General features: G+C 38.2%; 2 protein-coding genes across 2 annotated transcripts; one reads left to right on the top strand and one right to left on the bottom strand.

The window, feature by feature from the left end:
* The first annotated feature begins 44,942 nt into the window (after positions 1 to 44,942).
* On the top strand, positions 44,943 to 45,748 carry LOC125777167 (uncharacterized). The gene is made up of 2 exons (XM_049451434.1): positions 44,943 to 45,103; positions 45,170 to 45,748. The coding sequence occupies exons 1-2, from the start codon at positions 44,960 to 44,962 to the stop codon at positions 45,701 to 45,703; spliced, it is 678 nt and encodes a 225-aa protein (XP_049307391.1). The 5' UTR covers positions 44,943 to 44,959; the 3' UTR covers positions 45,704 to 45,748.
* Positions 45,749 to 45,851: 103 nt separating this feature from the next.
* LOC125777175 (uncharacterized) lies at positions 45,852 to 46,759 on the bottom strand. Its single transcript, XM_049451445.1, has 2 exons — positions 46,550 to 46,759; positions 45,852 to 46,443 (listed from the first exon to the last, which is right to left on the bottom strand). The coding sequence occupies exons 1-2, from the start codon at positions 46,561 to 46,563 to the stop codon at positions 45,852 to 45,854; spliced, it is 606 nt and encodes a 201-aa protein (XP_049307402.1). The 5' UTR covers positions 46,564 to 46,759.
* Between the last annotated feature and the right edge of the window lie 25,330 nt (positions 46,760 to 72,089).

Here is a 72,089-nt window from a genome sequence, read left to right as displayed (position 1 = left end):
GTCGAATTACATGGCTTTTGTGACGCCTCCGAAAAGGCATATTGCGCTACTATCTATGTGCGCACGCAAAGTGATACCACGACCACAAGCCACTTATTAGTAGCAAAAGCAAAGGTGGCACCTTTAAAAACTATAAGTCTCCCACGACTTGAGTTATGTGGCGCACTACTACTTTCAAAATTAGTAGCCATGGTGCAAATGCATTTAAATATGACAAAATGCAAACTATATATGTGGTCCGATTCAGAAATTGTACTAGCCTGGTTGGAAAAACCACCACATGCATGGAAGACGTATATTTCTAACCGAACGTCTCAAATTCTTGACCTAGTGGGATCAGCCACGTGGCGTCACGTAGCCAGTGCTGACAATCCTGCCGATCTAGGTACAAGAGGGTGCAAGCCACTGCACCTTGCCACTACTACCCTCTGGTGGAATGGCCCCCGATGGTTGATAGAATCTCCTGATTCTTGGCCACAATCCCCCATGCGCAACATTATCGCCCCAGAAGGTCGAAAAATCGCCTCCTTTCACACATTATTGGATGATGCCGACATCCTTGAACGATTTTCCTCGTTTCCAAAAGCGCTCAGAGTAGTCGCTTATATGTTCAAATTCATAGAACAACTCAAAAGCAAAGTTAAGGGATCACATAATATCCCATGCAACACAGTGACGCACCTAGAGTTACAAAAGGCAAAGGTCGCACTAATAACATATACACAAACGCGCTATTTCAGCCGCGATATATCACTACTAAGAGAATCGAAGCCGATTGATAAAAAGAGCTCACTCTTAGTCCTCAACCCATTTCTGGACACGAAAGGTCTGCTTCGTGCCAATGGTCGGCTTGCTAATTCGAGCCTAACATATAACGAACGCCATCCCATAATAATCCCAGAGAGGTCACCATTTGCCACACTGTTCCTCCACTACATCCACATCTTAATGCTACACGCCGAACATCGTCTCATGCAACAGATGGTACGCCAGGAGTATTATATCCCCCGTCTTAAGCCGCAAATTAAGAAGTGCATTTTCACATGCAAGATTTGCACTATGCACAAACAGAAGATGCGAACGCAGATTATGGCAGCACTTCCACCGGAACGCTGCAATTTCGCTCTGCCTTTCACCACAACAGGTGTTGATTTTGCTGGGCCTTTCCAAGTAAAGGCGTCCATGTTAAGGTCTCCCACTCTCATGAAAGGCTATGTGGCTGTCTTTGTATGTTTCACGACAAAAGCAGTACATCTTGAGCTATGTAGTAATCTGACGACGGATGCTTTTCTCGCGGCATTTGCTCGCTTCGTCGCTCGACGTGGCTACCCATCAAAGATCATGAGCGACAATGGCAAAACGTTCATTGGAGCTCAACGAGCCACCGAAAAGCAATTTGTGGATTTCCTAAAACAAGTGTCACCCGACATCGTACAAAAGTACGCCCCTCAAGGTATCAACTGGCAATTTATACCCCCAAGCGCTCCTCATATGGGCGGTTTATGGGAATCAGCTGTAAAAAGCTTCAAAACCCATTTCAAACGGGTAGCTGGAAATTATAAATTCAATTACGAAGAGTTCACGTCGCTATTAAATCGAATTGAAGCCGTTCTCAATTCACGGCCACTTACAGCATTATCGCAAGACCCCTCAGATTTCACCGCCTTAACTGCAGGGCATTTTCTAAAAGGAGCACCCATCCTGGCCATTCCTGAGCCAGGCGTGGAGTCGCTATCCCTATTAAATCGATGGGAACGAATTAAAGCTCTCCATCATGATTTCAGCCGACGCTGGAAGGACGAGTACATAAAGGATCTCCACAAAAGATACCGTTGGAAGACTCCTGCACAAGCGCCCAAACTTGGAGACTGTGTCCTCATCCACGATGATTGTCTACCCCCAACCGAGTGGCGGCTTGGCCGCGTTGAAAAGCTACATTATGGCTCCGACGGTCACATACGAGTCGTGGATCTCCGTACGCAAAACGGAACACTAACCAGACCGCTCGTGAAGCTGTGCTTTTTACCAACCACCGACGACCGCGAATCCGAAAACCGAAAAAACCAAACCGATACTGTCGCGATATAATACAGTCACACAATTTATCACGAAAACGAGAAGTACGCCAATAACAAACCGCTAAAAAATAATAACCGTAAATAAAGATAACACACCGTACATAAAGATAACAAATCATAAAGAAAACTAAATAAAAAAAAAAACCCAAAAAAATGGTCGATCCATACGACGGCCCATTTATGCCACATATCGTGGCACGATTGCCAATATCTAATTGTATGACAGATTCCTAATTAATAATCTCCTTTATACATAGTTTACCATGGACGTAGATACCCAAGTATTGGCCACGCCAACCGTACGGTCCGCTACCAACGTGCAACGCACCGGGCCTACCCCAGCGCCCCGAGCTGCCGATGCAACAGCGCCGGCAACAGCACCGGCAACAACATCCGTAACAGGACCGGCAACAACACCGACTACAGCACCGGCAACAGCATCGGCAACCGCACCTGCAACAGGCAACCGCTCATCACAGGTCCTGGACGGGCATCGCATAAGTTGCCCCCTATGTCGACGATCACATCGCCTGCACCATTGTGGGATATTCAGAGGGATGCGACCGTTACAACGGCAGCGAGTTGCCCAGGCACATGGGCACTGTGTGAACTGCCTATCGCAGACGCATAGGTTGCACGAGTGTGAGTCGAGGGGTTTGTGCCAAATCTGCAACCGGCCGCATCACACGCTGCTACATCGCACCGCGATGCTCGACGATCATAGGCCAACTATACCTCGCAGCCACGCAACAAGGCATCAGCCCGTAACGCGAGTGCATCAGCGGGGCGGAATGCCTATCCGGCGTCGTCAGCCTAGACCCCCACCACGGCGATCCACGGGTCTTAGCAGCGTCGTGGCAACGCTGCAACAGCTGCAGCGACTCCTAGGCTAATCAGTTGCCTAGGGGGGCCGGGATGGCTAAATGAGTCTCAGACCCCCTCACAATATTACACTTCCACACCACACACATTACATTCACCACATCATTATTCCACACCACATCTTCATTTCACACATCATCATCACATTCCACATCACACGCACACAATACCAACATCACGAATTTAACACACATGAGGACACCACACAAAAAAGAACAAAAGGGACCGACGGACACGGCACTAGTCTCTTTTTGGTTTTCGATTCGACACACCGCAGACGTGCTCCGTGCTCCAGCTTTTAATTTCGATTTGCGTTCCGAAGTTCCCTTTTGTTTCTTTAATACACGGTGAGTGCCGGGAAAATTAATAAAGAAAACAGACATATTAGAAACCAAAGAAAAGAGAAACAAAAGAAAGTGCAGTGAAGTGCAGTACACTAACAATATTACAAACATTCGGACATACACACAGTAAAACAGTTCCAGCAAACAACCAAAAAAAAAACAAAAAAACAACACAAACGTGCGAATTCTAAAATTAAAGTTCCTAAATAATAGACCACAAGTAAACTATACAAAAACAAAACATGAAACGGGCGCGAACAATTAAAACAAACATACAAACAAACAACAGCATAAGGAGGTAGCAGCTGGAAAACAGAACGGGGAACAAAACGCAAAAGGCAGAAGGCAGGCAACATATGGTTATACATACACCCTACAAAATATTCCACACAAAGTACCAAGTGAGCGTATTATGTTCATCTTAATTTAATATATGCAAATATGTATGACCAATATTACAGTTTTATCCGATATAAAACTTGTAATAAAAAATACGCTTTGTAAATTTCACTAACTCACCGCTTTTGATGTGCCCTTATGATAGGTGATGAGCAAGAACAAGTGTCTCGAACTCCGACACTATCAACTGCCGATTGAAAACCGAAAACTGTTGGTTGTAGAAAAAGAACTGGATTCTTAAAACGCCGAAAACTGTTGATTGTAGAAAAAACTGGATATTTAAACCGCCGAAAACTGTTGATTGTAGAGAAAACTGGATATTTAAAACGCCGAAGCACTGTTGGTTTTAGAGATAACTGGATATTTAAACCGCCGAAAAACTGTTGATTGTAGAGAAAACTGGATATTTAAAACGCCGAAGCACTGTTGGTTTTATAGAAAACTGGATATTTAAACCGACGAAAAACTGTTGGTTTTATAGAAAACTGGATATTTAAACCACCGAAAAACTGTTGGTTTTATAGAAAACTGGATATTTAAACCGCCGAAGCACTGTTGGTTTTATAGAAAACTGGATATTTAAACCGCCGAAAAACTGTTGATTGTAGAGAAAACTGGATATTTAAAACGCCGACACACTGTTTAGAGAAAACGCTCGTTCTAGAAGGTTCGCCCACGCGTGGTAGTCGCGGTTAAAATTGCAAAAACGAAGTAAGATGCGGTTGAAGTTGCAAACGAAGTAAGATGCTGTTGAAGTTGCAAACGAAGTGAGATGCGGTTGTCCTTTTGGTCCCCTTTTTTGTGTGTGGAATCAGCTGGTGTGTAGTGTGGAAAGTAAGCTTTGTTGGTTTGTGACGTGGATATGATGAAGGTGCGTGTCAATGTTGTGAAGTTGAGTTGAACTGTGTGATCGTGTGGTGGGTGTGTAAATACCCGGGGGAGATGCTCATTTGTACATCCTGGCCCCCCTAGGCGAGTATTCAGCCTAGTAGCCTCTGAAGTTGTTGCAGTGTTGCAACAACGTTGCTGAGGCCTGTCCTCCGACGCGCTTGCGGCCTAGGATGGCGCCTCCGATGCTGGGTGGCCTGGTGATGCTGGCGCCTGGCGCGGTACTCCTCCGCAGGGAAGGCGTGCCTTCGCGGTTGCGGTCGCGGGAGTCGGCGGCTGGCAGTACGGCCGCGAAGGGGATGACGACGCTCAACGTCGGGTCCGGCATTGCGGTGGAACATTGTGTGATGGTGACCTATACACACCTGGCACTGATACCCTGTGGTACATTCGCGAGTTCGGTGGGTAGGCGCCAGACAATTTAAGCAATGCCCGTGGGCCTGGGCGACCTGCTGGCGTTGCTGAGGCGTCATCCCCTTGAATATGCCACAATGTGGCAATCGGTGTCGGCGGCGGCATAGCGCGCATTGAAGTGGTGCTGGTTCCGGAGCCCGTGCTTGCGGGTCACTACGCGGAGCTGTCGGAACTTCTCGGTGGGCTGCGGTATTGATGGTTGTTCGCGGCGCTGCTACAGGGGTAGCTTTAGGGCGCGGAACATTCACGGCCGAACGTACGGAGGGCGTTGGAGTAGTGGGCATCTCGTCTTCCATATTAACCTGTTAAGAAATAGGTTTTTTTTTTTTAATTATCATATATATATGTGTATATAATCATATGGCCGGTGGTGGCACGTAATGTGGCAGGAGTGAGTCGTCGTGTGGATCGACTTTCCCTTTGGTTTGGGTTTTTGGTGGCTATTTATTTATAATGGGTGCGTTTACTATTATACATACATATACATAAATTTTTCTTTTATTTATCTCTTTGTTTATTGATTGCGGTTACGTTTCGATTTTATCTGCGGTTGGCAAAAAGCATAATTTAACGAGCGGTCTAGTTAGCGTTCCCGATTGTGTACGGAGATCGACTACGCGAATATGACCGTCGGAGCCGTAGTAGAGCTTCTCTATGCGGCCAAGCCGCCATTCGGTAGGGGGGAGACAATCGTCATTGATTAAGACACAATCTCCAAGCTTAGGCGCATGTTCTGTGATTTTCCATCGGTACCTTCTGTGGAGGTCCTTTAAATAATCATCTTTCCATCGGCGACTGAAGTCGTGATGGAGAATCTTAATTCTTTCCCAACGGTTTAATAAGGAAAGCGACTCCACGCCTGGCTCAGGTGTGGCCAGAATGGGCGCTCCTTTAAGAAAATGCCCTGGCGTGAGGGCAGTAAAATCTGAGGGATCTTGCGAGAGTGCAGCGAGAGGCCGTGAGTTAAGAACGGCTTCAATTCTAGTTAAGAGTGTCGTGAACTCTTCATAATTGAATTTATAGTTGCCAGCTAGCTTCTTGAAATGAGATTTGAAACTTTTTACGGCTGACTCCCATAAGCCACCCATGTGAGGGGCGCTTGGGGGGATAAACTGCCAATTGATACCTTGAGGAGCGTATTTTTGGACAATTTCCGGTGAGACTTGTTTTGTGAAGTCCACAAACTGTTTTTCGGTAGCTCTTTGAGCTCCGATAAATGTTTTACCATTGTCGCTCATGATTTTTGATGGAAAGCCTCGTCGTCCGACGAAACGAGCAAAAGCCGCAAGAAAAGCCTCCGTCGTCAGATTCGTACATAGCTCAAGGTGTACTGCTTTTGTCGTGAAACAGACAAAAACAGCCACATAGCCTTTCATGAGGGTAGGAGACCTTAGCATGGATGTCTTTAACATAAAAGGCCCAGCAAAATCTACACCTGTAGTGGTGAAAGGCAGAGCGAAATTGCAGCGTTCAGGTGGAAGTGCTGCCATAATCTGCGATCGCATTTTCTGCTTATGCATAGTGCAGATTTTGCACATGAAAATGCATTTCTTTATTTGGGGCTTCAGTCGGGGTATGTACAGCTCTTGGCGGACCATATGTTGCATGAGGCGATGTTCGGCGTGGAGCATTAGTATGTGGATATATCTAATAAATAAAGTGGCAAACGGACACCTCTCTGGTATGATTATAGGGTGGCGTTCATTGTACGTTAGGCTTGAATTAGCAAGCCGACCATTCGCACGAAGTAAACCCTTCGTATCTAGAAATGGGTTTAGGACTAAGAGTGAGCTCTTTTTATCGATAGGCTTCGACTCTCTTAGTAATTCTATATCGCGGCTGAAGTAGCGCGTTTGGGTTGATGCGATAAGAGCGACCTTTGCTTTTTGTAAGTCTTGGTGCGTCAATTTATCGCAATGGAGATCAGTTGCTCCTTTAACTTTAAGTTTAAGCCGCTCTAAAAACTTGAGCATATAGGCAACTACCCGGAGGGCTCAGGGGAACGATGAAAATCGTTCAAGGATGTCAGTGTCATCCAGTGTTGCATGATAAGTGTCGATTTTACGACTTTCTGGGGCAAGTATGTTGCGCATGGGCGATTGTGTCCAAGAATCGGGAGATTCTGTTAACCATCGGGGGCCATTCCACCAGAGGGTGGAGGTGGCAAGATGCAGAGGCTTGCATCCTCTTGTACCTAGATCAGCAGGATTGTCAGCACTTGCTACGTGACGCCAAGTGGCTGATCCTACTAGGTCAAGTATTTCAGATGTTCGGTTAGAAATATAAGTTTTCCACGCATGTGGTGGTTTTTCTAACCAGGCTAGAACTATCTCGGAATCGGACCATAAATATAATCTGTATTTCGCCATTTTTAAGTGGGTCTGCACCATTGAAGCTAGCTTTGCTAGTAGCAGAGCGCCACAGAGTTCAAGTCGTGGGAGACTTAGGGTTTTTAGAGGCGCAACTTTTGCCTTTGCCGCTAATAAGTGGCTTGTAGTTGCGACATCGGTTTGTGTACGCACATATATAGTGGCACAATATGCCTTTTCAGAGGCGTCGCAAAAGCCGTGTAGTTCCACTTTGTATTCGGGGGAATAGTTTACCCACCGTGGAATTTGTATCTTCGAGATGTCGTTCAAGTTATTAGCGAACTGGGACCATTTTTCTAACCGAATAGGTTTCACTTGTTCGTCCCAGTCGGTTCCGTCTAGCCATAATTCTTGGATCAAGATTTTCGCTTGTATCATAATTGGCGAAAGCCATCCTGCGGGGTCAAAAAGTTTTGCCACCGAGGAGAGAATTTGGCGTTTGGTACTGGCGGATAATGCGGATATGGACTCAGTCGTGTATGAAAACTGGTCCGATATCGCATTCCATTGGATGCCTAGTGTTTTTGTTGTACTATCCTTTTCAAATATAAGGAAATTAGTATCCAACAAATGGTCTTTAGGAATATTTTTTAAAATATTTGGGTGATTGGCAGTAATTTTTTTTAAAGGAAACCCTGCGGTATTGAGGGCATTTATTACCTGTGATAAGGTCTCGTATGCTTGTGGAAGACTGTGGCTTCCAGACAGGATATCGTCTACATACGTTTGCGTTTTTAAGACTTGTGTTGCCAGTGGAAATTCTGGCTTTGTGTCTTCTGCCAGTTCGTGTAGTGTACGAATGGCTAGATAAGGGGCACAGTTTACGCCAAAGGTAACGGTTTTCAATTTAAAGTCGCGTAGCGGACTATTGGTAGATTTTCGGAAAATAATCCGCTGAAAATCTTGATCATCTTTATGAACCAGTATTTGTCGATACATCTTTTCGACATCCCCATTGAACACGTATTTGTATATACGCCAGTTCAATATGAGGAGCATTAAATCTGGTTGGAGTGTGGGTCCCGTAAATAGAATATCATTTAGGGAATTACCTGAGCTCGTGGATCGTGATGCATTGAAGACCACTCGAACTTTTGTTGTTTTCTTCTCAGGCTTTACTACTGCATGATGTGGCAAGTAGAAAGAGTAATATTTGCCTTTTATGATTTTTTCACATGGGCTTATTTCCTCCATGTGATCTAAATGAAGGTATTCTTCCACGACATCATCATAAACTTGTTTAAGCTCACCTTTTTTAAGTAGGTTTTTCTCCATACTTAGAAACTGCTGTATTGCAGAGGTGCGAGAGTGACCCAAGGCGAGTGTGTCTGGAAATTGTTGTTTTATTGGTAGTCGTACGACATACCGACCATTAGCTGATCGAGTAGTTGTGGCTTTGTAAAAGTCTTCACAATACTGATCTTCTGGTGTTGAAATTGGAACGGGGGGGAGTTCTTCTACCTCCCAAAACTTTCTCAATTGTGTATTGAGGTACTCGTTGGAGATTTCCTCAACTTGAGTTGTCATGGCTGTGACTGGTTCCGCAACTAGTCCACTTAGGACCCATCCGAAAATGGTATTTTGCGCCAGTAGTGTTTTCGAAATTTTTTCAACACCTTCTAGTATAATTTGCGATATGAGATCGCTGCCTAATAGAAGGTCTATTTGAGCGGGGGTGTTGCAGTTGGGATCTGCTAGAGTGAGATGTGAAATCTTATCCCACTGCTTGCTATTTATTTGATAACTTGGAAGCATGTTTGTCAGTTGCGGTAAGACGATAGCATTTGCTTGAATGCGCTTATCCGCTTGGGGGGAAATTAGGATAATGGGGCAGATTTTATGTGAGTTTTGTACTACTCGTCCGCCCATTCCCGTAATTTCATAGTTGGCATGTTTTGTTGGCAGTTTTAGCCTATTTTGTGCCCTAGACGCTATGAATGATCGTTGCGATCCTTGGTCTATTAGGGCTCTTAGTTTGAACAGTTCTCCTCGATGTTCGATGGAGACAACTGCTGTAGGTAGTAGTACTCTACTATGATTTTCGCTGTGTAGCGTTTGAGTTTTTATTGCCTTTGAACAACATGGTGTCTCTTGGCAATTTTCTTGAGGTTTTGTTTCGGGAGTTGCTGTGGCAACTAAACCCGTGGCTTTTTTTGAAAAAGCGCTGCTATGAGATGTGTTGGGAAAGTTATTGAGATGTAACATAGAATGATGCCTTTTGTGGCAGTATACGCAATTAAATTTGCTTTCGCAAGTATTAAGATTGTGTGAGTGGGACAAGCAGTTTGTACAGAGTCTTTTTGACCTGACAAAGTTGTTCCTTTCAGTGACATTGATTTTTTTAAATTTCTCGCAAGCTTTTAACTTATGCCCTCCAGAACATAGTTCGCATAACGTGAATTTATTTTGTTCAGATGTGAACGACTGTGTTTTGAAGAAGCTTCTGTTTAAATTATTGTTGCTTCCGGCTTGGGGTCTATTGAAGCTTCGATTTAAGTCTTGTTGAACGTTTTTAGTTCTGACTACTTTTTTGTCTACCCTTTCCGCAATTTCGTATTGGGTAGTTAAGAAATCTTTCATTTGCTGCCACGTTGGGCATTTTCTTCTTGATGAGAGCGATTGCTCCCACAAAAGTAATGATTTTTCTGGTAATGCGGCGGTACATATGTTTACCAGAATAGGATCCCAATTGTGAGTGGGAATATTTTGTGTCGATAGAACCGACAAACAATTTGAAACAGTGGATTCTAGTTTCATGAATTCTTCACTGGTTTCTCTTTGAATTTTTGGCAAGTTCATAAGTATCGTTATTTGCTTGTCAACTAATATTCTCTCATTTTCGTATCTTTGTCTTAAAGCTTCCCAAGCTAAATTAAAATTATCGTCATTCAATGCGAACTGCTTGACTATTACGCCTGCTTGACCTTTAGTTTTGTATCGGAGGTGATACAATTTTTGCGCTTGTGATAATTTTGGATGGTTTATGTACACGGCTGTAAACATGTCCCGGAAGGACGGCCATTGTTCATAACCTCCATGAAATATTTCCGTATCACACGCTGGCACTTTGAGATGTATGCCTGAACTTGCCTCTTGGGCTTGTAATTGTGGTAACTCTACTCTACTGTGGGGAGTAGGTGCAATTGCCTTCATAAGCTTTAATTGATCTGATATCATTGCTTTTGTGTCTTCATAGCGGTCTAAGCAATTTTCGTATTTGGCGTAAGCCGAAGTTTTGAAATTTTCAGGTAGATCTGAATCATCAGTTTCTACTACTGCGTCGTATGCCGCTTGGAGGCGTGTCCAAAAATTGTCAATAGATTTATTTTTAATTTCTAGCACCGATTCAGAGTTGTCCTGAATCGGAGAAGATGCAAATCGAGTGCAGTATTTAATTAAGCTGTCACTCTCGGAAATGAATTTAATATACGAAATGTCTTTCCCCCTTTTTTGCTTTGTAGCACCTTGCTTTGAGCGTGTAGCTTCAGCAGGCGTACATGGGCTTTTATCGTCATTAGTCATTGTCGGAATTCTTAAGAATTCTGCCTTAGATTCTTTTGAGTCAGTGCTCATTCAGAAAATTTTAATTAATAAAATATATATGTATATATATTTTATTATAATAGAGATATATGGTACCGAAACTCTTTTCAATAAATAAGAGTTAATATTGCCGAACAAATTTGTAAGTAAAATATACGTGACCGAAAGCTCTTTTTTTTTTTTTTTAAAAAAATATTAAATAAGAACTGTTAGTTTAGTAAAAGATTTAAAAAAAAAAAATGCGTTTATCGCTTTTTTTTTTTTTCGTTCGCATTCACTTCTTTTTCTTTTTCGGAAAAATTTTTATTACGGATTTATTTGTATACCCTTGTTGCAGCGCGCACTAAAACAAGGTCAATATCCTTTGTACATACTTGTGGATTTTATGTGCATATAGTATGCGTTAAATAAAATATGTGCAATTATGCTTGTTCTTGTGTGACAAGGAACAAAATAAATGCTAGAAATCGCCAAAATTGGACTTTCAATGTATGTGTGTATGTATGTACAAAGGTAAGTAATTAGTTTGCAATATTTAATTTCTGACCCAATATTCTTTAATTTTCCGCACCCAAATATATTTTCCGAATATCTCTTGATTAATTGTATCCTATTTTTATAGGTATACGCATGTGAGAATATAAGGCAATATCGAAATATTTCGCGATTGTGTACTCGCGTTCAGAGATATGCGCAAAAGCGCTAATGTAGAATATATATGTATGTATATGTATATATGGTACATATGTATATGTACCAATTTTAGTTATATAATGTATATAATCCGCTTGAGGATATGTATATATGTATGTTTGCACTTATTCCCTTTATGCTGTATTACTCTTGCGATTTTTGCTTACTTTTTGGAAGCAATTCCTCTCACAGCTTAATAAGCTGAAGAGGTATTGTTCGTATAATTGGCAAGTGTCCCTCTCACAGTTAATGAGCTGGAGCGGTATTGCCAGAATAATTTGAAAATATTGAATTTTTTCTCTGTGGGAATTGTGTGTATTGTATACACGAAGGTAAGTCTAAAAAGCAAGGAATAACTATTGTTTAGTTAAATATATTTAAATATATATATATATATATATACTGTGGATACATATATACATATATATTATGTACCGTATTGGATTCTACCGGTACTTAAATTTGCCGCTGATTTAGAATTTTTACAACCCGTTCTTATAAAACGGGTTTAATTTCTTTCGGTTCTTTTATATTGACCGTTTGTGCCCCTCTACATACATATATACATATTATAAATGAAATCAAAAAGGAATTGATGCACTCACTCTGCTTTTCCTCAAGGACTTTGGGTTTAGTAATCTGGTGAAAGGTGGTGTGTATCCTTTCTTGCTTATCTGGTGGGATTTCCTTCCTACGCCGGCGTTCCGCTTTCTTGTGTATGTTTTCTACCAAGCAGCTTGTGACATCTAGAAGGAAGCGTCGGAGACCCTGTGACGATTAGCTTCGGTGCAGCCGGCGTTAACGTTTTCTGTTCTTTTATTTGTTTTTAGTATGTTTTATTTATTTATTAGCTTTGCACTATTCTCCTGTGGCGTTTTTTTTTTTTTTTTTTCTTCACTTTTGTTTTATTTGTATTTTGGATTTGTATTTTATTTGTTAAAAGTTCGCGCCCGTATTTTATTAATTTATTTTATTAGTTTGCACCCACTTTTGATTAATGCGTTATTTGTTAATTTAGAGTAATCACAATTTTGCACATTATGATATTATTCCAATGCACTGCTTTCCGGTTTTAGGTTTAAATAATTTTTTTTTTTTTTTTTTTTTTTCACCACACTTTTTTGTATGTTATATATAAGAATGTATGCATGTATATATGTAGATTTCGTGCCACTTCGTTCTTATATATTTTTCTCGGTGTCACTGCACTGTTTTCATATGGAAACCGTTTTTTTTTTTGTTTTTTTTTTTGTTTTTTAACGTTTCACCAATGTGCCGTTCCTTTTGCCTCGAAGGACCATGTAAATTTCACTAACTCACCGCTTTTGATGTGCCCTTATGATAGGTGATGAGCAAGAACAAGTGTCTCGAACTCCGACACTATCAACTGCCGATTGAAAACCGAAAACTGTTGGTTGTAGAAAAAGAACTGGATACTTAAAACGCCGAAAACTGTTGATTGTAGAAAAAACTGGATATTTAAACCGCCGAAAACTGTTGATTGTAGAGAAAACTGGATATTTAAAACGCCGAAGCACTGTTGGTTTTAGAGATAACTGGATATTTAAACCGCCGAAAAACTGTTGATTGTAGAGAAAACTGGATATTTAAAACGCCGAAGCACTGTTGGTTTTATAGAAAACTGGATATTTAAACCGCCGAAAAACTGTTGGTTTTATAGAAAACTGGATATTTAAACCGCCGAAAAACTGTTGGTTTTATAGAAAACTGGATATTTAAACCGCCGAAGCACTGTTGGTTTTATAGAAAACTGGATATTTAAACCGCCGAAAAACTGTTGGTTTTATAGAAAACTGGATATTTAAAACGCCGACACACTGTTTAGAGAAAACGCTCGTTCTAGAAGGTTCGCCCACGCGTGGTAGTCGCGGTTAAAATTGCAAAAACGAAGTAAGATGCGGTTGAAGTTGCAAACGAAGTAAGATGCTGTTGAAGTTGCAAACGAAGTGAGATGCGGTTGTCCTTTTGGTCCCCTTTTTTGTGTGTGGAATCAGCTGGTGTGTAGTGTGGAAAGTAAGCTTTGTTGGTTTGTGACGTGGATATGATGAAGGTGCGTGTCAATGTTGTGAAGTTGAGTTGAACTGTGTGATCGTGTGGTGGGTGTGTAAATGCCCGGGGGAGATGCTCATTTGTACACGCTTGATAAAATAAATACTCAAGAATTCACTTGCATTTGTATCCGGCAATACCTCTTATACTTGATCAAGTAATAAGCAGGATTGCTTAAAATTTGTAAGCGGAGACAAACAATAATATTACATCATTACACAAAAAGTAACACCTAAAATAAATTTAAGACATACATATATATTCGCATATTTACCTAATGGGAAAATATTTCTCCGCTATACATATGTACATACTATATACAAATTAACATTAACAAACAATATATACAAAGTGCATGCGGGAGAATACCTGCACATTCTTTATTTCGCCTTCGCACTCTCTTCGCAGTGCGGCCATACATACATACATATAGACGGCGAACAATCACCCGGTGCCGCCAATACACCCTACACGGGGTATTAGTGCAAAAAAATTACGTAGTCTTAAAGTTAAAACAAAAAAAAAAGGGGGGCGTTTAAAATTCACTTACAACAAAGCGGTAAAGTGAAACAAAATTTCCCTGATTTCATCTTTTTTCTTAAAAACAGAATCTAATAGCAGTTAAACAAAATCTACACAATTTGTGAATACTGTATATACAAACATATATTAAAACATATAAATCTTCAAAGTCCACATTGGCATCTATCCGGCAATACCTCTTGTTCTTCGGCAAACAAAAACAAGCAGGATTGCATACAAATCATCTCTCTAACGAGCTCTCAATTGCTTAAGAACAAAAAAATAAATTTGTATAAACACATACAAACAAATACTAATGTAAAAAGCGCATTGATCTCTTCAACGAGCTCTCAATCGCACAAAACATAAGTCCGAGTATTAGGGTGTACCTAAATACAAAATATTCGGACATCAAATATTTTAATATATAAAAAACGCGGTTGAATAGTAATTAACAATTCAAATAAAACATAAATAAAAATAATACCACCGCAAATAAATACAAAGCGATATTAATAAAATATACGTTTGTACCGATATAATCTGAAAAAAAACTCTTATTTATTAAAAAAACAAAACAGTATACAATTTATTACACTTTTCGCTTCTATTAGAAATCATAAATCAGTTTACCCTGAGAAAAACTTTAACAATATTTTAATACAAAAATATACAATATATCAAAAATGGTTAATAACCAAAATCAAAGTACACTTGGAGCTACACGCTCAAAACAGGTTGCTAGATTTATATCAGAAAGTGACAGTTTAACAAGATACTGCACTCGATTTGCCTCTTCACCGATTCACGAAAACTCGGAATCGTTATTAGAAATAAAAAGCCAAAATCTCAAAAATTTTTGGACTCGTCTCCAAGCGGCTCATGACGCCATAGTAGATTCTGACAATTCAGATCTACCACAAAATTTTAAATCATCTGCTTACGATATAAACAACACACAGCCTCGGATGAGAGACCCCCCTTTTGATGACGACCATGGCAAACGAAATAAGGACTATGATTTGAGGGCATGCACCTGGAATGTCCGGTCCCTTAATTGGGAAGGTGCCGCTGCCCAGCTGGTAGATGTCCTCGGAAAGATAAAGGCTGACATCACCGCCGTCCAAGAAATGCGATGGACGGGACAAGGACAGAAACGAGTAGGTCCTTGTGACATTTACTACAGTGGCCATATAAAGGAGCGCAAGTTTGGTGTTGGATTCGTGGTGGGAGAGAGACTCCGTCGCCGAGTACTATCATTCACTCCGGAGAATGAACGTCTAGCCACAATCCGCATCAAAGCGAGGTTCTTCAACATATCGCTGATTTGCGCCCACGCCCCGACGGAAGAGAAGGACGATGTGACCAAAGATGCTTTTTATGAGTGCTTGGAGCGCACTTATGAGAGATGCCCCCGCCACGATGTCAAAATCGTGCTTGGCGACTTCAACGCCAGGGTGGGCAAAGAAGGTATCTTTGGCACTACGGTCGGTAGATTCAGCCTCCACGAGGAAACATCCCCAAATGGGTTGAGGCTGATCGACTTCGCCGGGGCCCGAAATATGGTTATCTGTAGTACTAGATTCCAGCATAAGAAGATACATCAAGCTACCTGGCTGTCTCCGGATCGAAAAACCACCAACCAGATCGATCATGTTGTGATAGACGGAAGACACGTCTCCAGTGTTTTAGATGTGCGTGCGCTCCGAGGTCCTAACATTGACTCGGACCACTATATTGTTGCAGCCAAAATTCGCACCCGCCTCTGTGCAGCAAAAAACGCACGCCAACAAACACAAGGAAGGTTCGACGTCGAGAAGCTGCAATCACAACAGACAGCCGAACGATTTTCTACTCGGCTTGCACTCCTGCTCTCTGAGAGCACTCGTCAACAACTTGGTATAAGGGAACTGTGGGATGGCATTTCAAACTCCTTACGTACAGCTGCAACCGAAACCATTGGTTTTCGGAAAGTGCAAAAGAACAGCTGGTACGACGAGGAGTGTCGTGTCGCAGCGGAGAGAAAACAGGCTGCCTACCTCGCAACGTTACGATCGACCACAACACGTGCGGGATGGGACAGATACCGAGAGTTGAAGAGGGAAGCGAGACGCATTTGCAGACAGAAGAAAAAAGAGGCCGAAATGCGTGAGTACGAACAGCTTGATAAGCTGGCCGACAGGGGTAATGCTCGAAAATTCTACGAGAAAATGCGGCGGCTTACAGAAGGTTTCAAGACCGGAGCATACTCCTGTAGAAGCCCCAAAGGTGATCTAGCCACCGATGCCCAGAGCATACTTAGATTATGGAGGGAACACTTCTCCAGCCTGCTGAATGGCAGTGAAAGCACAACACCAGGAGAAGACGAACCCGATTCCCCAATCGATGACGATGGAGCAGACGTTCCATTGCCCGACCAGGAAGAAGTTCGAATAGCAATTGCCCGCCTGAAAAACAACAAAGCGGCAGGGGCCGACGGATTGCCGGCCGAGCTATTCAAACACGGCGGCGAAGAACTGATAAGGAGCATGCATCAGCTTCTTTGCAAAATATGGTCGGATGAAAGCATGCCCAACGATTGGAATTTAAGTGTGCTATGCCCAATCCATAAAAAAGGAGACCCCACAATCTGCGCCAACTACCGTGGGATAAGCCTCCTCAACATCGCATACAAGGTTCTATCGAGCGTATTGTGTGAAAGATTAAAGCCCACCGTCAACAAACTGATTGGACCTTATCAGTGTGGCTTCAGACCTGGTAAATCAACAACCGACCAGATATTCACCATGCGCCAAATCTTGGAAAAGACCCGTGAAAGGAGAATCGACACTCACCACCTATTCGTCGATTTCAAAGCTGCTTTCGACAGCACGAAAAGGAGCTGCCTTTATGCCGCGATGTCTGAATTTGGTATCCCCGCAAAACTAATACGGCTGTGTAAACTGACGTTGAGCAACACGAAAAGCTCCGTCAGGATCGGGAAGGACCTCTCCGAGCCGTTCGATACCAAACGAGGTTTCAGACAAGGCGACTCCCTATCGTGCGACTTTTTCAATCTGCTGCTGGAGAAAATTATTAGAGCTGCAGAACTGAACCGAGCAGGTACAATCTTTTATAAGAGTGTACAGCTGCTGGCGTATGCCGATGATATTGATATCATCGGTCTCAACACCCGCGCCGTTAGTTCTGCTTTCTCCAGACTGAACAAGGAAGCAACGCAAATGGGTCTGGCAGTGAACGAGGGCAAGACGAAATATCTCCTGTCATCAAACAAACAGTCGTCGCACTCGCGACTTGGCCCCCACGTCACTGTTGACAGTCATAACTTTGAAGTTGTAGATAATTTCGTCTATTTAGGAACCAGCGTTAACACCACCAACAATGTCAGCCTTGAAATCCAACGCAGGATTACTCTTGCCAACAGGTGCTACTTCGGACTGAGTAGGCAATTGAAAAGTAAAGTCCTCTCTCGACGAACAAAAACCAAACTCTATAAGACGCTCATAATTCCCGTCCTGCTATATGGTGCAGAGGCTTGGACGATGACAACAACCGATGAGTCGACGTTGCGAGTTTTCGAGAGAAAAGTTCTGCGAAAGATTTATGGTCCTTTGCGCGTTGGCCACGGCGAATATCGCATTCGATGGAACGATGAGCTGTACGAGATATACGACGACATTGACATAGTTCAGCGAATTAAAAGACAGCGGCTACGCTGGCTAGGTCATGTTGTCCGGATGGATGAAAACACTCCAGCTCTGAAAGTATTCGACGCAGTACCCGCCGCGGGAAGCAGAGGAAGAGGAAGACCTCCACTCCGGTGGAAGGACCAAGTGGAGAAGGACCTGGCCTCGCTTGGAATATCCAATTGGCGCCACGTAGCGAAGAGAAGAAACGACTGGCGCGCTGTTGTTGACTCGGCTATAATCGCGTAAGCGGTGTCTACGCCAGTAAAGAAGAAGAAGCTTACGATATTTTTGAAAACTGCTTGGACCAATATGAAGAAACGAAAGCTATGATCTCCGATCAACTAAAGCTCATTAAAGCAATTGCACCTACTCCCCACAGTAGAGTAGAGCTGCCACAAATAGACAATCAAGAGGCAAGTTCAGGCATCCAACTCGAGGTGCCTGCATGTGATACAGAAATCTTTTACGGAGGTTATGAAGAATGGCCGTCCTTCCGGGACATGTTCACAGCCGTTTACATCAACCATCCACAACTATCAAAGGCACAAAAACTGTATCACCTCCGATACAAAACAAAAGGTCAAGCAGGCGAAATAGTTAAACAGTTCGCATTAAATGACGACAATTTCAATTTTGCTTGGGAAGCTCTAAAAGCTAGATATGAAAACGAAAGAATACTGGTCGATAAGCAAGTAACGACACTATTAAACTTGCCTAAAATTAAGAAAGAAACAAGTGAAGAATTCATTAAACTAGAATCCACTGTTTCTAATTGTTTGTCGGTTCTATCGACACTTAATATGCCCACAGACAGCTGGGACCCAATTCTGGTAAACATTTGCACCGCCGCATTACCAGAAAAGTCGTTACTTCTATGGGAGCAATCGCTCTCAACACGAAAGAAGTGCCCAACGTGGCAACAAATGAAAGATTTTCTCACCACCCAATATGAAATTGCGGAAAGGTTAGAAGAAAAAATACTCAAAACTAAGAACAAGCACGACCAGAACGGAAGCTTCAATAGACCCCAAGCTAGAAGCATCAAAAATTTAAACAAAAGCTTTTACAAAACGCAAACGTTCATATCAGAACAAAGAAAACAAACGTCATGCGAACTATGCACAAGAGGGCATAAACTGATATCTTGCGAGAAATTTCAAAAATTAAAAGTTAACGAACGAAATAATTTTGTCAGGTCAAAACGACTTTGCACAAATTGCCTCTCACATGCGCACACATATAAAAATTGCAAAAGCAAATTCAATTGCATCTATTGTCGCAAAAGACATCACTCAATGCTTCATTACAGCATATATCCCATCTCACCCCAAAGAAGCGCTTATACAAAAAGAACCACGGGTTTAATTGCAAAAGCAAATCCCGAAAAACAAAATTATAAAAATAGCCAAGAGACACCATGTTGCTCAAAGGCACAAAAAGTGCAAACGCTACACAGCGAAATACAAAATGGACTAGTCACAGAACTAGTCACAACCATACCAACTCAAGTTGAGTACAATACAAATAAACACCTTAATTCACAATTAAGGAAATTTCAAACTCTAGAAGATCAGTATTGTGAAGACTGCTCTAAAGCCACAATTACTCGATCAAATAATGGCCGGTACGTCGTACGACTACCACTAGAGCCACAATTTTCCAATACCTCACATATTGGTAGAAAAAACAAGGTAAGATTTCGTTCTAACAATATTAAAAACTCAAATATATGTTACTTTTCGACCCCGCAAGATGGCTTTCGCCAATAATGGAAAAAAACAATCCTGAATAAATCCTTCAGCGGTGGCGGGCTACTACTTGGCAAATTAATATATACGCACTTAAACACAATTGTTCCAAAAGGATAGAAAATCGACACTTCTCATAAAATATTGCTTATTAAGTAGTTTCCTAAATTCTAAAATGGAATAAATTAAAAAAAAAAAAAACAAACTAACAAAAGCAGAGGTCGTTCTTATCGTCCCTACATAAGCGCTCCACATAAGGTTAAAAAATTATAATTCTAAATGAGGCCGTTCGCAATTACCGGCTACTCTCTCGCAAGATCCCTCTAATTTCATAGTCCTAAGTCTGGGGCTAAGGAGTACCCATTCTGGCCACATCTGAGCCAGGCGTGGAGTTACCATCCTTTATAAGCCGATAACACAGAAAAGGCAAATAATAAACAACCGGTATTCCATACCGATGAAATTAGAAATTAAATAACCGCTAATGAAATGAATAAAAGCAAAAAAAAAACGCATACACTTGTAAACCGTAATAATGACTCCCCCCCCCAAAAAAAAAGCATATCCAATAAAAAAAAGTTGCTTCTCTTAAATACCTGCACGCAAATTAAAATGCATACAAAATACCTGTGTCATGTTTAAATCAAAATCCGTTTTCTGCACACCCGAATAAATGTGAGTATATTACAATTGCATCATCAAATACTTCTGCTGTCAGAATGTATTCTGCTCCTCGGCTACTCCACCAGCAGTATGCCAAAATACAGACAACCACATATTCGTGGAAAACTAGGCAAAATATTCGCCTAGGGGGCCCAGGATGTTTAAATGAGTTAAGCATCCACCCCCTCTACACGTTAAAATTGGCGCATCCTAATGCGACAGCTTAATTCACCACAGCTGATGACACCAACACAACTCAGCATACCAATACACTCACTCATCGAAAAGGCTGGACAAGGAGAAAGCAGACACAATCGTTCACACTATCGGCACAGCAACTTTCGTTTTTGACAAATTCGTTCTAAACAATTCGACACGTCCATTAGCTACCAAGTTTCGCATACACCCTGCCGCGTCGATACCTACGCTATTCGACCTCGATTTCTACATTTTTATCCCGATGCGCGGAACTTCGATCACCAGCACCGTCCAATCATCTTCGGCATTGGAGTCTCGCCGCCCCGCTTATTGACAGTTTTTTACGATTAAAACTTATGACTTTGTTAATATATTGGTAAAATAAAAACAAAATTTATAATAAAATAAATTTTGTGTCCTTTTAACTACGCTGCTTTCATCGTTTTCGGTTAGATGTGGATGACAGTCTAACATATCTTCTGAAGAAATCTATAAATTTCATCCACTAGCGGCAGCATTTCTATAAGATCATTTTCTTTTTCTTTCTAATTTTTATTGGTGCGACATAACAATTTTTTAAATCTTTTCTTTTGACGGAATTGATTCCTCGCTTTGTTATATTAATGCACTTAAAAGGATCACCTTCACTTAATGATGTTTTAAAATATATTTTACCGTATTCCTTAGTAGATCTGAACCATTTAATGTCATGCCAATTGAATTTATCCACTTTACGCCAAGTAAATACAGTTTTTGATGCGAAGGCAAAATCATATATATTTGATTGATCCATTTCGTTAACTAAAAATTTTTTCTTCACTCCGACTGTTCTTGTAAATTGATAATTCAGACGGGGGATGTTGGCTTCTTGTCAAAAGTTTATATAGGCAGTGGCAAAAACGTTAGTTGCACTTCTATGAGAACGCAAATTACCGGAAAAACTTGCAGTAGAACCGTAGAAACTGGATATACTGCAAGCCGAAGTTGCAAACCCAAATAATAGGAAATTTGCCAGTCGAAAGAAATCGATCTCTACGACTTTTTCCTATGTGTGTAATAGATTTTTGTGGTCCAATATATACCACTTTAAAAATATACAATTGACCACCCGCAAAAACGCAGTTTTCGTTTTCTTCACTTCAAAAGTAATATATTTAAAATTAGTTTTGGACTTATCTATTAATACGTTTATTTTTGCCCTTAAAAAAAACATTGGTCGCCAAGAGACACAACAGAAAATATTAAACGACAACGCTACACGCTCAAAACAGGTTGCTAGATTTATATCAGAAAGTGACAGTTTAACAAGATACTGCACTAGATTTGCCTCTTCACCGATTCACGAAAACTCGGAATCGTTATTAGAAATAAAAAGCCAAAATCTCAAAAATTTTTGGACTCGCCTCCAAGCGGCTCATGACGCCATAGTAGATTCTGACAATTCAGATCTACCACAAAATTTTAAATCATCTGCTTACGATATTTTTGAAAACTGCTTGGACCAATATGAAGAAACGAAAGCTATGATCTCCGATCAACTTAAGCTCATTAAAGCAATTGCACCTACTCCCCACAGTAGAGTAGAGCTGCCACAAATAGACAATCAAGAGGCAAGTTCAGGCATCCAACTCGAGGTGCCTGCATGTGATACAGAAATCTTTTACGGAGGTTATGAAGAATGGCCGTCCTTCCGGGACATGTTCACAGCCGTTTACATCAACCATCCACAACTATCAAAGGCACAAAAACTGTATCACCTCCGATACAAAACAAAAGGTCAAGCAGGCGAAATAGTTAAACAGTTCGCATTAAATGACGACAATTTCAATTTTGCTTGGGAAGCTCTAAAAGCTAGATATGAAAACGAAAGAATACTGGTCGATAAGCAAGTAACGACACTATTAAACTTGCCTAAAATTAAGAAAGAAACAAGTGAAGAATTCATTAAACTAGAATCCACTGTTTCTAATTGTTTGTCGGTTCTATCGACACTTAATATCCCCACAGACAGCTGTGACCCAATTCTGGTAAACATTTGCACCGCCGCATTACCAGAAAAGTCGTTACTTCTATGGGAGCAATCGCTCTCATCACGAAAGAAGTGCCCAACGTGGCAACAAATGAAAGATTTTCTCACCACCCAATATGAAATTGCGGAAAGGTTAGAAGAAAAAATACTCAAAACTAAGAACAAGCACGACCAGAACGGAAGCTTCAATAGACCCCAAGCTAGAAGCATCAAAAATTTAAACAAAAGCTTTTACAAAACGCAAACGTTCATATCAGAACAAAGAAAACAAACGTCATGCGAACTATGCACAAGAGGGCATAAACTGATATCTTGCGAGAAGTTTCAAAAATTAAAAGTTAACGAACGAAATAATTTTGTCAGGTCAAAACGACTTTGCACAAATTGCCTCTCACATGCGCACACATATAAAAATTGCAAAAGCAAATTCAATTGCATCTATTGTCGCAAAAGACATCACTCAATGCTTCATTACAGCATATATCCCATCTCACCCCAAAGAAGCGCTTATACAAAAAGAACCACGGGTTTAATTGCAAAAGCAAATCCCGAAAAACAAAATTATAAAAATAGCCAAGAGACACCATGTTGCTCAAAGGCACAAAAAGTGCAAACGCTACACAGCGAAATACAAAATGGACTAGTCACAGAACTAGTCACAACCATACCAACTCAAGTTGAGTACAATACAAATAAACACCTTAATTCACAATTAAGGAAATTTCAAACTCTAGAAGATCAGTATTGTGAAGACTGCTCTAAAGCCACAATTACTCGATCAAATAATGGCCGGTACGTCGTACGACTACCACTAGAGCCACAATTTTCCAATACCTCACATATTGGTAGAAAAAACAAGGTAAGATTTCGTTCTAACAATATTAAAAACTCAAATATATGTTACTTTTCGACCCCGCAAGATGGCTTTCGCCAATAATGGAAAAAAACAATCCTGAATAAATCCTTCAGCGGTGGCGGGCTACTACTTGGCAAATTAATACATACGCACTTAAACACAATTGTTCCAAAAGGATAGAAAATCGACACTTCTCATAAAATATTGCTTATTAAGTAGTTTCCTAAATTCTAAAATGGAATAAATTAAAAAAAAAAAAAACAAACTAACAAAAGCAGAGGTCGTTCTTATCGTCCCTACATAAGCGCTCCACATAAGGTTAAAAAATTATAATTCTAAATGAGGCCGTTCGCAATTACCGGCTACTCTCTCGCAAGATCCCTCTAATTTCATAGTCCTAAGTCTGGGGCTAAGGAGTACCCATTCTGGCCACATCTGAGCCAGGCGTGGAGTTACCATCCTTTATAAGCCGATAACACAGAAAAGGCAAATAATAAACAACCGGTATTCCATACCGATGAAATTAGAAATTAAATAACCGCTAATGAAATGAATAAAAGCAAAAAAAAAACGCATACACTTGTAAACCGTAATAATGACTCCCCCCCCCCCAAAAAAAAAGCATATCCAATAAAAAAAAAGTTGCTTCTCTTAAATACCTGCACGCAAATTAAAATGCATACAAAATACCTGTGTCATGTTTAAATCAAAATCCGTTTTCTGCACACCCGAATAAATGTGAGTATATTACAATTGCATCATCAAATACTTCTGCTGTCAGAATGTATTCTGCTCCTCGGCTACTCCACCAGCAGTATGCCAAAATACAGACAACCACATATTCGTGGAAAACTAGGCAAAATATTCGCCTAGGGGGCCCAGGATGTTTAAATGAGTTAAGCATCCACCCCCTCTACACGTTAAAATTGGCGCATCCTAATGCGACAGCTTAATTCACCACAGCTGATGACACCAACACAACTCAGCATACCAATACACTCACTCATCGAAAAGGCTGGACAAGGAGAAAGCAGACACAATCGTTCACACTATCGGCACAGCAACTTTCGTTTTTGACAAATTCGTTCTAAACAATTCGACACGTCCATTAGCTACCAAGTTTCGCATACACCCTGCCGCGTCGATACCTACGCTATTCGACCTCGATTTCTACATTTTTATCCCGATGCGCGGAACTTCGATCACCAGCACCGTCCAATCATCTTCGGCATTGGAGTCTCGCCGCCCCGCTTATTGACAGTTTTTTACGATTAAAACTTATGACTTTGTTAATATATTGGTAAAATAAAAACAAAATTTATAATAAAATAAATTTTGTGTCCTTTTAACTACGCTGCTTTCATCGTTTTCGGTTAGATGTGGATGACAGTCTAACATATCTTCTGAAGAAATCTATAAATTTCATCCACTAGCGGCAGCATTTCTATAAGATCATTTTCTTTTTCTTTCTAATTTTTATTGGTGCGACATAACAATTTTTTAAATCTTTTCTTTTGACGGAATTGATTCCTCGCTTTGTTATATTAATGCACTTAAAAGGATCACCTTCACTTAATGATGTTTTAAAATATATTTTACCGTATTCCTTAGTAGATCTGAACCATTTAATGTCATGCCAATTGAATTTATCCACTTTACGCCAAGTAAATACAGTTTTTGATGCGAAGGCAAAATCATATATATTTGATTGATCCATTTCGTTAACTAAAAATTTTTTCTTCACTCCGACTGTTCTTGTAAATTGATAATTCAGACGGGGGATGTTGGCTTCTTGTCAAAAGTTTATATAGGCAGTGGCAAAAACGTTAGTTGCACTTCTATGAGAACGCAAATTACCGGAAAAACTTGCAGTAGAACCGTAGAAACTGGATATACTGCAAGCCGAAGTTGCAAACCCAAATAATAGGAAATTTGCCAGTCGAAAGAAATCGATCTCTACGACTTTTTCCTATGTGTGTAATAGATTTTTGTGGTCCAATATATACCACTTTAAAAATATACAATTGACCACCCGCAAAAACGCAGTTTTCGTTTTCTTCACTTCAAAAGTAATATATTTAAAATTAGTTTTGGACTTATCTATTAATACGTTTATTTTTGCCCTTAAAAAAAACATTGGTCGCCAAGAGACACAACAGAAAATATTAAACGACAACGCTACACGCTCAAAACAGGTTGCTAGATTTATATCAGAAAGTGACAGTTTAACAAGATACTGCACTAGATTTGCCTCTTCACCGATTCACGAAAACTCGGAATCGTTATTAGAAATAAAAAGCCAAAATCTCAAAAATTTTTGGACTCGCCTCCAAGCGGCTCATGACGCCATAGTAGATTCTGACAATTCAGATCTACCACAAAATTTTAAATCATCTGCTTACGATATTTTTGAAAACTGCTTGGACCAATATGAAGAAACGAAAGCTATGATCTCCGATCAACTTAAGTCCATTAAAGCAATTGCACCTACTCCCCACAGTAGAGTAGAGCTGCCACAAATAGACAATCAAGAGGCAAGTTCAGGCATCCAACTCGAGGTGCCTGCATGTGATACAGAAATCTTTTACGGAGGTTATGAAGAATGGCCGTCCTTCCGGGACATGTTCACAGCCGTTTACATCAACCATCCACAACTATCAAAGGCACAAAAACTGTATCACCTCCGATACAAAACAAAAGGTCAAGCAGGCGAAATAGTTAAACAGTTCGCATTAAATGACGACAATTTCAATTTTGCTTGGGAAGCTCTAAAAGCTAGATATGAAAACGAAAGAATACTGGTCGATAAGCAAGTAACGACACTATTAAACTTGCCTAAAATTAAGAAAGAAACAAGTGAAGAATTCATTAAACTAGAATCCACTGTTTCTAATTGTTTGTCGGTTCTATCGACACTTAATATCCCCACAGACAGCTGGGACCCAATTCTGGTAAACATTTGCACCGCCGCATTACCAGAAAAGTCGTTACTTCTATGGGAGCAATCGCTCTCATCACGAAAGAAGTGCCCAACGTGGCAACAAATGAAAGATTTTCTCACCATCCAATATGAAATTGCGGAAAGGTTAGAAGAAAAAATACTCAAAACTAAGAACAAGCACGACCAGAACGGAAGCTTCAATAGACCCCAAGCTAGAAGCATCAAAAATTTAAACAAAAGCTTTTACAAAACGCAAACGTTCATATCAGAACAAAGAAAACAAACGTCATGCGAACTATGCACAAGAGGGCATAAACTGATATCTTGCGAGAAGTTTCAAAAATTAAAAGTTAACGAACGAAATAATTTTGTCAGGTCAAAACGACTTTGCACAAATTGCATCTCACATGCGCACACATATAAAAATTGCAAAAGCAAATTCAATTGCATCTATTGTCGCAAAAGACATCACTCAATGCTTCATTACAGCATATATCCCATCTCACCCCAAAGAAGCGCTTATACAAAAAGAACCACGGGTTTAATTGCAAAAGCATATCCCGAAAAACAAAATTATAAAAATAGCCAAGAGACACCATGTTGCTTAAAGGCACAAAAAGTGCAAACGCTACACAGCGAAATACAAAATGGACTAGTCACAGAACTAGTCACAACCATACCAACTCAAGTTGAGTACAATACAAATAAACACCTTAATTCACAATTAAGGAAATTTCAAACTCTAGAAGATCAGTATTGTGAAGACTGCTCTAAAGCCACAATTACTCGATCAAATAATGGCCGGTACGTCGTACGACTACCACTAGAGCCACAATTTTCCAATACCTCACATATTGGTAGAAAAAACAAGGTAAGATTTCGTTCTAACAATATTAAAAACTCAAATATATGTTACTTTTCGACCCCGCAGGATGGCTTTCGCCAATAATGGAAAAAAACAATCCTGAATAAATCCTTGAGCGGTGGCGGGCTACTACTTGGCAAATTAATGCATACGCACTTAAACACAATTGTTCCAAAAGGATAGAAAATCGACACTTCTCATAAAATATTGCTTATTAAGTAGTTTCCTAAATTCTAAAATGGAATAAATTAAAAAAAAAAAAACAAACTAACAAAAGCAGAGGTCGTTTTTATCGTCCCTACATAAGCGCTCCACATAAGGTTAAAAAATTATAATTCTAAATGAAGCCGTTCGCAATTACCGGCTACTCTCTCGCAAGATCCCTCTAATTTCATAGTCCTAAGTCTGGGGCTAAGGAGTACCCATTCTGGCCACATCTGAGCCAGGTGTGGAGTTACCATCCTTTATAAGCCGATAACACAGAAAAGGCAAATAATAAACAACCGGTATTCCATACCGATGAAATTAGAAATTAAATAACCGCTAATGAAATGATTAAAAGCAAAAAAAAACCATACACTTGTAAACCGTAATAATGACTCCCCCCCCAAAAAAAGCATATCCAATAAAAAAAGTTGCTTCTCTTAAATACCTGCACGCAAATTAAAATGCATACAAAATACCTGTGTCATGTTTAAATCAAAATCCGTTTTCTGCACACCCGAATAAATGTGAGTATATTACAATTGCATCATCAAATACTTCTGCTGTCAGAATGTATTCTGCGCCTCGGCTACTCCACCAGCAGTATGCCAAAATACAGACAACCACATATTCGTGGAAAACTAGGCAAAATATTCGCCTAGGGGGCCCAGGATGTTTAAATGAGTTAAGCATCCACCCCCTCTGCACGTTAAAATTGGCGCATCCTAATGCGACAGCTTAATTCACCACAGCTGATGACACCAACACAACTCAGCATACCAATACACTCACTCATCGAAAAGGCTGGACAAGGAGAAAGCAGACACAATCGTTCACACTATCGGCACAGCAACTTTCGTTTTTGACAAATTCGTTCTAAACAATTCGACACGTCCATTAGCTACCAAGTTTCGCATACACCCTGCCGCGTCGATACCTACGCTATTCGACCTCGATTTCTACATTTTTATCCCGATGCGCGGAACTTCGATCACCAGCACCGTCCAATCATCTTCGGCATTGGAGTCTCGCCGCCCCGCTTATTGACAGTTTTTTACGATTAAAACTTATGATTTTGTTAATATATTGGTAAAATAAAAACAAAATTTATAATAAAATAAATTTTGTGTCCTTTTAACTACGCTGCTTTCATCGTTTTCGGTTAGGTGTGGATGACAGTCTAACATATCTTCTGAAGAAATCTATAAATTTCATCCACTAGCGGCAGTATTTCTATAAGATCATTTTCTTTTTCTTTCTAATTTTTATTGGTGCGACATAACAATTTTTTAAATCTTTTCTTTTGACGGAATTGATTCCTCGCTTTGTTATATTAATGCACTTAAAAGGATCACCTTCACTTAATGATGTTTTAAAATATATTTTACCGTATTCCTTAGTAGATCTGAACCATTTAATGTCATGCCAATTGAATTTATCCACTTTACGCCAAGTAAATACAGTTTTTGATGCGAAGGCAAAATCATATATATTTGATTGATCCATTTCGTTAACTAAAAATTTTTTCTTCACTCCGACTGTTCTTGTAAATTGATAATTCAGACGGGGGATGTTGGCTTCTTGTCAAAAGTTTATATAGGCAGTGGCAAAAACGTTAGTTGCACTTCTATGAGAACGCAAATTACCGGAAAAACTTGCAGTAGAACCGTAGAAACTGTATACTGCAAGCCGAAGTTGCAAACCCAAATAATAGGAAATTTGCCAGTCGAAAGAAATCGATCTCTACGACTTTTTCCTATGTGTGTAATAGATTTTTGTGGTCCAATATATACCACTTTAAAAATATACAATTGACCACCCGCAAAAACGCAGTTTTCGTTTTCTTCACTTCAAAAGTAATATATTTAAAATTAGTTTTGGACTTATCTATTAATACGTTTATTTTTGCCCTTAAAAAAAACATTGGTCGCCAAGAGACACAACAGAAAATATTAAACGACAACGCAACCAACTTCGCCGGAGCCGATCGCAAGCTGCGCATGCTGTAGGAGGCCTTTCTATCGTAAACTACAGAAGTGATGAGATTCGTCCCCGAAAAAGGATTCAGCTGCGCCTTTATTCCATCGTGTACGCCACACTTTGGCGAATTATAGCCGTCGAGCCAGGACTCTAACGACAGTGAAACGTTAAAACCAGCATACATAATCATAGGGTGTTTCCTCCCAGCTTTACCACCAGCACAAGTGTCAACGGAACCAATTCGGTCCTGCCCTTTTTTAAGTAATGCTTGAGATTTTTCACATGTACAAAATATGTTTTTCGGTGTCCTCAGTTTTCAAATTCGCCCTCATTAACCTCACTTGAGGGCGATTAATTAGAGTTAATGGAGTTATTTCTCTATGTTAATGATTTATTTTAAGATGACGCATTAGTAATCCCTTTGTCTGCACCCTCTTCAGATGCACTCGAGTATATAATTTTGAGAGTCTATCCACAAGCTCAGACCCCAACGAACACTAACCCTGCTCATTACGTTCGAGGTTACTTGTGACTCCATAAGAACGTCCTCGACTTCACCCATCAAGTTAGCCGATATTATATGATCGACAGCATCGGCATCAGAATTGTAGGTCCTGATCTTGATCTTCTTATGGATTTATTGATCTCGCACCAATTTTGCCACAATCGTGTAGCTGAGGTCCAGACCCTTGCCCTTGGCCTAGATGGTGTTTCCTTCTTGTCTTCTTGCTACCAGTCTGGCTACGGGGTATACCGCCAACTCGCCAATCTTAGCCATAGTAGCTTTATAATATCGGATTGCTTAACAGCACTTGTAACGCGACGTTTGTCAGTATGGATTGAACCCATTTCACATACAAACAAATACTAATGTAAAAAGCGCATTGATTTCTTCAACGAGCTCTCAATCGCACAAAACATAAGTCCGAGTATTCGGGTGTACCTAAATACAAAATATTCGGACATCAAATATTTTAATATATAAAAAACGCGGTTGAATAGTAATTAACAATTCAAGATAAGACATAAATAAAAATAATACCACCGCAAATAAATACAAAGCGGTATTAAAAAAATATACGTTTGTACCGATATAATCTGAAAAAAACTCTTATTTATTAAAAAAACAAAAGAGTATATAATTTATTACACTTTTCGCTTCTATTAGATATCATAAATCAGTTTACACTGAGAAAAACTTTAACAATATTTTAATACAAAAATATACAATATATCAAAAATGGTTAATAACAAAAATCAAAGTACACTTGGAGCTACACGCTCAAAACAAGTTGCTAGATTTATATCAGAAAGTGACAGTTTAACAAGATACTGCACTAGATTTGCCTCTTCACCGATTCACGAAAACTCGGAATCGTTATTAGAAATAAAAAGCCAAAATCTCAAAAATTTTTGGACTCGCCTCCAAGCGGCTCATGACGCCATAGTAGATTCTGACAATTCAGATCTACCACAAAATTTTAAATCATCTGCTTACGATATTTTTGAAAACTGCTTGGACCAATATGAAGAAACAAAAGCTATGATCTCCGATCAACTAAAGCTCATTAAAGCAATTGCACCTACTCCCCACAGTAGAGTAGAGCTGCCACAAATAGACAATCAAGAGGCAAGTTCAGGCATCCAACTCGAGGTGCCTGCATGTGATACAGAAATCTTTTACGGAGGTTATGAAGAATGGCCGTCCTTCCGGGACATGTTCACAGCCTTTTACATCAACCATCCACAACTATCAAAGGCACAAAAACTGTATCACCTCCGATACAAAACAAAAGGTCAAGCAGGCGAAATAGTTAAACAGTTCGCATTAAATGACGACAATTTCAATTTTGCTTGGAAAGCTCTAAAAGCTAGATATGAAAACGAAAGAATACTGGTCGATAAGCAAGTAACGACACTATTAAACTTGCCTAAAATTAAGAAAGAAACAAGTGAAGAATTCATTAAACTAGAATCCACTGTTTCTAATTGTTTGTCGGTTCTATCGACACTTAATATCCCCACAGACAGCTGTGACCCAATTCTGGTAAACATTTGCACCGCCGCATTACCAGAAAAGTCGTTACTTCTATGGGAGCAATCGCTCTCATCACGAAAGAAGTGCCCAACGTGGCAACAAATGAAAGATTTTCTCACCACCCAATATGAAATTGCGGAAAGGTTAGAAGAAAAAATACTCAAAACTAAGAACAAGCACGACCAGAACGGAAGCTTCAATAGACCCCAAGCTAGAAGCATCAAAAATTTAAACAAAAGCTTTTACAAAACGCAAACGTTCATATCAGAACAAAGAAAACAAACGTCATGCGAACTATGCACAAGAGAGCATAAACTGATATCTTGCGAGAAGTTTCAAAAATTAAAAGTTAACGAACGAAATAATTTTGTCAGGTCAAAACGACTTTGCACAAATTGCCTCTCACATGCGCACACATATAAAAATTGCAAAAGCAAATTCAATTGCATCTATTGTCGCAAAAGACATCACTCAATGCTTCATTACAGCATACATCCCATCTCACCCCAAAGAAGCGCTTATACAAAAAGAACCACGGGTTTAATTGCAAAAGCAAATCCCGAAAAACAAAATTATAAAAATAGCCAAGAGACACCATGTTGCTCAAAGGCACAAAAAGTGCAAACGCTACACAGCAAAATACAAAATGGACTAGTCACAGAACTAGTCACAACCATACCAACTCAAGTTGAGTACAATACAAATAAACACCTTAATTCACAATTAAGGAAATTTCAAACTCTAGAAGATCAGTATTGTGAAGACTGCTCTAAAGCCACAATTACTCGATCAAATAATGGCCGGTACGTCGTACGACTACCACTAGAGCCACAATTTTCCAATACCTCACATATTGGTAGAAAAAACAAGGTAAGATTTCGTTCTAACAATATTAAAAACTCAAATATATGTTACTTTTCGACCCCGCAGGATGGCTTTCGCCAATAATGGAAAAAAAACAATCCTGAATAAATCCTTGAGCGGTGACGGGATACTACTTGGCAAATTAATGCATACGCACTTAAACACAATTGTTCCAAAAGGATAGAAAATCGACACTTCTCATAAAATATTGCTTAATAAGTAGTTTCCTAAATTCTAAAATGGAATAAATTAAAAAAAAAAAAAACTAACTAACAAAAGCAGAGGTCGTTCTTATCGTCCCTACATAAGCGCTCCACATAAGGTTAAAAAATTATAATTCTAAATGAAGCCGTTCGCAATTACCGGCTACTCTCTCGCAAGATCCCTCTAATTTCATAGTCCTAAGTCTGGGGCTAAGGAGTACCCATTCTGGCCACATCTGAGCCAGGCGTGGAGTTACCATCATTTATAAGCCGATAACACAGAAAAGGCAAATAATAAACAACCGGTATTCCATACCGATGAAATTAGAAATTAAATAACCGCTAATGAAATGAATAAAAGCAAAAAAACAACGCATACACTTGTAAACCGTAATAATGACTCCCCCCCAAAAAAAAGCATATCCAATAAAAAAAAGTTGCTTCTCTTAAATACCTGCACGCAAATTAAAATGCATACAAAATACCTGTGTCATGTTTAAATCAAAATCCGTTTTCTGCACACCCGAATAAATGTGAGTATATTACAATTGCATCATCAAATACTTCTGCTGTCAGAATGTATTCTGGGCCTCGGCTACTTTATAATAAAATAAATTTTGTGTCCTTTTAACTACGCTGCTTTCATCGTTTTCGGTTAGATGTGGATGACAGTCTAACATATCTTCTGAAGAAATCTATAAATTTCATCCACTAGCGGCAGCATTTCTATAAGATCATTTTCTTTTTCTTTCTAATTTTTATTGGTGCGACATAACAATTTTTTAAATCTTTTCTTTTGACGGAATTGATTCCTCGCTTTGTTATATTAATGCACTTAAAAGGATCACCTTCACTTAATGATGTTTTAAAATATATTTTACCGTATTCCTTAGTAGATCTGAACCATTTAATGTCATGCCAATTGAATTTATCCACTTTACGCCAAGTAAATACAGTTTTTGATGCGAAGGCAAAATCATATATATTTGATTGATCCATTTCGTTAACTAAAAATTTTTTCTTCACTCCGACTGTTCTTGTAAATTGATAATTCAGACGGGGGATGTTGGCTTCTTGTCAAAAGTTTATATAGGCAGTGGCAAAAACGTTAGTTGCACTTCTATGAGAACGCAAATTACCGGAAAAACTTGCAGTAGAACCGTAGAAACTGGATATACTGCAAGCCGAAGTTGCAAACCCAAATAATAGGAAATTTGCCAGTCGAAAGAAATCGATCTCTACGACTTTTTCCTATGTGTGTAATAGATTTTTGTGGTCCAATATATACCACTTTAAAAATATACAATTGACCACCCGCAAAAACGCAGTTTTCGTTTTCTTCACTTCAAAAGTAATATATTTAAAATTAGTTTTGGACCTTAAAAAAAACATTGGTCGCCAAGAGACACAACAGAAAATATTAAACGACAACGCAACCAACTTCGCCGGAGCCGATCGCAAGCTGCGCATGCTGTAGGAGGCCTTTCTATCGTAAACTACAGAAGTGATGAGATTCGTCCCCGAAAAAGGATTCAGCTGCGCCTTTATTCCATCGTGTACGCCACACTTTGGCGAATTATAGCCGTCGAGCCAGGACTCTAACGACAGTGAAACGTTAAAACCAGCATACATAATCATAGGGTGTTTCCTCCCAGCTTTACCACCAGCACAAGTGTCAACGGAACCAATTCGGTCCTGCCCTTTTTTAAGTAATGCTTGAGATTTTTCACATGTACAAAATATGTTTTTCGGTGTCCTCAGTTTTCAAATTCGCCCTCATTAACCTCACTTGAGGGCGATTAATTAGAGTTAATGGAGATATTTCTCTATGTTAATGATTTATTTTAAGATGACGCATTAGTAATCCCTTTGTCTGCACCCTCTTCAGATGCACTCGAGTATATAATTTTGAGAGTCTATCCACAAGCTCAGACCCCAACGAACACTAACCCTGCTCATTACGTTCGAGGTTACTTGTGACTCCATAAGAACGTCCTCGACTTCACCCATCAAGTTAGCCGATATTATATGATCGACAGCATCGGCATCAGAATTGTAGGTCCTGATCTTGATCTTCTTATGGATTTATTGATCTCGCACCAATTTTGCCAGCAATCGTGTAGCTGAGGTCCAGACCCTTGCCCTTGGCCTAGATGGTGTTTCCTTCTTGTCTTCTTGCTACCAGTCTGGCTACGGGGTATACCGCCAACTCCCCAATCTTAGCCATAGTAGCTTTATAATATCGGATTGCTTAACAGCACTTGTAACGCGACGTTTGTCAGTATGGATTGAACCCATTTCACATACAAACAAATACTAATGTAAAAAGCGCATTGATCTCTTCAACGAGCTCTCAATCGCACAAAACATAAGTCCGAGTATTCGGGTGTACCTAAATACAAAATATTCGGACATCAAATATTTTAATATATAAAAAACGCGGTTGAATAGTAATTAACAATTCAAAATAAAACATAAATAAAAATAATACCACCGCAAATAAATACAAAGCGGTATTAAAAAAATATACGTTTGTACCGATATAATCTGAAAAAAACTCTTATTTATTAAAAAAACAAAAGAGTATACAATTTATTACACTTTTCGCTTCTATTAGATATCATAAATCAGTTTACACTGAGAAAAACTTTAACAATATTTTAATACAAAAATATACAATATATCAAAAATGGTTAATAACAAAAATCAAAGTACACTTGGAGCTACACGCTCAAAACAAGTTGCTAGATTTATATCAGAAAGTGACAGTTTAACAAGATACTGCACTAGATTTGCCTCTTCACCGATTCACGAAAACTCGGAATCGTTATTAGAAATAAAAAGCCAAAATCTCAAAAATTTTTGGACTCGCCTCCAAGCGGCTCATGACGCCATAGTAGATTCTGACAATTCAGATCTACCACAAAATTTTAAATCATCTGCTTACGATATTTTTGAAAACTGCTTGGACCAATATGAAGAAACAAAAGCTATGATCTCCGATCAACTAAAGCTCATTAAAGCAATTGCACCTACTCCCCACAGTAGAGTAGAGCTGCCACAAATAGACAATCAAGAGGCAAGTTCAGGCATCCAACTCGAGGTGCCTGCATGTGATACAGAAATCTTTTACGGAGGTTATGAAGAATGGCCGTCCTTCCGGGACATGTTCACAGCCTTTTACATCAACCATCCACAACTATCAAAGGCACAAAAACTGTATCACCTCCGATACAAAACAAAAGGTCAAGCAGGCGAAATAGTTAAACAGTTCGCATTAAATGACGACAATTTCAATTTTGCTTGGAAAGCTCTAAAAGCTAGATATGAAAACGAAAGAATACTGGTCGATAAGCAAGTAACGACACTATTAAACTTGCCTAAAATTAAGAAAGAAACAAGTGAAGAATTCATTAAACTAGAATCCACTGTTTCTAATTGTTTGTCGGTTCTATCGACACTTAATATCCCCACAGACAGCTGTGACCCAATTCTGGTAAACATTTGCACCGCCGCATTACCAGAAAAGTCGTTACTTCTATGGGAGCAATCGCTCTCATCACGAAAGAAGTGCCCAACGTGGCAACAAATGAAAGATTTTCTCACCACCCAATATGAAATTGCGGAAAGGTTAGAAGAAAAAATACTCAAAACTAAGAACAAGCACGACCAGAACGGAAGCTTCAATAGACCCCAAGCTAGAAGCATCAAAAATTTAAACAAAAGCTTTTACAAAACGCAAACGTTCATATCAGAACAAAGAAAACAAACGTCATGCGAACTATGCACAAGAGAGCATAAACTGATATCTTGCGAGAAGTTTCAAAAATTAAAAGTTAACGAACGAAATAATTTTGTCAGGTCAAAACGACTTTGCACAAATTGCCTCTCACATGCGCACACATATAAAAATTGCAAAAGCAAATTCAATTGCATCTATTGTCGCAAAAGACATCACTCAATGCTTCATTACAGCATACATCCCATCTCACCCCAAAGAAGCGCTTATACAAAAAGAACCACGGGTTTAATTGCAAAAGCAAATCCCGAAAAACAAAATTATAAAAATAGCCAAGAGACACCATGTTGCTCAAAGGCACAAAAAGTGCAAACGCTACACAGCAAAATACAAAATGGACTAGTCACAGAACTAGTCACAACCATACCAACTCAAGTTGAGTACAATACAAATAAACACCTTAATTCACAATTAAGGAAATTTCAAACTCTAGAAGATCAGTATTGTGAAGACTGCTCTAAAGCCACAATTACTCGATCAAATAATGGCCGGTACGTCGTACGACTACCACTAGAGCCACAATTTTCCAATACCTCACATATTGGTAGAAAAAACAAGGTAAGATTTCGTTCTAACAATATTAAAAACTCAAATATATGTTACTTTTCGACCCCGCAGGATGGCTTTCGCCAATAATGGAAAAAAAACAATCCTGAATAAATCCTTGAGCGGTGACGGGATACTACTTGGCAAATTAATGCATACGCACTTAAACACAATTGTTCCAAAAGGATAGAAAATCGACACTTCTCATAAAATATTGCTTAATAAGTAGTTTCCTAAATTCTAAAATGGAATAAATTAAAAAAAAAAAAACTAACTAACAAAAGCAGAGGTCGTTCTTATCGTCCCTACATAAGCGCTCCACATAAGGTTAAAAAATTATAATTCTAAATGAAGCCGTTCGCAATTACCGGCTACTCTCTCGCAAGATCCCTCTAATTTCATAGTCCTAAGTCTGGGGCTAAGGAGTACCCATTCTGGCCACATCTGAGCCAGGCGTGGAGTTACCATCATTTATAAGCCGATAACACAGAAAAGGCAAATAATAAACAACCGGTATTCCATACCGATGAAATTAGAAATTAAATAACCGCTAATGAAATGAATAAAAGCAAAAAAACAACGCATACACTTGTAAACCGTAATAATGACTCCCCCCCAAAAAAAAGCATATCCAATAAAAAAAAGTTGCTTCTCTTAAATACCTGCACGCAAATTAAAATGCATACAAAATACCTGTGTCATGTTTAAATCAAAATCCGTTTTCTGCACACCCGAATAAATGTGAGTATATTACAATTGCATCATCAAATACTTCTGCTGTCAGAATGTATTCTGGGCCTCGGCTACTTTATAATAAAATAAATTTTGTGTCCTTTTAACTACGCTGCTTTCATCGTTTTCGGTTAGATGTGGATGACAGTCTAACATATCTTCTGAAGAAATCTATAAATTTCATCCACTAGCGGCAGCATTTCTATAAGATCATTTTCTTTTTCTTTCTAATTTTTATTGGTGCGACATAACAATTTTTTAAATCTTTTCTTTTGACGGAATTGATTCCTCGCTTTGTTATATTAATGCACTTAAAAGGATCACCTTCACTTAATGATGTTTTAAAATATATTTTACCGTATTCCTTAGTAGATCTGAACCATTTAATGTCATGCCAATTGAATTTATCCACTTTACGCCAAGTAAATACAGTTTTTGATGCGAAGGCAAAATCATATATATTTGATTGATCCATTTCGTTAACTAAAAATTTTTTCTTCACTCCGACTGTTCTTGTAAATTGATAATTCAGACGGGGGATGTTGGCTTCTTGTCAAAAGTTTATATAGGCAGTGGCAAAAACGTTAGTTGCACTTCTATGAGAACGCAAATTACCGGAAAAACTTGCAGTAGAACCGTAGAAACTGGATATACTGCAAGCCGAAGTTGCAAACCCAAATAATAGGAAATTTGCCAGTCGAAAGAAATCGATCTCTACGACTTTTTCCTATGTGTGTAATAGATTTTTGTGGTCCAATATATACCACTTTAAAAATATACAATTGACCACCCGCAAAAACGCAGTTTTCGTTTTCTTCACTTCAAAAGTAATATATTTAAAATTAGTTTTGGACCTTAAAAAAAACATTGGTCGCCAAGAGACACAACAGAAAATATTAAACGACAACGCAACCAACTTCGCCGGAGCCGATCGCAAGCTGCGCATGCTGTAGGAGGCCTTTCTATCGTAAACTACAGAAGTGATGAGATTCGTCCCCGAAAAAGGATTCAGCTGCGCCTTTATTCCATCGTGTACGCCACACTTTGGCGAATTATAGCCGTCGAGCCAGGACTCTAACGACAGTGAAACGTTAAAACCAGCATACATAATCATAGGGTGTTTCCTCCCAGCTTTACCACCAGCACAAGTGTCAACGGAACCAATTCGGTCCTGCCCTTTTTTAAGTAATGCTTGAGATTTTTCACATGTACAAAATATGTTTTTCGGTGTCCTCAGTTTTCAAATTCGCCCTCATTAACCTCACTTGAGGGCGATTAATTAGAGTTAATGGAGATATTTCTCTATGTTAATGATTTATTTTAAGATGACGCATTAGTAATCCCTTTGTCTGCACCCTCTTCAGATGCACTCGAGTATATAATTTTGAGAGTCTATCCACAAGCTCAGACCCCAACGAACACTAACCCTGCTCATTACGTTCGAGGTTACTTGTGACTCCATAAGAACGTCCTCGACTTCACCCATCAAGTTAGCCGATATTATATGATCGACAGCATCGGCATCAGAATTGTAGGTCCTGATCTTGATCTTCTTATGGATTTATTGATCTCGCACCAATTTTGCCAGCAATCGTGTAGCTGAGGTCCAGACCCTTGCCCTTGGCCTAGATGGTGTTTCCTTCTTGTCTTCTTGCTACCAGTCTGGCTACGGGGTATACCGCCAACTCCCCAATCTTAGCCATAGTAGCTTTATAATATCGGATTGCTTAACAGCACTTGTAACGCGACGTTTGTCAGTATGGATTGAACCCATTTCACATACAAACAAATACTAATGTAAAAAGCGCATTGATCTCTTCAACGAGCTCTCAATCGCACAAAACATAAGTCCGAGTATTAGGGTGTACCTAAATACAAAATATTCGGACATCAAATATTTTAATATATAAAAAACGCGGTTGAATAGTAATTAACAATTCAAAATAAAACATAAATAAAAATAATACCACCGCAAATAAATACAAAGCGATATTAAAAAAATATACGTTTGTACCGATATAATCTGAAAAAAAACTCTTATTTATTAAAAAAACAAAAGAGTATACAATTTATTACACTTTTCGCTTCTATTAGATATCATAAATCAGTTTACACTGAGAAAAACTTTAACAATATTTTAATACAAAAATATACAATATATCAAAAATGGTTAATAACAAAAATCAAAGTACACTTGGAGCTACACGCTCAAAACAGGTTGCTAGATTTATATCAGAAAGTGACAGTTTAACAAGATACTGCACTAGATTTGCCTCTTCACCGATTCACGAAAACTCGGAATCGTTATTAGAAATAAAAAGCCAAAATCTCAAAAATTTTTGGACTCGCCTCCAAGCGGCTCATGACGCCATAGTAGATTCTGACAATTCAGATCTACCACAAAATTTTAAATCATCTGCTTACGATATTTTTGAAAACTGCTTGGACCAATATGAAGAAACGAAAGCTATGATCTCCGATCAACTAACGCTCATTAAAGCAATTGCACCTACTCCCCACAGTAGAGTAGAGCTGCCACAAATAGACAATCAAGAGGCAAGTTCAGGCATCCAACTCGAGGTGCCTGCATGTGATACAGAAATCTTTTACGGAGGTTATGAAGAATGGCCGTCCTTCCGGGACATGTTCACAGCCGTTTACATCAACCATCCACAACTATCAAAGGCACAAAAACTGTATCACCTCCGATACAAAACAAAAGGTCAAGCAGGCGAAATAGTTAAACAGTTCGCATTAAATGACGACAATTTCAATTTTGCTTGGGAAGCTCTAAAAGCTAGATATGAAAACGAAAGAATACTGGTCGATAAGCAAGTAACGACACTATTAAACTTGCCTAAAATTAAGAAAGAAACAAGTGAAGAATTCATTAAACTAGAATCCACTGTTTCTAATTGTTTGTCGGTTCTATCGACACTTAATATCCCCACAGACAGCTGTGACCCAATTCTGGTAAACATTTGCACCGCCGCATTACCAGAAAAGTCGTTACTTCTATGGGAGCAATCGCTCTCATCACGAAAGAAGTGCCCAACGTGGCAACAAATGAAAGATTTTCTCACCACCCAATATGAAATTGCGGAAAGGTTAGAAGAAAAAATACTCAAAACTAAGAACAAGCACGACCAGAACGGAAGCTTCAATAGACCCCAAGCTAGAAGCATCAAAAATTTAAACAAAAGCTTTTACAAAACGCAAACGTTCATATCAGAACAAAGAAAACAAACGTCATGCGAACTATGCACAAGAGAGCATAAACTGATATCTTGCGAGAAGTTCCAAAAATTAAAAGTTAACGAACGAAATAATTTTGTCAGGTCAAAACGACTTTGCACAAATTGCCTCTCACATGCGCACACATATAAAAATTGCAAAAGCAAATTCAATTGCATCTATTGTCGCAAAAGACATCACTCAATGCTTCATTACAGCATATATCCCATCTCACCCCAAAGAAGCGCTTATACAAAAAGAACCACGGGTTTAATTGCAAAAGCAAATCCCGAAAAACAAAATTATAAAAATAGCCAAGAGACACCATGTTGCTCAAAGGCACAAAAAGTGCAAACGCTACACAGCAAAATACAAAATGGACTAGTCACAGAACTAGTCACAACCATACCAACTCAAGTTGAGTACAATACAAATAAACACCTTAATTCACAATTAAGGAAATTTCAAACTCTAGAAGATCAGTATTGTGAAGACTGCTCTAAAGCCACAATTACTCGATCAAATAATGGCCGGTACGTCGTACGACTACCACTAGAGCCACAATTTTCCAATACCTCACATATTGGTAGAAAAAACAAGGTAAGATTTCGTTCTAACAATATTAAAAACTCAAATATATGTTACTTTTCGACCCCGCAGGATGGCTTTCGCCAATAATGGAAAAAAACAATCCTGAATAAATCCTTGAGCGGTGACGGGCTACTACTTGGCAAATTAATGCATACGTACTTAAACACAATTGTTCCAAAAGGATAGAAAATCGACACTTCTCATAAAATATTACTTAATAAGTAGTTTCCTAAATTCTAAAATGGAATAAATTAAAAAAAAAAAAAAACTAACTAACAAAAGCAGAGGTCGTTCTTATCGTCCCTACATAAGCGCTCCACATAAGGTTAAAAAATTATAATTCTAAATGAAGACGTTCGCAATTACCGGCTACTCTCTCGCAAGATCCCTCTAATTTCATAGTCCTAAGTCTGGGGCTAAGGAGTACCCATTCTGGCCACATCTGAGCCAGGCGTGGAGTTACCATCATTTATAAGCCGATAACACAGAAAAGGCAAATAATAAACAACCGGTATTCCATACCGATGAAATTAGAAATTAAATAACCGCTAATGAAATGAATAAAAGCAAAAAAACAACGCATACATTTGTAAACCGTAATAATGACTCCCCCCCAAAAAAAAGCATATCCAATAAAAAAAAGTTGCTTCTCTTAAATACCTGCACGCAAATTAAAATGCATACAAAATACCTGTGTCATGTTTAAATCAAAATCCGTTTTCTGCACACCCGAATAAATGTGAGTATATTACAATTGCATCATCAAATACTTCTGCTGTCAGAATGTATTCTGGGCCTCGGCTACTTTATAATAAAATAAATTTTGTGTCCTTTTAACTACGCTGCTTTCATCGTTTTCGGTTAGATGTGGATGACAGTCTAACATATGTTCTGAAGAAATCTATAAATTTCATCCACTAGCGGCAGCATTTCTATAAGATCATTTTCTTTTTCTTTCTAATTTTTATTGGTGCGACATAACAATTTTTTAAATCTTTTCTTTTGACGGAATTGATTCCTCGCTTTGTTATATTAATGCACTTAAAAGGATCACCTTCACTTAATGATGTTTTAAAATATATTTTACCGTATTCCTTAGTAGATCTGAACCATTTAATGTCATGCCAATTGAATTTATCCACTTTACGCCAAGTAAATACAGTTTTTGATGCGAAGGCAAAAGCATATATATTTGATTGATCCATTTCGTTAACTAAAATTTTTTTCTTCACTCCGACTGTTCTTATAAATTGATAATTCAGACGGGGGATGTTGGCTTCTTGTCAAAAGTTTATATAGGCAGTGGCAAAAACGTTAGTTGCACTTCTATGAGAACGCAAATTACCGGAAAAACTTGCAGTAGAACCGTAGAAACTGGATATACTGCAAGCCGAAGTTGCAAACCCAAATAATAGAAAATTTGCTAGTCGAAAGAAATCGATCTCTACGACTTGTAGTAGATTTTTGTGGTCCAATATATACCACTTTAAAAATATACAATTGACCACCCGCAAAAACGCAGTTTTCGTTTTCTTCACTTCAAAAGTAATATATTTAAAATTAGTTTTGGACTTATCTATTAATACGTTTATTTTTGCCCTTAAAAAAAACATTGGTCGACAAAAAACACAACAGAAAATATTAAACGACAACGCAACCAACTTCGCCGGAGCCGATCGCAAGCTGCGCATGCTGTAGGAGGCCTTTCTATCGTAAACTACAGAAGAGATGAGATTCGTCCCCGAAAAAGGATTCAGCTGCGCCTTTATTCCATCGTGTACGCCACACTTTGGCGAATTATAGCCGTCGAGCCAGGACTCTAACGACAGTGAAACGTTAAAACCAGCATACATAATCATAGGGTGTTTCCTCCCAGCTTTACCACCAGCACAAGTGTCAACGGAACCAATTCGGTCCTGCCCTTTTTTAAGTAATGCTTGAGATTTTTCACATGTACAAAATATGTTTTTCGGTGTCCTCAGTTTTCAAATTCGCCCTCATTAACCTCCCTTGAGGGCGATTAATTAGAGTTAATGGAGTTATTTCTCTATGTTAATGATTTATTTTAAGATGACGCATTTGTAATCCCTTTGTCTGCACCCTCTTCAGATGCACTCGAGTATATAATTTTAAGAGTCTATCCACAAGCTCAGACCCCAACGAACACTAACCCTGCTCATTACGTTCGAGGTTACTTATGACTCCATAAGAACGTCCTCGACTTCACCCATCAAGTTAGCCGATATTATATGATCGACAGCATCGGCATCAGAATTGTAGGTCCTGATCTTGATCTTCTTATGGATTTATTGATCTCGCACCAATTTTGCCAGCAATCGTGTAGCTGAGGTCCAGACCCTTGCCCTTGGCCTAGATGGTGTTTCCTTCTTGTCTTCTTGCTACCAGTCTGGCTACGGGGTATACCGCCAACTCGCCAATCTTGCTTAACAGCACTTGTAACGCGACGTTTGTATGGATTGAACCCATTTCAATGGGGCTTTAGGAATTTCTCCTTAGAAATTAAATTACCCTCATCCACAACCAATGATAATAAGTTTCCGGGCCACATCAGCAAAGGAATTTACTACATCTGTCTTTCAGTAGCCGCTCAGTTAAAGCCCTTTCGTATTAATTTGGTGGTAAAATTTAATGTCTCTGGCGTAATTAGTTATTGATTTATCGCGCTTATAGTAGTTTTCAACAGTACCATTTTGTGAGGAGAGGCGGTGTTACCCTCCGATTTCACTAATTTTTAGAAGTTCAGATAACAAATTAATCGCGAACCGATGACCAATCAAAATCTAATTATTGTATAGAAAACTTATCTTACAAGATATCTTCATGAAACTTATCACGGAATATATTCGCAGACAACGGTGCAATCTTCGAAGAAATTGGGGATGTTCGAGCAAGCAAATAACTGCGGCAATATTGCAACCCTGATGTTTTTTTGCAGATGCTCAGCTGATACTTATGCATATATTTTGCAAATATTTTGCGCGGCATGCAAGTAAATTGAACAAGTGGAGTTAAAAAGTTTCTAAAATGAATTTTTTAATAAATTTAACAGTTGATAGCATGGTGGAGAGTGAGAGTGCTTTACTTTTGAAATACAAACAAAAAAGGAAAGAAAGTTTTGCGCGTAAAAAGAAATGGCTGTTGACTGAAATTTTAAAAAAGAGGACGATAGTGAAATCGCAAAATTTTTTCAAGACAATTCCATTTTATCCTCCGGACATATATTTGTCACATTTTCGGATGTCTCGTGAAACATTTGCGGTAAGTTTTCTGATTTAAATAATCTAAATAAACACATATATATGTATATACTTCGTAGGAATTAAAGAGCGCCTTGGAGCCTTTTTGGATAACGTCACGAGGGGAATATTCAATGGATCAGGCCTTGCATATTACCCTGTGGAAGCTTAGTAACAGCAGAGTCACTTATCGTGAATTATCAGATAAATTTGATGTTTCAAAAGGGACTGCCCACAAAATTTTTCTTAAAACGATCAATGCAATTTGTCAGTTGATGCATGAAATATGTTGGCCATCAATTTCCCAATAGCAAACAATAATGGAGCGTTTCCAAGCGAGCCGGCCGAATGCATTTCCTTTCGTAGTCGGCTGTTTGGATGGGACACATTTTAAAATAAACACACCGAAGAAGGATGCAATTAGCTACTATGACCGAAAGGGGAACTATTCCATTATTATGCAGGTATGTACATATGGTGATGGTTAAGCTAGAACTATTTTAAAAACATAAAACATTTGCAATGTTTAGGGCATATGCGACAGCACATTTCGTTTCTTGGATGTTTTTATCGGCTACCCAGGGAGCTGCCATAACGCCAACGTATGGAAAAATAGTCCGATATACAAAGGAATTACGTGTGGAGAGATACAACTTGCAAAAGATGCTATAATTTTAGCTGACTCAGCTTATCCTCTTTCAAAATATTTGATCGCGCCTTATAGAGATAATGGACATCTGTTGAGAGAGGAGAAACAATTTAATTATTATTTAAGTTCAACTCGGGTATTCATAGAACAAGCTTTTGGGATTTTGAGGGGAAAATTCAAAATTTTAAATCATATTGATATTCAAAATATGGAAGAGGTATCAAAAGTAGTATTAGCTTGTGTAATTTTGCATAATTTAATAATGCGGAACAATTTTAATGATTCTGAAATCAATTATCCATTGGAAAATTTCGAAATATTTAATGAAAACGATGCTGAAATGCATGAAAACATAAATGATACTAACGAAGGTATTATCAAAAGAAATAATTTAAAAATGTTGTTTGTTTCTTAAATTTTTTATTTTTTAAATAAAAATGTTAGTAAATAAATATATGTACATGTGATATTTTATTTCATTTCAACTACTTCAAGTACAGGTCACAACAGTAATAAAAAATTATAATTAGAGATCAGGTTTACATTAAATTGTTTTTTTTTTTTTACTTTTCGGTTAACTTTTCTAAAGTTTCCCGCAGCTTCATCATTACGTTTATTTTTTCTTTTTCAAAATTCAATTTTTCTTTTTCAAATTGTAGCACTTCTTCATGACGTGCTTGTTCTTTTAGAGCCTCATTCTTTAAAAATTCCAATGCTTCATTGGCGGCAGTCTTTGGACGCTTTCGTCGTTCGTTTACGAGTTGACCCTCGTAAGAGTCGTCGGTCTTTTCATCCCCACTCCATTCACATACTTCGGCGCTATCCACTATGGAGCCTTGAAGGTTTTTGGCTGGCGGTTGTATGGAATGCCGCCTACCGTACACCTCGTCGAACTCTTCAAAGAACTCCCAGCTTGTTGCCTCTCTCCCAGTCTGCCCATTTCGTTTCTTTATTCGTTTGTATGTCGCAAATAAATTTAAAAACTTTCTCTGCATAAGGTCCTTTGATTGCGGAACATCCTTATTGACCAAGCTCATTTTGTTGACCACTTTTGCCCATAATACCGACTTTTTACGTTTCCCCGCAGAAAATTCGTGCTCCATTTCGAGCCGGCATCTCACGAGGAGCTTGGTAAAATTGTGACTTAGCTTCGGGCTGGAAATGATATTTAAAATAAAAAATAATATAATATTATTCATTAGTACACATAATTAATAATAATAATTAGTTATAAACAAAAATAAAGAGCGATTTCGCTTACCTCATTTCCTCCATCACGAATTTTGTTGATGCCGATTTTGTCACTTTTGCGCGCACGAAATGTCAATATTTGAGTTGTTCGAACGCTTGAAATTTGCAAAAGTTGCCATATTTTTGCGTCGAATATGATGCTTTGCAATATTGCCGCAGTGATTGAGACTCGAACATCCCCATTATCAATGTACACATTTACGAGTCTTTCTTGGCTTTTTAGTCTGCAATAAAAAATTTTAGTTTAAAAAAATTCGCCTTGATTTCTACTTATATTTATATTTAAAAGAATCATTGGTAATTATATTTATCAAAAATATTTTTTGATAAATATACATTGTTGTTTTATGTGCGTTTATTTCAATCAATTTTACGGAAGTGAGTTATATAAGTTACAGATATTATATGACAGCTTAACTTAAGTTACAGTGCTATGGATTATTCGCAGGGTTGCAATTAAATTGCTTCGTTCTCTCCAACATCTCCCCTCGAAGAATTTTGATTGCATTATAATTTATGAACATTTATTCGTCATGCCCATATTTTCAATGCATTTGTAGTGTTTTTCCACAGGCAATCCTTTGGTAAGGACATCAGCTGGCATATCTTCTGTTGGCATATAATTCAAGTTGATATCGCCGCTTTGATGTTTCTCGCGTATGAAGTGATGACGTACATCTATGTGCTTAGTACGTGAATGGAATGCTATGCTCTGCACTAACTTCTGTGCACTTTGGCTGTCGTTGTAAATAGTTATACTTTCGTGCTTAAACCCGATCTCATTTACCATTTCTCGTAAGTACTTAGCCTCTTTTGTAGCTTCACTCAAAGCCATGTATTCGGATTCGGTACTTGAAAGTGATACTGTCTTCTGCTTACGGGCTTCCCAGGATATTGCGGCTCCAGCCAATATAAAAGCGTAACCGGAATATGAACGTCTATCGGTTAAATTACCACCCCAATCAGCATCGACGACTGCATACAATTCTTCATCTGTCTGCTCATAAAGTAAGCCATAATTTAAAGTTCCTTTTAAATATCTCAGTACTCTTTTGGCCGCTTTCCAATGCTCGAAACTATAATTAGAATTGAATTGGCTTAGAAAATTAACTGCGAATGCTAAATCAGGACGTGTTGTTACAGCCAAATACAATAGAGCACCAATTAAACTTTGATATGGAATATTCTGTATTTCTTTGTTGTCTGACTTAACTGGTTTTTCAAGTTTGCAATTGTATTCGAGGGGTGTCTTGACTGGTTTACAGTCTTCCATTTTAAAACGTTTTAAAATATTAATAGCGTAATCTCGTTGATTTAAAAATAGTGTATGATTCTTCAAATCTTGTTTAAATTCAATACCCAGACATGTTTTAACTGGTCCTAAATCTTTCATTTCAAAACTTTCCGAAAGAGATTTCTTGAGATGTTTTAACCATTCATGATCATTCGTAGCAATGAGCAAATCATCTACATGCACTGTAATTAACATTATCTTAGATTTTTGTTTCAATATAAATAAACAGGGATCGCATTTAGATGCAATAAATCATATTTGTCTTAGTTTATTCGTTAATTTTTGATACCATTGAAACCCAGACTGTCGTAACCCATATAAAGATTTGTGTAGTCTACATACCGGATCTTTGATTTTCGATATTGACTTCTGCCAATTTTCTGCTGTACGTCGTATTTCTTCAGCTTTAGCCTTTTTATGTTTGTCGGATATCCTGCTGCTACCTTTTTAAGGATTACTTCTAAATATTCAGGTATTTCCATATATACTGCTTCATCTAGGTCACCGTTCAAGTAAGCAGTCATAACATCCATTTGATGTATTTGAAGATTCTTTTGGGTTGCAATCGCAGCTATTATTCTGATCGATGTCAATCTTGTAACTGGGGAATAAGTGATATTGAAATCCTCCCCTGGACGTTGCGAGCACCCTTTTGCTACTAGGCGTGCTTTTTTAACATTGCCTTCTTTTGTACGAAACACAAAACGATTTCCAATAACTTTTCGTCCTACAGGTCGATCTACTATGTCCCATGTTTTGTTTGAAATTTGAGCCATATATTCATTTTCAACGGCACGCAGCCACATATTACATTCTTCACTGTTTATAGCTTCTTGAAAAGTAGTTGGATCATTTACTAGCGATATATTTGCATATTCACATTCTTCAAAATCTACACTAGATTCAGATTCAGTATCATTTTTCTTAGTTTTGACTTCTTGAAATGACTTCTTGGGCCGTCCGCGCGTTCCACTTCGAATTAGCTTTGGTCTACCTTTGCCCCTTTTCGGAACGATTGATTCAGTATTTATGTTTTCATTTTCACTTTCGCTTGAGGACCCCTCAATTATTTTCTCAGATTCAACTATGCTTTCATCTTTTCGTGTATCGAAATCTATCTCTACAGATCCATCTTCACAGTATTTATCATCATTTCTATCAAATGATTTATCTAAAAATTTCACATCTCGACTGACTAGAATCCTCTTCTTTTGAGGAGACCACAATCAATACGCTTTAGCTTCATTCGAATAACCTACTAGTATACATTCTTCAGACCTGGAATCAAATTTTTCATTTGACTCATCTTTTATTAAAACGTAATATTTTAAACCAAATGGTCTGAAGTGAATGACTGTGGGAGTTTTACCCGACCACATCTTGATAGGCACTTCATCTTCTAGGACTTTTGTGGGACACCTATTTCGAATATAGTTTGCTGTATTTACAGCCTCTGCCCAAAATATTGTTTTTAATCTTGCTTGTGTCAGCATGCATCTAGATATTTATAAAAGAGTTATATTTTTTCTTTCAGCTATGCCATTCTGCTGTGGTGTATAAGGAGCGGTCAAACGCCGCTTAATTCCACATTCATTTAAATAGTTTTGAAATTCGTTACTCATATACTCCAACCCGTTGTCTGTCTGTAGTATTTTAACTTTCTTCCCTGTATACGTTTCCGCCATATTCTTAAATATTTTAAATTTTTCTAAAACTTCTGACTTATTTTTCATGAAATAAACCTCGGAATATCTCGAAAAATCGTCAGTGAATGTCACGAAGTACTTTGCACCTGAATGTGAGCAAACCTTCATTGGACCGCAAACATCGCTGTGTACAATCTCCAGTAACTCGGTTGTACGTTGGTCCCTCTGCTTTGAAAATCTTTCTCGTGTCTGTTTTTCGCTTAAACAAATTTCGCAAGTTTGCAGTTTTTCATTTGTATTAAAATTTATACCGTGTACCATACCTATTGCGCGTTTTAAGTCTTTTTCGTTTAGATGGCCCATTCGTACGTGCCATGTATTTATGCTATTTGACTTCATTTGCGAAAATCTCGCAGATTGATCAAAACCTTTAACGTAGTACAAGTCACCGATTCTTATCGCTGTCAGAATAGTTTCCCCATTCTTTGAAATGACAGCTTCATTTCGCCGAAAAATTACTTCAAACCCCCTTTTCGCAATTTTCGAAACAGATAGTAAACTCGTTCTTAAATCTTTAACATACAATACATTTTCGAAATTAGTTCGCTCTTCGCTATTATTTTCGTTGATAATAACTTTAACGTTGCCTATACCCGTGATTTCAGCTGTGTTGTTGTTTGCCAGGCTGAGAGTCTTGCGAATCTCTCTAAAGTTATTGAATTCGCTCTTTTTCGCACTCATATGTGATGAACAGCCGCTGTCTAAGCACCAATATTCGCCGGAGTTGGTTATTATACGTGCTGATTCGAAAAACATGGATTTTTCGAAGTTCTCCTTTTTCGTTCCAGTAGTTGCGTTGTAGTTTTTTACCCTTTGTCTTGATGGACAATTTGGCGATATGTGACCAACTTCGCCGCACTTGTAGCAAGTTCGTTTATCTTGCTTTTCTTTTGTTGACTTTTTGTTGTGATTGATAGAAGGCTTACCATCACTTGTATTTCTGACGTTTGTTCTTCGTTGAGCAATTAACACGTTATGCTCTGCTGCTGCTTCTTTTGCTTGCCTGGATTGTTCTTCTTCCAGTATCTTTACTCTTAAAATTTCTGGCTTGGGGGGTTCATCTCGAGTTTCCAGCGCACATCGGAACGTCTCAAACGAATCGGGTAAACTATAAAGAAGCAATATAGTTAATAAATCATCCCCAACAGTAACATTTATTTCCTTCAGTTTGTTGACAGCATGGAAAAATTCGTTTAAATGTTCGCGAACGTTATCACCCTCCTTCATGCGGGCGAGTGCAATACGTTTCAGTAGGGTAGCTTTTCGCGCAGGACCCTTTGACTGGAACGTAGACTCCAACTTTTTCCACATTTCGTGTGAAGTTTCGCATTCAGTTATCAGACCCAATTCTGATGGTGTAATTGAAAGCATTATATCCGCACAGGCTTTCTGATCGAAATGTATCCACTTCGCTGCGTTGTCGTTTGGACAAGGTATAGCTCTAGATGCGTAGCACCATAAATCAGATTTCACAAGAATTGCACGCATGTGCAACTTCCACGTATCGTAGTTATCCGCGTTTAGCGGATCAATCCTCACTGTTGAACTCGCCATTTATATCACTATCACCATATATGATACAATTGATGATGTACGAATCTTTTTATTTAATACAGCCCATAAAATATAACTTTAATTTAAAAAATTTATGCCCTGGGCCCATAACCTGTTGTTTTATGTGCGTTTATTTCAATCAATTTTACGGAATTGAGTTATATAAGTTACAGATAATATATGACAGCTTAACTTAAGTTACAGTGCTATGGATTATTCGCAGGGTTGCAATTAAATTGCTTCATTCTCTCCAACATATATAATCTATACTACTCGTAATATTATAAAGAAGAAAGATTTGTACCTATTTTTGTATGTTTGTAATGAATAGGCTCAAAAAGTACTGGGCCGATTTAAAAAAGAATGTTAAGAATGTTACATTCTTCCAATTTGACATAGGCTACATTTCATATTGAAAAAAATAGGGATCTTTGGTAAAATTTGAACAATGTAACCGAAGGTGTAGAAAAATGAGTCTTAAAATGTTTTTCGTCGAATGCGCTGCCGAAACTATTAGCGATAGAACAAAATAATGTACAACAATATTGAAGAACGTCATAATGTCTACAAAAAACTCCGCGGTAGCATATGTCCAACTATTGTAGTTATGTCACTACAACAACTTTTTTCATTTTAATCTATACTAATATTATAAACAGGAAAATATTGTACCTCTATTTTTGTATGTTTGTAATGAATAGGCTCAAAAAGTACTGGGCCGATTAAAAAAATTCTTTCACCAATAGAATGCTACATTCTTCCAATTTGACATAGGCTACATTTCATTTTGAAAAAAAATTAAGGATCCTTGGTAAAATTTGAGCAATGTAACCGAAGGTGTAGAAAAATTAGTCTTAAAATGTCTTTCGTCGAATGTGCTGCCGAAACTATTAGCGATAGAACGAAATAATGTACAACAATATTGAAGAACATCATAATGTCTACAAAAAACTCCGTGGTAGCATATGTCCAACTATTGTAGTTATGCCACTACAACAACTTTTTTCATTTTAAACATTAATGAAAATGCTAACCAAATTCAAACCATGCTATTTAAGTGTTTATATTAATCTTTATCCAAATAAATTATTTTATGGTCAAGACCATTTAACTACCTATAAAATAGTTTTTAAATTGGACTTTCCATTCAAAAGATATTACGAATTAAAAAATTCAAAAAGTAAACAAAACCGCCATAGTGCCGTGACCGTTGTTTGCGATGCATTCTGAAAAGCGCGCCGGGCCAGAGAATGTAAAGTATAGAGAAGGTGCAAATTGATTTCTGTATGATGTTCGATTTGGCGGCTAACAGAGTCGATAGAATCAAAGTAAGGAATTCAACGTTGTCGCTGCTATTTAGCAGAATTGAGCACGTGCAGTGGCAAAAATATATGTAAAACGACTGAATTCATTATTTATTACTGTTATTTTAACTTTTTGATTATTATTATTTTTATTTTTTAATTTTTCAAAATTAGTATTTTTATTTTATTTTTTTCGTAATTATTACTTTTACTTATAATATTTTTATACGCTAATTTTTAAAGAAAATTATTATTATTATTATTTAATATATTTATTTAATAATTTATTATTTACTTATATGTAAAACGACTGAATTCATTATTTATTACTGTAATTTTAATTTTTTGATTATTATTATTTTTATTTTTTAATTTTTCAAAAGTGCCCGCCACTTAAACCATCAAAGAAATTGAACATAAATAGACTTACATACAAATATAACTATGGGATTTTTTTTAATACAAATAAAAATATTTGTGAAAAAAGTGTTTTATATCCAATTTCCCGATGCCGGGACGAGCTGCTAATTTATATATACAAGTAGAAAACTGAAAAGCTAAAAAGATGAATATGGTAAGCGTTGTGATTTTTACATTGTTTGTATAACTAATACATTTAATATTGCAGAAAACTTTTTCGAGCATTTCTGTATTAAATTGAGAATTAAATGCAATACAGGTGAATAAGTTATAAATGCATAACTTTACGAAATCAATAAATGCAGGTAGATAATGTATATTTAATAAAAAGTTATGTTTAAGATTGTGGATTTGTGTGTAATATTTAATTTGTGCCTTATTTCTACACATATATACATACATATGTATATATAGATGTTAAAAATGTAAAATCTTTGAAAGGTATTGTGCGTCTACGTCCAACATATCGTATACGTACGCAGGATGTCTAAAACACACACAATAATGTGAACTTAATTATATTATACATGTGTATGTATGTATATTCTAACATTTAATAACATTTAAAAACAACTTATAGAGCAAACTAACTTTGCTAAAGTTCCAATATACATATACTAGTCAGAAAAAGTTTGTGAACACAATCAGCTATGACTTTGTAATGTCCATTTTTCCTATTAAAATTTTTATTAGTATATTTTTTTTATTTAGAATATTAAACTTAATATTCATGAGCTTTATCGATTAATCTTTCAAAATCTAGCCTTCGCTGTCGCAGAGAAAGTTTGCGTATAAATTTTAAAAATGGAATTCCCACATTACAAGTTCAAACGAAACGGTGAAAAAAGTATTTATTTAAGCGTAATTAATGTTCTTAAGATAATTTTGATAAAAATTCGACACATTGAATAAATAGCTGGTACTAGCAAAAGAACTATTTCTCTTGAAAGGGATATAATCGTAAAATTATGGAAAGAAGGCAAAACTTCGCGTTACTATTCTATTCAAAAACTGATTTGTTATTTTAAGTCAAGAGATTCTCAGTTGCTGAGCATCGTTCTGGACGTCCCTCTAAGCTCAGTGATCGAGAAGAGCGGTACATTACTAAGGAAATACAGGAAAATCCTCAACTTAAGCCTTCCCAAATAGCAAAAGATGTTCAAGAAAGGTAAAGAAAACTTAGTGCCTACAGTGAAGCACGGTTAACAGGTTCGATCTTGATATTTTAAAGACAGGATACCGATCTGAAACACACAACAGACATAATCAAGCTATGGCTGTTATACATATAATGTGCCGAAGAAATTGCATTCACCTCCACAATCTGCAGATATCAATTTTATTGAGCACTTGTGGGACTTGTCGGAGCGCAGTAATCGGGAATACAGTTTTCATCCAAACTTGAAAAAGATCATTCTCGAAGAATGGAATAAAATTTCTTCAGGAGAGACGACAAAAATTGGTAAAATCAATACCAAAGCAGTTAGCAGAAGTTTTAAAACATAAAGGATACCCCACAAGTCAATAACCATCAGTTTCCCTAATTTTGTTATATAAAAAAATTGTTCCTTACATCTGTACGCAAACTTTTTTTGAACTGTTTTCTATTAGTCATGGCTTCTTCATTTAATTTTGCTTCTGTTTGGATATTTTTGAATCAAAAGCTTTTTTTATAGTAAAACTGAGTTTCAATATATAAATAAAAACTGAATTTAAGTTTGAAATACTGAATTTTTTTATCAGTTTTTTCAAATAGTTTAAAGCCCAGTTTATCCGTATGCAAACTTTCCCTAACTAGTGTACAATTATGTTCATGTCTGTTCGTATGCAGGATGATAATGATATTTCATTTAAAAAAATGTGCATGCGATTTTTCGCATTTAACATAAACTAAATGTGTATCTTGCGACATATGTATATATATTTATATTGTATTATCATTTAAGTATTTTGCTTTATAAAAGTATATTTATGTATGTCAGATATACTATATGTAAGATGGAGGATGGAGTCATGTGTAGAAGTTCACGCAAGTGAGGAAAGTTCTCTGATCACCATTCACTTGGGAGTGGCCAGAAACGATTCTTTTACATATGACTCAAGCAGCTCACGACTTCCGGTCTTTGACCAAGTATCCTCTGGGTAGCCTAAGAACATCCATTTGAAGGCGAGATAAAGTGAGACGGACCCTACTTAGGGTTGTGCGCTGGGTTTGGGACCCGCCACGTAAAAAAACACCCCCAATAAAAAAGCAAAAACAGCCTCGGATAAGAGACCCCCCCTTTGATGACGACCATGGCAAACGATAATTGAGGGCATGCACCTCGAATGTCCGGTCCCTTAATTGGGAAGGTGCCGCTGCCCAGGTGGTTGATGTCCTCGTGAAAATAAAGGCTGACATCACCGCCGTCCAAGAAATGCGATGGACGGGACAAGGACAGAGACGAGTAAGTCCTTGTGACATTTACTACAGTGGCCATATAAAGGAGCGCAAGTTTGGTGTTGGATTCGTGGAGGGAGGGAGACTCCATCGCCGAGTACTGTTATTCACTCCGGTGAATGAACGTCTAGGCACAATCCACATCAAAGCGAGGTTCTTCAACATATCGCTGATTTGCGCCCACTCCCCAATGGAAGAAGAATACATCCCCAAATGGGTTGAGGCTGATCGACTTCGGCGGGGCTCGAAATATGGTTATCTGTAGTACTAGATTCCAGCACAAGAAAATACATCAAGCTACCTGGCTGTCTCCGGACCCAAAAGCCACCAACCAGATCGATCATGTTGTAATAGACGGGAGACACGTCTTCAGTGTTCTAGACTTGCGTACGCTCCGAGGTCCTAACATCGACTCGGACACACAAGGAAGGTTCGACGTGGAGAAGCTGCAATCACAACAGACAGCTGAAAAATTCGGCTCGGATACTGGCTTGCATTCCTGCTCTCTGAGAGCACTCGTCAACAACTCGGTATAAGGGAACTGTGGGACGGCATTTCAAACTCTTTACGTACAGCTGCAACCGAAACCATTGGTTTTCATAAAGTGCAAAAGAACAGCTGGTACGACGAGAAGTGCCGTGTCGCAGCGGAGAGAAAACAGGCTGCCTACCTCGCAACGTTACGATCGACCACAACACGTGCGGGATGGGATAGATACCGAGAGTTGAAGAGTAAAGCGAGACGCATTTGCAGAAAGAAACAGAAAGAGGCCGAAATGCGTGAATACGAAGAGCTTGATAAGCTGGCCGACAGAGATAATGCTCGAAAATTCTACGCAAAATTGCGGCGGCTTACAGAAGGTTTCAAGCCTGGAGCATACTCTTGTAGAACCCCCAGAGGTAATCTAGTCACCGATGCTCTGAGCATACTTAAATTATGGAGGGAAATCGTATCCAGCCTGCTGAATGGCAGTGAACGCACAACACCAGGAGAAGGCGAATCCGATACCCTAATCGATGACAATGGAAAATACGTTCCATTGCCCGACTATGAAGAAGTTCGAATAGCAATTGCCCGCCCGAAAAACAACAAAGCGGCAGGGGCCGACGGATTACCGGCCGAGCTATTCAAACACGGCGACGAAGAACTGATAAGGAACATGCATCAGCTTCTTTGTAAAATATGGTCGGATGAAAGCATGCCCAACGATTGGAATTTAAGTGTGCTATGCCCAATCCATAAAAAAGGAGACCCTACAATCTGCACCAACTACCGTGGGATAAGCCTCCTCAACATCGCGTACAAGGTTCTATCGAGCGTATTGTGTGAAAGATTAAAGCCCACCGTCAACAAACTGATTGGACCTTATCAGTGTGGCTTCAGACCTGGTAAATCAACAACCGACCAGATATTCACCATGCGCCAAATCTTGGAAAAGACCCGTGAAAAGAGAATCGACAAACACCACCTCTTTGTCGATTTCAAAGCTGCTTTCGACAGCACGAAAAGGAGCTGCCTTTATGCCGCGATGTCTGAATTTGGTATCCACGCAAAACTAATACGGCTGTGTAAGCTGTGTAATCGAGCAGGTACAATCTTTTATAAGAGTGTACAGCTGCTGGCGTATGTCGATGCTATTGATACTCTGAGGCCTGCCTAGGTTTTAACTGGAAAAGAGGCAGTTTCGACATTAGCCCGACAGCCATTTCTGATGGGTGTCACCCCATCATACTCAGGTGCCAGTATGCCGCCACCACCAGTCCAGGGTTCTAACAGATCCAATGGACATGTATAAACAAAGAAACAACAAGAACAGTATTTCTAGTCATTTCAATATTTCCAATCGCTAATAGTGAATACAAAACAAAAAAAATTATTTAAAAAAAAATATTGGCTAAACACTTTGAACAACAAATGGAATGGAATAACTTTTTAAAGTATTTTGTACAGCACTTGAGGACGAGCAATTAGCTGCCGTAAGTGTAATGTTCCCGAAAATTGTTTAAAATTTGTTATTATTATATTTTAATTACTTAATACTAATAGTTCTAAATTAATTAATTCAAAATATTATTGTTAAATTAGCTAACATGTGTACACATTGTGTGAATGTTACGCATTAGTAAATTAATTTATTAGGTATTGCAAATTTTACAAAGTATAACAATATACCAAAAAATAATGGTAATATAGTAAAAAACAAACATAAATGTTGTCAAAAAATTGGTTGTATTATACGTAGGAAAATTCAGTTTGTAGTGTATATATAAATGGTAATTTTTAAAAGCTAATCATAATAATTACTGAAAATTTTTAAAAATAGTATTTTTCTTTTCTACTAACTGTTATGTAAACACATGTAAACTAAAAAAAATTAAATTAAATTAAATTTTCTATTGTTTTAGTTAGCTGATACGAAGAGGATGGAGTCATGTGTAGAAGTTCACGCAAGTGAGGAAAGTTCTGTAATTGCCATTCACTTGGGAGTGGCCAGAAACGATTCTTATACATATGGCTCAAGCAGCTCACGACTTCCGGTCCTAGGCCAAGTATCCTCTGGGTAGCCAGAAAACAACCGTTTGAAGGGTAAACATCCCCTGCATATGGTTGTGCGCTGAGTTTGTGACCCGCCACTTAAAAATCACTACCAATGAAAAAACGTAAACAACCTCGAATGACCCCCCATTTGATGACAACCATGGCAAACGCACAAAGGATAACGATTTAAGGGCATGCACCTGGAATGCCCAGTCCCTTAATTTGGAAGATGCCGGTGGATGAACGTCTAGCCACAATTCACATCAAAGCGAAGTTCTTCAACATATTGGTGATTTGTGCCGCCGGAAGAGAAGGACGATGTGACCAAAGATGCCTTATATGAGCTTGGACCGCACCTGTGAGAGCTGCCTCCGCCACGATGTCAAAATCGTTCTTGGCGACTTTAACGCCAGGGTGGGCAAGGAAGGTATCTTTGGCACAACTGTCAGTAAATTCGGGATCCACGAGGAAACATCGCCAAATGGGTTGAGGCTGATCGTCTTCGCCGGGGCCCGAAATGTGGTTATCTATAGTACTAGATTCCAGCATAGAAAAATTCATCCAGCTACCTAGCTATCTCCGGATCGAGAAACTGCCAACCAGATCGATAATGTTGTGCACTATTGGTTTTCGGAAAATGCAAAAAACATCTGGTACGACGAGGAGTGCCGGGATGGGATGAGTTGAAAAACGAACCGAGACGCATTTGCAGACGGAAAAAGAGAGATGTTCCATTGCCATACCATGAAAAAGTTAGAATAGCAATTGTCCATCTGAAGAACATCAAAGTGGAGGGGGCCGATGGATTGCCGGCTGAGCTACACAAACACGGCGGCCAAAAAGTAAAAAGGAGCATGCATCAACTTCTTTGTAAAATATGGTCGGACGAAAACATGCCCAATGATTGGAATTTAAGTGTGCTCTGCCAATCCACAAAAAGGGAGACCCCACAATCTGCACCAACTACCGTGGAAACATTAAAGCCAACCATCAACAAAGTGATAGGATCTTATCAGCGTGACTTTAGACCTTGAAGTTCAAAAACTGATCAGATATTCACCATGCGCTAAATCTAGGAAAAGACCCGTGAAACAAGGACCGGTACACAACACCTCCTCTTTAGTAGCACGAGAAAGAACTGCTTCATGCCGCTATGTCTGAATTTTGTATTCCCGCAAAACTAATACGGCTGTATAAACTGACGTGGAGCAATACCAGACCTCTCCGAGCCGTTCGATACCAAACGAGGTTTCCGACAAGGCGACTCCCTTTCGTGCGACTTCTTCAATCTACTTAATATATATAAATATAAATAATTCCAGCTGCAGAACTTCATCGAGAAGGTGCAATCTATAAGAGTAAAAAGCTGCTGGCGTATGCCGATGATAATGGACGATATCATTTAGTTTTGCTTTCTTCAAACTGGATGAGCGAAGCAGATGGATCTAGTAGTGAACGTGGGCAGCCTGGAAATCCAACGCAGAATAACTCTTGCCAACAGGTGCTACTTTGTACTGAGTAGGCAATAGAGAAGTAAAGTCCTCTAACGACAAGCAAAAACCAAACTCTATAAGTAACTTATTATTTCCGTTCTGCTATATTATGCAGACGCATGGACGATGACATCTGATGATTCAAAGAAAGATTTATCAGCGAATCAAGAGACAACGGCTTCGGCATCTATGTTCGATGATCATCGATATTGAAAGCAAAACCATCGATGTTTTAATATCGATGTTACCGTACGAAAAATATCGCAACATCGATGTTAACGGAATCGATCATTGATGTTATCTTACGGCCTCACTCACGACACGGACGTCCACCAATGTAATGCAACTTACGGGGCATCTCGACAGGATAGAATATATGGAATCTAGCTGCATTGCCGTGCCCATTGCCTGTGGAGACTCCCCATTGCTCATAGCTTACTAGATATAGAATACTATCTAGTTTGTCATGCATAGTAAGCTAGAAGCTGTCACTTCAGCAGTTTGACAGCGCAGTTTTCATTTCTATGAAAATTTTAAAGAGGCAACATATCCCATTTGCACATATGCCCACGGCATTTTCTATTTGGCAATATGAAAATTAGAAGAGCGAGTATTAAGACGGTCGTGTTATATTATAAAAATAAAGTACATGTTGAAAATAACATTTTTTCAAAAAATTAATATTTAGTTTAATATTGTTAATTTACAGAAAAATTATGCAAATTGGGTTGGGAATGAGCGAAATCTTAAATTTAAAAAACTTATACAAGCATAAATCAAAATATTATTGCGCATTTTAAATTTATTATTTCAATTGGTATATACATTTTATGCCACAATTATTATATAGTAGTCCAAAAATATGAATTCTTATTTTTCCCAGAAGTAGATTTGTAAAAAAAGGATCTTTCTCCTTTTCTTATTATCTTATTTTTCCCAGAAAGCTTTTCAAAAGCTGGTTCTACTCTTTATCAACAAAGAAACCGATTAAAATATTCTTCTTTACCAAAATTTCTTTTCCTTCAGTCAATTAATAAAAAATAGTGGGATATGTAATAATTTGATCTGTTGCTTAATAAATTTCGAATTTATATATTGTTGCGAATTTTACTGCTTGCTAATTTACTTTACTAGGTTCGTATCTCTGGATTGACAAATAAAACCGTTTAATTCACTTCAACAAAATCTCTTTATTTTACAACTCGTCTACACTATAGCAGTTTACTCTTAGCACTGGTTGATTACGTTGGCGCTGACACGGCTTATATAGCCACGCACTTCTCGCTGATGCCGACGTGTCCTTCTAGAATATTGCGTCTGGAAATTACCAGAACATAATGCTATACGGCGCCAGACGCAAGCAGACAGCCGCGGCGCCTGACTCAGCTAAGTAGACAAGCAGACAGTGCGGCGCCAGATGTCTATTGTTACGACAAGCAGACAGCCTCGGCGCCAGATGTCTACAACAAGACAAATGCTATTCTATATACCTACAGCTAATACTAATACTACTTTTGTAACACTGCCCTCCACTAAAGCCTAATCGTCCCGATTAGGCACAAATCCTCTTGAACCAAATGGGGCGAGCCTCTCCAAATGTACTACTTTCATTTTACATTGTGCTTTTCCATTTCTTTGTATGCGGTATACCACGTCATTAAGTCGTTTCATCACCATATAGGGTCCTTCCCAGGCTGTCTGCAGTTTCGGGGACAAGCCTTTCTTTCGAAGTGGATTGTACAACAAGACCAGATAACCTTCTTCAAAACCTTTTGAATTTGCCGCTTGATCGAACCGGTCCTTCATCTTATTGCTCATCAGATGCGTATGCTGTCTTACCATTAGATGCAATTCACACGTTTCTTCCTTTAAGGCAGAACAATAATCTCCATCATTTCTTACAGCTGTAGGATTCGTTCCAAACTTAAGATCAGCAGGGAGTCGCAGATCAGATCCCAAAATAATCTTTGCTGGCGTGTAACCAGTTGTCTCGTGCTTCGCTGAACGATACGCCAGCAGGAACATCTGGATACACTTGTCCCAATTCCATTGGTCTTTATCAACGATTTTTCGCAGATGTTATTCGAGCGTTCGGTTGAATCTCTCTACCATCCCATCTGATTGTGGGTGTAACGCTGTTGTCCGTGTCTTGTGGATGCCCAATAATGTACAGACTTCTTGGAAAATGGAAGATTCGAAATTTCTGCCTTGATCTGAGTGTAATTCGACGGGCACTCCGAACCTTGTTGTCCAATTTTCTACAAACGCTTCGGCTACTGTCTTTGCTTCTTGGTTTGGTAAGGCATATACTTCTGGCCATTTACTGAAATAGTCCATGACAACCAGTAGATATTTGTTTCCGCCGTACTGGTTGGGAACGGACCTGCAACATCCATTGCGACTCGTTCAAATGGTGATCCCACGTTGTACTGTTGTAGCCTACCGCGACTTTTGGCTTTAGGACCTTTAGCTGCCATGCACTCTACGCAGTTACTTATCCATTCTGCTATGGAATCTCGACAACCGATCCAGTAGAACCGTTGTTTAATCTTCTCTATAGTTTTTGTAATTCCAAGGTGCCCTCCACTAGGTCCATTGTGATATTCTTTCAATACTTTCGGGATCATGGACTTCGGTACTATGATCAGCAGACGAGACTGTTTGCCATCTTCGCTTTCCCAGGTACGATGAAGGTATCCATTAACGAGGCTTATGCTGTTCCATTGGGCCCAATATGCTTTTGCCGTTGGACTCTCGTTACTCATTTGTTCCTTTGGTGGTCGTACCCCATTTTCTTTGGCTATTATCAGCTTTGCAAGATCAGGATCCTCCAGCTGATTGATTCTGATGCGGTGAGGAGTCCAATCATCTTCAGGTTCTATATTCAGTAATCGCACGTCGATTATACCTTCTTTTCCCTCTGATTTGGAGCAATGTTTACATTCAAGTGGACAAGGGCGACGTGATAATGCATCCGCATTTTTGTGGTGAATCCCCTTTCGGTGTTCTGTTTCGAAGTCGTAATTCTGTAATCTTTCGATCCATCGTGCAATTTGGCCTTCCGGATTCTTAAACTGTAATAACCATTTTAATGCTGTATGATCAGTCCTCAGCAAGAATCGTTGTCCATACAAATACTTGTGGAAATGTTTTACACATTCCACCACAGCTAGTAGTTCTCTTCGCGTCACACAGTAGTTTTTCTCTGGTTTCCCGAGCACTCTGCTGTAATACCCAATTACTCTTTCTTGCCCGTCGATGAGCTGAGACCAATTCCATAAGCGCTCGCATCTGTATCCAGGATGAATTTCTTTCCAGGTATTGGATAAGCTAACATCGGCGCCGTACAAAGTAGTTCTTTAAGCTGCTCAAACGCTTTTTCTTGTTCCAACTGCCATACAAACGGGCGATTCTTCTTTGTTAAATCATGTAAACTTCTAGCCACGTTCGCAAATCCAGGTACAAAACGGCGGTAATACGTGCATAAGCCGAGGAAGCTGCGGAGTTCATGTATGTTGGTGGGTCGAGGCCAATCTTTGACTGCTTTTATTTTTCCTTCCTCGATGTGAATCCCCTCAGTTGACACTTTATGTCCGAGATATGTGACCTGCTTCTTCCATAATGAACACTTAATGATGCTATTCGCTGAAAGACTTCCTCTAGATTTTTCAGATGATCATCGAAACTTTTTCCCATGATGATAATGTCATCAAGATACACTAAACATGTCTTCCAGTTGAGTCCTTTTAACACATGTTCCATCAGTCGCTCGAACGTTGCAGGCGCATTACATAACCCAAATGGCATCACAGAGAATTCCCATAGCCCGTCGCCCATACTGAAAGCGGTCTTTTCACGGTCACGTTCATCAATCTCGACTTGCAAATATCCACTTTGTAGATCTAATGTAGAAAACCATTTCGCTCCAGACAAGGTGTCTAATGTATCGTCGATTCTCGGTAGAGGATAACTGTCTTTCTTTGTGACATCATTCAACTTCCTATAATCTACGCAGAAACGGGTGCTACCATCTTTCTTTTTAACTAAGACGATAGGTGAGCTCCATGGACTTATTGAAGGTTCGATTACACCGTTTTTGTGCATGTCTTCAATAATTTTGTTAGCATCCTCACGTTTTGCTAGTGGAACCCTACGCGGAGCTTGTCGGATTGGTTTAGCGTCTCCGGTATTTATGCGATGTTTGACAATGCCGGTTCTTCCTGTGTTTCCTTCGTTTGCAAATATGGATGCGTATTTTTCTAATAGTTTTTCTGCTTTTAATTTTTCATTTCCATGCAGTTCGTTCAGGAAATTATTTAGGAGTGTAGTACTTATCTGGTGTGGCTCAATAGTGACTGTTGTGACCGTTCACATCGTGCTATTGCACTTATATTCTGGCACTGTCCAATTACTGCTCCTTTCTTCAGACTTATAGGCGTGTTGAATTCATTCACTACTCTGACCGGAATGGTGGCGTCTTCTCTAGTTTTCACAAGCGTTCTTCCTACCAATATGGGTGTATCTATTTTTGTTGGTTCCACAATCCACAATTCTTCAGTCCCACCTCCTCCATTCACTTTAGCCCATACAATCGCCTCAGATTTTGGTGGAATACTCTGATTATCATCAACAATCACCCTCTTACTTTCAACGTTGGTCACATATCCGGTGTTTATAGGCATCTCCATGTTCTGGCAAAACAGCATTTGCTTGTTTAAATCCAAAGTAACCCCGTGATCAATCATGAAATCTACTCCCATTATAATTTCATCCGTGATTTCTGCTACGATGAAGGTGTGATTAACTTCCAGGGTCCCGATCATTACTTCGCAAAACACTTTTCCCGCGACAGCTGCTTCCTACCCGGTGGCCGTTCGAAGCTTGCAACCGACTAATGGTTCAACCGATCCTCTTACCACATCCGGTCGGATAATTGAATGTGTGGCACCAGTATCCATAGTAAGCGTTGACAGTCGTCCATTTACGATACCGTTGATAGTAAGATTGTTGTCATGGCGACCTATTTGTGATATCGAGATGGCGGGGCAAATAGTTGTGGGAACCAGCTCACGCCCCTTTGAACTGTTCCGTTTTAGTTTAACGACTTGTGAGATGTGGATGCTCCGTCCTCGTTATCTGTTGGTTGTTTCCGTTTTGATGGGTTACTTTTATATTGCAATTTCGGGCAAAGTGACCCGCTTTTCCACAGTTGAAACATCTTCCTGTTGTATTTACTCGCGGTGCAGCAATTACTTTCAGAGTCTTCAACATTTCTTCCATCAGCGCCGGTTGTTCCATTTCAACCCTTTGTACTTTGTGTGCTGGTTTACTTAGTAGGGAAGCTGTTTCCTGTGTGAGGGCGTGCGAAACCGTTTCAGCAAACGTTCTTTTTGGCAATGTATATGTGGCGCGTTTGGTGTCCACATCACGAATTCCATTTATGAAACATTGAATTTTTACCCTCTCAATGTAATCCACAGGTGCATCTGCATTTGCCAAATGAGCCAGTCGTTCTATTTCAGTTGCGAACTCTTGCAATGACTCGTTCATCTTCTGACCCCTATTTTGCAGTTCGATCTGGTATATTTGTTTCCGGTGCTCACTACCATATCGTCTTTCTATCGCACTCATCAATGCCTCATAGTTGTCCCGTTCACAGTCTGGAATAGTCTGAAAGATTTCTGCCGCAGGTCCTTTCAATGATACAAACAAGGACGCCACTTTGTCCACTGCATTCCAGTTATTGGCCATTGCTGTCTTTTCAAACTGAAGTTTGAAAATTTGAAATGGAATACTTCCATCGAATGTGGGTGCCTTCAATTTTGGATTATTTGTTGATGGTGCAGGGCCATGCAGTTGCAGTTCTCGCACACGATTACTTAATTGAAGAACTTCTGATTTTAAATTTTCTTCGTCATTTTTAAAGTGCTTAATTCGTCTTCAAATTTTGAAAATTTCTCTTGCACTTGTTTTTGTAGTTGTGTAGTATTTTCCGTAATCTGTTGAACCAAACGCTTTTCTAACTGCGTATTATTTTCAGTCATATGTTGTGTAAGGCAGGACTTTAACTGTGATGTATTTTCAGCTATTTGCTGTGCCAGACGATTTTCTGTTTGCACTGCATTTTCTGCTATTTGTGATGTATTTTCAGCTATTTGCTGTACCAGACGATTTTCTGTTTGCACTGCATTTTCTGCTATTTGTGATATATTTTCAGCTATTATTTGCTTAATAGCCACTAACAGCATGTTCGTGTCTACACTTGATGATGTTCGTTGTTCTTCTACTTTTTCTTCTACCTTTGTAGAAGTTCCTGGCCCATCAAATTCGACTCGTCCACACTAGTTCCATCCGCTTCCATTGCTTCACGTAGTCGTGCCTGCAGATCCGCCTTTTGCCCGCTTATCGGCAAATTACGCTCCTCCAGTTCCTTTTTTAATTGCTGAATTCTCAATTCTCCCACTTCTGACACCAATTGTTACGATTTTTACTGCTTGCTCATTTACTTTACTAGGTTCGTATCTCTGGATTGACAAATAAAACCGTTTAATTCATTTCAACAAAATCTCTTTATTTTACAACTCGTCTACACTATAGCAGTTTACTCTTAGCACTGGTTGATTACGTTGGCGCTGACACGGCTTATATAGCCACGCACTTCTCGCTGATGCCGACGTGTCCTTCTAGAATATTGCGTCTGGAAATTACCAGAACATAATGCTATACGGCACCAGACGCAAGCAGACAGCCGTGGCGCCAGACTCAGCAATTGTTTAAGTAGACAAGCACACAGTGCAGCGCCAGATGTCTATTGTTTCGACAAGCAGACAGCCGCGGCGCCAGATGTCTACAACAAGACAAATGCTATTCTATATATCTACAGCTATTGCTCATAATAAGGGATGCATATAGCAATACAAATACAACTTAATATTACTTTTGTAACAATATTGTGTTTTATTTCTTTGTCAATTATTAATGAAAAATTATCGATGGATCCAACATCGCTGTTCGGTTTTTGATAAATATCGAACATCGATGTTGAGCTTTCGATTATGACATCGATCAACAACATCGATCATCCCTAGCTGTTGCTAACTCGGCTATAATTGCGTAAGAGGTGTCTATGCCAGTAAAGAAGAAGTAGAGGACACTCAACACTTTCCAATTTTATGGTGTGTCGTCAAATAATGTGACATTGTGTTTGTATGTCTATAAGTACTTGATTATATGTTCTTCCTAAAGGATTTATTGACATCATAATTGTAGATAAAAGTTCTGATATGCTTTATTTTACATATACTTCTTCTTCTTCTTTACTGGCGTAGACACCGCTTACGCGATTATAGCCGAGTCAACAACAGCGCGCCAGTCGTTTCTTCTCTTCGCTACGTGGCGCCAATTGGATATTCCAAGCGAAGCCAGGTCCTTCTCCACTTGGTCCTTCCAACGGAGTGGAGGTCTTCCTCTTCCTCTGCTTCCCCCGGCGGGTACAGCGTCGAATACTTTCAGAGCTGGAGTGTTTTCGTCCATTCGGACAACATGACCTAGCCAGCGTAGCCGCTGTCTTTTATTTCGCTGAACTAAGTCAATGTCGTCGTATATCTCGTACAGCTCATCATTCCATCGAATGCGATATTCGCCGTGGCCAACGCGCAAAGGACCATAAATCTTTCGCAGAACTTTTCTCTCGAAAACTCGCAACGTCGACTCATCAGATGTTGTCATCGTCCAAGCATCTGCACCATATAGCAGGACGGGTCTTATGAGTGACTTATAGAGTTTGGTTTCTGTTCGTCGAGAGAAGACTTTGCTTCTCAATTGCCTATTCAGTCCGAAGTAGCACCTGTTGGCAAGAGTTATCCTGCGTTGGATTTCTAAGCTGACATTGTTGATGGTGTTTACGCTGGTTCCAAGATAGACGAAATTATCTACAACTTCAAAGTTATGACGGTCAACAGTGACGTGAGTGCCAAGTCGCGAGTGCGACGACTGTTTGTTTGATGACAGGAGATATTTCGTCTTGCCCTCGTTCACTGCCAGACCCATTTGTTTTGCTTCCTTATTCAGTTATTTTACATATACACTTATTTCAAATAGTTAAAACAAGACGGAAAGTATTAACTTTGATATTTAATTTATTTCTTAAACTTTTGCTTTTAGTGCTACAAATTTAAATTTTTGATTGCTGTTTTGTGTATATTGCAAAGCTTTTTTAGACTCTTGGCGAGTCACTCAAGCAGCGATATCAAAACATTTAAATGCTGTTTTAACGCAATAGAATAATTCAGTTTTGCGTGTTTGTGACTGGTGAGGAAGAATGAATCTATTACGCAAAGCCGAATTTCTATGATATATTTAAATTATTCACTAATAGTGTTGAATTAATTAATTTAAAAAATTGTTAAGTACAACTTGTGTAAATATTAAGATTCAGTAAATTGATAAATTTAATATTGTAAAATATAAAAAGTATTACAACATTAATTATATATAAACCATATATTAGCTTTTTACCAAAATAATAGTAAAAACCATACATAAAAGTTGTCAAAGAATTGATTGTAAGAAATAAAATTCAGTTTGTAATGCATATTGTTACAAAAGTAGTATTAAGTTTGGTACTTGTATTGCTATATGCAATCCCTTACGGGCCGTCTCGACAGGATAAAATCTATGTCTTACTAACTGTATTGCCGTGCCTATTGCCTGTGGAGACTCCATATTGCTTATTTCTTACAATATAAGCAGTTTGACAGCGCAGTTTTCATTTCTATGAAAATTTCGAAGAGGGAACATATCCCATTTACACTTATGCCGACGGCATTTTCATTTCGGTAATATTTTCAAAATAACATTTTTCAAAAGAATTAATATTTAAATTTACAGAATAATTATGGAATGAGCGAAGTCTTAAATTTAATAAACTTATACAAGCATAAATAATCATTTCTCATTTTAAATTTATTATTTTAATTGGTATATAAAATTTATGCCGCAATTATTGTATAGTAGTCCAAAAATATGAATTCTTATTTTCCCAGAACTACATTTGTAAAAAAAAAAGATCTTTATCCCTTTCTTATTATCTTATTTTTCCCAGAAATACATTTGTAAAAAAAAGGATCTTTATCCTTTGTTATTACTTTATTTTCCCCATTAATACATTTGTAGATTTTATCCTGTCGAGACGGCCCGTTATTATAAACATTGGGCGCCGCGTTTGTCTACTTAAACAATAGCTGCATTTGGCGCCGTATAGCATTATGTTCTTATAATTGCCAGATGCAATATTCTAGAAGGACACTTCAGCATCAGCAAGGAGTGCGTGGCTATATAAGCCGTGGCAGCGCCAACGTAATCATCCAGTGCTAAGAGTAAACTGATATAGTGTAGACAAATTGCGTAATAAAGAGATTTTGTTGAATTAAACGGTTTTTGGTTTTATTTGTCAATCCAGAGATACGAACCTAGTAAAGTAAACTAGCAAGCAGTAAATTCGTAACAATATACAAATGGTAATATTTAGAACCTTATCCTATATATACGAGTATATAACTGCTATGTATAAATATGTAAGCTTAAAAAAATTAAATATAATGAAACACGATAAAAATATATGTATTTTATGTATCTTAATATATAAAAATCACGTGTCACATTGTTTGTTTGCGATGGACTCTTAAACTACTGAACCGATTTTAATGAAATTTTTAACACTGTGTGCAGTTTGGTCCAACTTGAAAGATAGGATAGTTTATAACTCTCCTTATAGTCGCATTATTTATTTATTGCAAATTATTTGTTTATTATTAGCAAAGAGCTATCCACCAGTTGGTGGCGCTAAGAGCGGTATTGAGTGCGGTATGTTACAGTAGATGGCGCTACAAACATTAAAAACATTAAATGAAAATGCGTTGTTTGAAGTTTATATTATTTGTGGTAAAGTTATACGAGTCTATGACTTCCAAAAAAAAATAAAAATTGGGCGGGGCGAAGTTCGCCGGGTCAGCTAGTGTATATATATAGTATTTTGTTTTATTTATAAGGAAAATGACTAATACGATAGGCAATGGAAAGCAATCAATAAAAATCAAATAACTCATAGCAGGTAGCGCTTTAACTATTGCATCAGTTTTCTGTGAGCAGTGAATAATGAAACAAATAACCTATTGACCGGTTTTCTTTTGCCCGTAGATGATGATAACAATAACGAAACAAACTATTTTCAATAAAAGATGGCTAACCAAAAAATAGCCAATGGAACGGACGCTATTAAAATCAATGAGCGAGTAAGCTAATCACACCGAAGTGTAGTTAAAAAGGAGAAATAGTTACTTTTTTCCGAGCCTAGAACAAAAGTAGCCTATCGGATAACGAATACGTTAATTACCGATAACATATTGGTAACCAGTTACCTTAGTTTCACCCGTCTTGTAGGAATGACTGTCATAATTCCAGCATTTTGCTTAGTTTCGTTTTAATGTGAACGAACTCATACAAATACATGCATCGGTCATTTTTGTTAAAGTAAATGTCTGTAGCAAAGCCAATTTACAAAGAAATTTGCTTCGCTTTACGTCAGATATTTGTTTCGTCAGAAAGGTCCAATGTGCGCCACTTAATAGGTTTTTGACGTCAGGATAACAAAGTGTTGGACAGCTCTCGTCTTTTTACGCTTTATCAAACATGAGTCGCCACTTTTATTAGAGAAAGATACTAAGATCAAAGCGTTTTTGTGGCATACCTTCTGATTTCTGCGATTCTTTATTTCTATATGAACCAGGAATAAAAGGATATCCAATTTATTGCAGAGTGAAAGCACCTCAAAATAAACTATTTTCATATAATTTTCCCCTGTAGTCAGATCGGGCGAAATAATGGTTGTTGGGCATATAAAATAAAACACCCAAAATTTAATATAATTAAGAATTATTTTATATTGGACTTCTAATATACCTTGAAACTATTTAAATCTTTATTTTATTATTTTATGGTATATTGAAACAACTGACTTTTGAACTTTCAATATTAACAAGGTGATTTAAACCCGTTAGTTCTGAATTAATAAATGTTTTTAATTATTGGTAATTAAAAATAAATACTGCTATGCATCACATTGCAAAACTTTTTATGAAATATATCAAAATTAGCATTTTTTTAATTTTCAATGTTTTATTTCATTTCTTTTAGTATCGATCTTTAAGGGCGGCACCAAATCCCTCCGTTCACATATATATTTGCTATAACTTCGATCTGGCCGTTCCAGTCAATCCAATTTGCAAAACGTCCAAACCTACCAGATCCAGTCAACTGTCAAGTGCTGAACACATTGAGCGTGTTAATACTTTAACCTTTAACCGCAAGCTTATGTTTCAGTAAACAATATCAGATTTGAAAAATTGTACAGAAGAATATGGAGCAAAAATTAAAAATATTAAAGGAGATTTAAATGTAGTAGCCGACGCACTCAGCCGTCAAGTAAACGTAACTACGAACGACTCAATACACTCGCAGGAATCATCCTTGTCAATCAGAATTAAAGATGTCAGCTGAACCAATTTAAAACACAAATTGTGATAAAAAAATGTGAACAAAATGCATTAGAAAGAGCAACAATTTTTGCAAACCACGAGAGATTTTATGTTAATTACGTCACACCACAAGACTTGATAGATACACTAACGAAAATTATCAAACCTAATATCCGACGACCGCATTTCACACTACACTAGAAATCTGGTATGAAATTCATCATATTATAAACTCTTCATTTAATGTAGAGAAAAAGGTTTTTTGTCAAAATCTATTAAAGGACATTACGAGTGAAGAGGATAGAGAAAATATAATTAAACATACGCTTGAAAGAGCACATAGAAACGCAAAAAATAATACATTAGAGATACTAGAAACTTGCTATTGGCCAAATATAAAAAATTATGTAATCCGACTAACTAGAAATTGTAGCATTTGTAAAGAGAACAAATACAAACGCCACCCGACAAAACAAGTTTTTGCAAAAACGCCCGTACCCGAAGGTATGAGCACACAAATACAAATGGACATATTTGAAATCGATGGAACAATGTATCTCTCATGCATAGATTTGAATACGCATATATGAGAAAATTAAACGACAAAAGAGAATTCTACAAAATATTAGAGGAAGTACTCATACAAATATTACCACTTTGTAATAAACTAATGACAGATAACGAGACTATATTTAATAGCATAACAGCAAAAGCTCTATTCCAACGGCTATATATTGAACATCAATGACCGCAGCAAACCATTCAAAATCGAACGATGAAGTTGAACGGCTGCATTCAACTATTCTGGAAATTACTAGAATTCGCATTAAGCAAAATAAATCAACCGCGACTGAAGAACTATTCAACGCAATCAAGGAATACAATAGGACAATACATTCAGTCACAAAAAGGAAACCTATCGAATTATTTTTTGAAATGAGCAAGACTGAAGGAATAAAAGACAAACACAAAAGGAATATAAAACAGGACAAACAGTTTATGTGAAACAAAACCGACGAAATAAATTATAAATAAATTAAAACAATACTCAACGACATAATTAAAAATAATAACAAACAAAGACAAATTAATTCCAACTTTGAAATAATGATGAAAACATTTAATATTGAGACGATTAAACAAAAAGTTATATTGCAAGAATTATACAAGGAGTTATTTGACTTAACTACGACAATTGATTTCACGAAGAACGGACATTTTTATTCAGCAGCAATAAATACGGACGAGATTGAAAGGATATTAGAAA

The sequence above is a fragment of the Bactrocera dorsalis genome, chromosome 3 (genome assembly GCF_023373825.1).
Source record: "Bactrocera dorsalis isolate Fly_Bdor chromosome 3, ASM2337382v1, whole genome shotgun sequence".
In the NCBI taxonomy this organism is placed as follows: domain Eukaryota; kingdom Metazoa; phylum Arthropoda; class Insecta; order Diptera; family Tephritidae; genus Bactrocera; species Bactrocera dorsalis.
This window is presented reverse-complemented; position numbering and strand designations above follow the sequence as displayed.

What these genes read in the sequence shown, in the direction of transcription:
- LOC125777167 (XM_049451434.1), top strand. Translation starts at nt 44,960, where the DNA reads ATGGAGCGTTTCCAAGCGAGCCGGCCGAATGCATTTCCTTTCGTAGTC. An exon ending in ACTATTCCATTATTATGCAG is followed by an intron (nt 45,104 to 45,169) that starts GTATGTACATAT and finishes TGCAATGTTTAG; the next exon opens with GGCATATGCGACAGCACATT.